The 72089-nt window shown below is 46.3% G+C and overlaps 1 long non-coding RNA gene across 4 annotated transcripts; it reads left to right on the forward strand.

Moving 5' to 3' along the window:
• The first annotated feature begins 23654 nt into the window (after positions 1-23654).
• On the forward strand, positions 23655-37131 carry LOC112547052 (uncharacterized). 4 transcript variants are annotated; one of them, XR_016348691.1, is made up of 6 exons: positions 23655-23721; positions 25278-25328; positions 27525-27612; positions 31995-32233; positions 32549-32703; positions 36887-37131. It is a non-coding gene; the product is annotated as an uncharacterized LOC112547052 (long non-coding RNA). The 4 variants fall into 4 exon arrangements; XR_016348688.1 differs by having other exon boundaries at positions 31995-32703; XR_016348689.1 differs by lacking the exons at positions 23655-23721; positions 25278-25328 and adding an exon at positions 25475-25936 and having other exon boundaries at positions 31995-32703.
• Positions 37132-72089: the final 34958 nt, after the last annotated feature.

Below are 72089 nucleotides of genomic sequence, written 5' to 3' on the forward strand. Positions count from 1 at the left end.
ACAAAAACATTAAATCAGACATGGCAAATAAATGCAGTACAATGGTATATCATTTGCTAACATTAAAAATGAAAAATCTATATGCGGGAAAGTAACTGCTAGTTTAAAATTCATGAGCACACATCAAAATTTCATAAATTAAGAAGGCAGCTGGTACAATCTATCATTCCTCCCTACTTTTCCTAGTTGAGTGTGTAAAACTGCTTTAGGCAAAAATTATTTCCCATGCCAAAAAAACATCTTAGCAGTGAGTGCAACTGGACAGTTGATAATCAGAAAAAGCCTTAATTAGAAACACAGTAGTGTAAGGTGTGCTCATGAGTTAGTGACAGTTCAAGCAAACAGCAGAGATTCAGGACCCAATCTTCTAGCAACATGGTCCTTTAAGCTTCCAATAGACCAGGGGTGGGGAACTTAAGGCCCGGGGGCTGGATGTGGTCCCTTGCTTGCCTGTATCCAGCCCCTGAGGTTTGGGGCATCTCTCCTCCCTCCCTCCCAGCAATAGGGAGCCCGCTCTGGTGCTCCAGCTTTCCTGTAGTCTCCCCCACTGGGCTGGAGCACACAAAATCTACTAGCCTGGGCCCTCCTACACTCTGGTGTGGAAGGGGAATGTGGGGAGTGTCTCTCTCCTCAATTAGAGGCCACATCAGTGAGGATTTGATTTGGGGTTCGGTTTGTTTTTGGTTTGTTTGTTTGTATTTTTTTCTTTTTTGCTTCTCACTTGTGAGCAGCCCCCAACTGATTTTTCTGTCAGTCAGAAACCCCTGACCCCAGAAAGGATTCTCACCCCACCTCAGACCTTAGAGCCTAATTATGGTAATTATTTTATATAAAGATCCCCACTTAGAGCACAAGAGGGCTGCTTGACAGTCTCTGAAGTCAGGAACAGTAGATGCCCATAGAACAGCGTGGCACCCATGCAGATTGGTTCTCTACCCATCCACCAGGTCTCTGCTTGCTCTAGTTCCTATCTGTCCCCTCCTCAGAGAACACAGAGGGGATAAGGGTAACTTCCATGCAACTGCCTGCTGTGCCCTTTGTCTCCACTGCTGTCACCCAATCACAAAGCTCTCACCTCATCATACAGGACACTAGGGAAAGCACAGCTCCCTTCCTTTTGATGTCACTCCCATTGACACTGATGTAGGCTGGGATCAAGGACTCTACCTCTGGGTAATAGGATGGAGTTGGGTGCCCGTGGAAGAATGTGGAGTAATGAGAGTTGGAGAAGAAAACAAATGAAACACCAACGCTGGCTTTGTACCCAGCAGCTAACCTCTACCATTTTGATCCACTTACCAATTCACAGGAGTGGGGTTTGGAGAGACTGCACAGCCACAGCAGGGCATCTTCTTACCTGCACCACAGCAGGGTCGGGATTTGAGCCATTTGTATTAGCATGGCCAGGCATTGCTTCCTCATAAGCTGCTGCTGTCAAATTTCCCAGAGGGGGTCAAACCAGCTTCTTTCAGCTCCCCTGGGAATTGGACTAAGCCCAGTCAGGCATGTTATTGTGTTTTATGGGGTCCACTAAAAAAAATTATATTTGAGACATATAGCTTGTCAGGCTGAACGCATGCCATGAGTTAGTGATGTGAATTCAGACACACAGGTTATATCTACACTGCAGAGTTTTTACTCAAAAATGGCTGGTTTTGAGCAAAAACTCGTTCCATCCACACCTCAAGTGCATTTTTGTGCAAGAAAATGTACAGTGAATCGACAGAACAGAGGGGTTTTTGTGGTATAGATATTCCTCTTTCTATGAGGAATAACTCTTTTTTGCGCAAGAGCTTTTGCGCAAAAAGGTGTGTGGGAATGGGAAACAGGTTTTTTTCCCCGCAAAAACAGACAATCGAAAGAAGCACAGGTGCCCTTGTGGCCATTCTGTTAATGGCTATCAGAGCTTTCTTGAGAGAGAGCATCCACGCAGTCTGGACACTCTCTTGCGCAAAAGTGCATTGCTTTTCCAATGTGCTTTTGCAGTGTGAACGCGCTCTTGCGCAAGAAGTTTTTTTGGAAGATCTCTTCTGCAAAAAGCTTCTTGCGCAAGAAGCCTGCAGTGTAGACGTAGTCCCAGAGGTAAAAGACTAGTATAACACTAACTGGATTTTTTAAAGTAACAGGCCCTAAGTAGACAATAGTACTTTTCAACAACTTTTTTTTTCAGCCCGGCAATTTTATATCGATCACTCATTATGTGTTTGCAGAAGTAAATTTAAGTGCATGTTTTTATAAAGGGAGAATGATGTTTATTAACTCAGCAGTATCACTTAACCCAGCCAAAGTTGGATTGTGAGAGTTCCCATAAATTGCCAGAATTGGGGAACTACAACACATAAAAGTTATTGTGCTTCCATCCCATATTGCAAATGAAGCATCACTTGATACCACTCCCAGACTCAATCAGCAATTTCCCCAAGAAATTGTTCTTGTTCATTTATTTTTTTTTAATTATAAAGAGGAGTACATGAATTGTGCTTATGTTTAGCTTTTTCTCAAACAGGCAAATTATGCTGGTTTCTATCACTTCAACTTTTTGGCCTCCACGTTATAGAACTTTTTTTTTAATTTAACATATAATGTTATCAGGCATCAGAACTTCTCTCTACTCTGTTCTGCGGCTAGGTGAGGCAGGGCTGCAAAGCCTCCAGCAGAGGACCTGAGGGTCTACTCCACCCTGGGTTCATCTAAACTATGTGGATTGCATATCTTCTTCCTATCTCACTTTCGAAAGTGGAGCTTTTGAAAGTGAAAGTAGTCAGGACACGGCTTTTTTGGCACCCTCCCTTTTTTGAAAAACCGCATAAACCTCATTTTTTGAGAAAAAGCGGCTTTTCGAAAAAGGGGGGGTTGCCGAAAAAGCCAATTCCTGACTACTTTTAATTTTGAAAGCTCTGCTTTTGCAGAATTTGCATATCTTCTTTCGAATCTTCTGCATAGTCTAGACATAGCCATAATCACAGTCCAAGAAAAATGTTACTTCCACCAATTGATCCCTCTGGTAGACTGAGACAAACACATCTACAACAACACTGCAATCATCATAATGTCTTCATTCCTCTAAGACCTATTAGAATTAATTTCCAAAGATTTATTCTTAGTGGTATATGACTCTGCCTGTGGTACATTACTCAAATCACTATGGGTGGAATTCACCAGGGGCACTAAGTGCTTAAACATCTTTATAGGCACTTAAGTCCAGCATTTAGGTGCCGCTTGCATTCACAAACCCACTGTTCAGATGCCACTTAATGTCCTGAAGTTTACTGGAATAAATTGCCTAGAGAGGTTGCAGAATCTCCATCATAGGAGATATTTAAGAGAAAGGGTGTGTCTAGACTACAGGGTTTTGTCGACAAAAGTGGACTTTTGTCGACAAAACTAAACCTGCATCTACACTACCGCTGAGTTCTGTCAACATAACGTCGACAGAACTCAGCAGTTTTGTCGACGCTGGTAAACCTCATTTTACGAGGAATAACGCCTTCTGTCGACAGATTTCTGTCGACAGAAAGCGTTATTGCATCTAAACTGTCCTTTGCGTCTACACTGCCATGTCGACAAAGCTGCTTGCTTTGTCGACAGAACTGAATGTAGTCTAGACGCTCTTTGTCGACAGAAGTTATGTCGACAGTATCTGTCGACAAAACTTCTGTCGACAAAAGCCTGTAGTCTAGACGTACCCAAAGTTAGATAGACATCTATCAGGGATGATCTAGATGATGCTTGGTCCTGCTATGAGAGCAGGGGATTGGACTTGAGGTCCCTTCTAGTTCTAGTATTCTTTTATTCTATTAAGCTTCCACCATTAGAGTCTGCAAGGTGTATAAATACGCTTTGGAATATGGGAACTGTAACCCCTCATGTAAGTTCCCTAACTTCTAAGCTATGGAGTGATTCTAACACTCTCGCTTGGTCAATAAATGTTTATTCAACATGGAATTGTTCCATTATACAACATGGAACAGCTTCAGCAGGGAGATTGAGACAGCCCCGCTATAGGACACACTGGGTGTGTGTACACTTAGCTCAAAATAAGCTATGAAATTTGAGCTATGCATAGCTTATTTCGAGTTAATTTCAAAATAGAGAGCTATTCTGAAATATGTCTTTCTCCTCGTGGAATGAGGTTTACAGGGATGGCGGAATAACGAGCCCGCTATATTTTGAAATAATGGGCTTGCTTAAAAGACACAGAATAACTATTTTTGGATTGTGACGGGCCGGCCCCGGACCAGGGGCGAGGGGAGCGGAGCCCCCGCCGGCCGTCACTCTCCCGGGGGCGGGGCGAGCGGAGTCCTCACCGGCGGGGCTCTGCCGGCCGGCCGCAGACCCCCCAGCAACCCCACAACTCCAGCCGCCGGGGGCGGCAGGCGGGGGCGCTTCCCCCGCGCTTGCGCCGGCAGCCGATGGGCGGCCTCCCCCCCGCCGGCCCACGCAGGGAAGGCGGGGCCGGGGCGCACGGCAACTGGCGAGGGCCGCCAGCGGGGGCGTGCCCGGAAGGGGCGGGGCCCCGGGCGGCGGCCGGCGCGGCGGGCCAGTTTAAAAGTGCCCGCCGCCGGAGAAGCGGGGCGCAGGCTCCTCGCGGCGGCGGAGGAGCAGCCCCCACCGCAGGACGGAGCGTGAGCGCCACACAGCCCGGCTGCCGGCCCGGCGCTGGTCCCGGGGCCTCCGGGACAGCCACTGCCCCTGGCGAGCACTCAGCCCCTCGCCAGACGGCAGGAGGACCCCACCGCGCCGAGCCAGGAGAGACCGGGACGGCCAGGAGCGTGCCAGGGCCGGAGAGCTCACCCCCGGGACGCCATCGGAACGCGAGACACCACAGACCGCCGAGTCAAGGTAGGCGCCAGGGCGACGGGGATCGGACGGCAGACCCAACGGGAGGGAGGAAGGAGCCCGGGGCAGGGCGCTTCTGGCGGCCGTGGGTGGACGGGCCACAGGGGGGAGAATCCTCACCCCCCCCTCGTCCACCGTGCCGGGGCGCTAGCGGCCCCGGCGCTCAGGGCCCCGGGCTGGGACCCGGAGAGAGGGCGGGACCGGGTCCCCCTCCCTCGACACGGGGAGCGTCCAGCACCCGACAGCCACACTAACCGACTGGGACCAAACTAGAACCCCGGACTGGGGGAGGAGGACCTAAGGCTAGGGGCTCCGGCCCCCCATCCCGCTCGGCGGGTACTCACGGCCTGGGGTTCGCTGACCCCCCCTTCTGGCTGGGAGGGGGTGATCGCACCCCAGGGGCCCGGACTCCACACCGGCGGCCCAGGGACGACACAGGACAAAAGGAGGACCAAAAGGGGTCCGCAGACCCCCCTCTCGGACTGGGAGGGGGTGATCGCACCCCGAGACCCTCACAGGGATACTTCTAGTATCCCGAAATACCTCTGCAGAGTAGACATAGCCTCCAGAGCCTAGAACTCCCCTTGGAGGTAGTGGGAAACCAATTTCAAATCCCAGTTCCATATGAGGCTCAGGAAAGATTTGAACTCAGGTCTCCCACACCCAGATTGAGTGATATAACTAAGGGTATGGCTATACTTGCACCCTAGTTCGAACTAGAGGTGCAAATGTAGGCATTTGAAATAGCCAATGAAGCATTGATTTAAATATCCCGCACTTCGTTAGCATGATCTCGCCAGTGCGTTACAAAAATGAGGAGTAACATTAGTTTGAACCAAGGGGTTTGGTTTGAACTAATGCATCCCAGCAAGCACTTTCACTTTTGAAACAGCTGTTGATTGGAGTAACGCGCCGGTGAGATCATGCTAATGAAGTGCGGGATATTTAAATTCCTGCTTCATTGACTATTTTGAATGCCTACATTCCCTAGTTCGAACTAGGGTGCAAGTGTAGACATACCCAAAGGGACTAAAATTTATAGCAGGATCATCACCTCCTCAAGTTTTTCTCAAAAAGGTGCTTACACTAGGTATTGCAAAACTCCAAGAGAGAGTGTATCAGCCATATATGTACTGGGTGTAGTTCACAGTCCCATTTAGTGGTACTTAAACCATTTAGGGTATGTCTACACTGCTACCCTAGTTCGAACTAGGGTGGCTAATGTAGACATTTGAACTTGCAAATGAAGCTCGAAATTTAAATATCCCGGGCTTCATTTGCATGTTCCTGGGCAGGCGCCATTTTTAAATGCCTGTAGTTTGAACTACCTGCCCGCGGCTACACGTGGCATGGATTAGGTAGTTCGAATTAAAGCTCCTAATTCGAACTACCGTTATTCCTCCTACAAGGAGGTTTAATGGTAGTTCGAATTAGGAGCTTTAATTTGAACTACCTAGTCTGTGCCGCATGTAGGCGTGGGCAGGTAGTTCGAACTACGGGCATTTAAAAATGACGCCCCGCCCGGGAACATGCAAATGAAGCCCAGGATATTTAAATCCCGGGCTTCATTTGCAAGTTCAAATGCCTACATTAGCCACCCTAGTTCGAACTAGGGTGACAGTGTAGACATACCCTTACAGTGAGAGATAAGGATGAATGAGCTCTACAGCCTTACCTGTGAGCCAGTTGGCTTTATAGCTCCAGCTGTAGAGGCTTATGCACTAAGCTCCAAAGGTCCCAGGTTTGGTTTTGACTATTTTACAAGTGCATATCTGTAAATCCCGAATGGAGAGAGATGCTTAACTGGCAAGAAAGGACATCTCCTCGACATTTCCTGTTGGCTAGTTCAGGGGACTCCCTGCTCAGTGTGCCAGCTTTGGTGAATCCCATTCTTAGGTGCCTAATTCTTCCTATGCATCATATAGGAAGCCTAAGCCAGGGATTTGAACTCCGCTAGGTGACAGGGTGCCTAGAAGTCTCCCCTTGTGAATGCCACCCAAAATGTCCACAAATCTCCCATGCAGATGATGAATTCAGAATCCCAAAAGGCAGATGAATCCACTTTCATCTATAGTTGCACAGATGGCAGGCTGAACTGGCTAAGGAGGCAAAAAAAATTCTTTTTAAAGCAAAAGATTCTAAATTGCTCCAGAGAAAGCCTGAAATGCAATAGCTGAAGGCATTACAATTATGCCTTCTAGAGATTCTAGAAGAGAGTATGCTGTTTCTGAAATACAATAACATGTTATAGTTGGACTGAGGACAGAAACAGAAGTGAAGCAAATACACCAATTTGTATAACAGATCCCCCATCTAATTAAGATAGTTCAGTGAGATAAATATGGCAGGATGCTAAATATCCAGCTGTACACCACATAGGAGTTCCAAGCACAACTTTCTTCCTCTCCAGCTCTCACTGCCTAAGCTTTGCCTGCTCCTCCAGTCTCAATGTTCTCCTAGAAGAAATATGTAGCGGTCAGAGGTCCTGGGGGTAGACTGACTACCCACAGTAGTGACCTGGCACTTCAATTCTAATACCAACCCAAGAAGCAGAGAGACACTGAGAGGGCAAATATTGGACTGCGAGTTCCCCACAGTCATGCCACAGTGGCAGCTCCTCTCCTTCAGGGCTAGGCAAGGTTCCCTAATACAGACATTGCAACCAGGCACATAGATTTGCCACAGCTACACTTTCACCATGTTTTTTTTTTTGTTGAAAAATTGAAATATTTCAATTTTGAAATGACACCAGGGTGCCTCATGTTCTCGTTCTTGTCCAAGGATCAGGCTCCTGAGCTGGACTTCAGCTCCCATGATGTACTGCACCAAGAAAGGAGGCTGGTTCATCATGGGAGATGTATGTATATTGCCCCCTGCTCTTATTCTCTTTTATAGTCCATATTCCCAAATTTGAGAACAACCCCCAACAGGCACTGAGGCAGCAGTTCAAAACTGAAATTTTTCTATTTTCAATTGAAATATTTCAGTTATTGTTTTTCACCAAAAACGCATGGAAAAAATTTCCAACAGTTTCTACAGAAAAATAATATTTTCTGACCACCTCTAATAAATATCCCTTTGAACTTCCACATGTTTATCACATTCTTCTGCATATCTAGGCCTACTAGGTCTATTATCTAAGAACCCTCAATCAACTAGTTTGGAGCATGTGGTAGCAGAACAGCTGGGAATTCATATACCATTAAACATTGAAAATCATTGTGCTCAGAGTACATCTATATTAAGTACAATTTACAGATTTAGATACATGTAACTAGTACAGATATGCCTACGTGACTCACCTGCTCTGATATTTTCCAATTTAGCACAGAATTTTAGTTTTCAGTCTAAAAGAAATGGGGAAAGGCCCCAAGCTAAGATTTCTATAAGGATAGTTTCACCCGGGAACACAAATCATAGAAGACAGGAGAGATTCCAGAAGACTGGAAAAGAGCAAATATAGTGCCCATCTATAAAAAAGGAAATAAGAACAACCCAGGAAACTCTAGACCAGTAAGTTTGACTTCTGTGCCAGGAAAAAAAATGGAGCAAGTCATTAAGGAAATCATCTGCAAACACTTGGAAGACAGTAAGGTGATAGGTAAGAACCAGCATGAATTTGTAAAGAACAAATCATGTCAAACCAATCTGATAGGTTTCTTTGATAGGATAACGAGTCTTGTGGATAAGGGAGAAGCGGTAGATGTGGTATACCTAGACTTTAGTAAGGCATTTGATATGGTCTCACATGATATTCTTATCAATAAAGGACAAATGCAAAGTGCTCCACTTAGGAAGGAACAATCAGTTTCACACATACATAATAGGAAGCGACTGTCTAGGAAGGAGTATGGCAGAAAGTTATCTAGGGGTTATAGTGGCCCACAAGCTAAATATGAGTCAACACTGTGATGCTATTGCAAAAAAAGCAAACATGATTCTGGGATGCTGTGACGGGGCAGGTGCCTTGACCGCGCTCCCCCGCACTGAAACGGGCACCGGGGCAGAGAGCGGACCCCCGGGAATGCGGGCGGATGAGAGAGGGCCGGCCGCGGGGAACCCGGAAGCCGGAGTAAAGGCAGAGACGGCCGGCAGTCGAGAGGACTGCCCGGCGCGGCCGGATGATGTCACGGGAGGTGGCAAGCGGGACGCCCAAGAGGGCGGGGCCTCCAACGCCGGGGGGACGCCAGTCCATGGGGTGGCGGGGCGGGCGATTCAAAAGGGTGAGAGCCCCAGCCAAGGGGGGAGCTCGAAGAGGTGGGAGAAGGCCAGACCCCTGCCAGGAGAGTGGAGCACGGGAGAACCCCTGCACACGGACCCCCGCCAGAGGAAGGGACTCAAGGCGAGTCTATCCCCTTACTGGGGAACCCACTGGGATTGAGACGGGAAGAAGAGACCCAGGGCGGGGCCGTGGACCCCGCGAGTGGAGGGTTTGGGGAACTCGACCCCCTTCCCTGACAAAGGACAGGCGTCCCCGTCTTAGGGCCCTGGGTCGGGGCTCGGAGTGTGGGAGGGCCCAAGCCCCCTTCCCGGCCCCTCGGATCCGTGTGGGTCCGGAGGGCGCCGGAGCTATAAGCCTCAGACCGCGGTCAGGCGGTCGGTCACAAGGCAAGTACTCCCCTTGTGGGACGATGGCTCACCTGAACTCGGGGTGACCCCAGGGAACAGGGTAACAGATGCATTAACAGGTGTGTTGTGAGCAAGACACGAGAAGTCATTCTTCTGCTCTACTCTGCGCTGATTAGGCCTCAATTGGAGTATTGTGTCCAGTTCTGGACATCACATTTCAAGAGAGATGTGGAGAAATTGGAGAAGGTCCAGAGAAGAGCAGCAAGAATGATTAAAGGTCTAGAGAACATGACCTACGAAGGAAGACTGAAAGAATTGGGCTTGTTTAGTTTGGAAAAAAGAAGATTGAGAGGGGACATGATAGCGGTTTTCAGGTATCTAAAAGGGTGTCACAAGGAGGAGGGAGAAAAATTGTTCTTCCTGGCCTCTGAGGATAGAACAAGAAGCAATGGGCTTAAACTGCAGCAAGGGAGGTTTAGGTTGGACATTAGGAAAAATTACTAACTATGAGGGTGGTTAAACACTGGAATAAATTGCCTAGGGAGGTTGTGGAATCTCCATCTCTGGAGATATTTAAGAGTAGGTTAGATACATATCTATCAGGGATGATCTAGACAGTACTGGGTCCTGCCATGAGGGCAGGGGACTGGACTTGATGACCTCTCGAGGTCCCTTCCAGTCCAAGTATTCTATGATTCTATGATATAGCTGAACTCTCAAGCCATGGGAAAACAGGATCCATCATGGAAACAGTTTCCACAATCTTAACTTCAACTTGGGGAGCTATCAGAGGTGAAACTAAATGGTTGTGCTCTGGTGTGTAGCTCCAGCAAAAGCTGACTGAGATGCAGCAAAAGCCAGCAGAGAGCTATTTAAAGTGCTAGCAGTGACATTTTAAGTTACTTTCATGGCTGGAAGCTATATAAACAAGAAAATTAGAAACAAACTGTTAACTATACTTTTATTCATTTTTAATGACTGGAAAACACTACTATGCAGCAACAATCCTGTAAATAATCCAGTATCTGCAACAATTCTATGCATTTTGTAGAAGAAACTGCTTGAGGAAATAGTGAAAACATTTGAAATAATTCAGAAGCTTCAGGGGGTAGCCGAGTTAGTCTGTACAAGATAAACTTAAAAAACAACAAATATTCTGGTAGCATGTTATAGACTAACAAAACATGTAGATGGTATCATGAGTTGTAAAAATTAACGTTTTTCTTCTTTATCATTCAGATGTAATAAATTATAGATTAGATTATCAGAAATGCTCCTATTCCCATCCAGTTATGATCATCCTTAAAGAGTAATTGGCCAGGCTGCACATTGGCCTTAAAACCATAAAGTTTTCGAGTTCAAAGTCAAATTAAGATCTCTTTTTAGCACATGTTCCATACTTTTGCATTCCAGAATCCAGCACAAGGCCCTAGAAAGTGTGGATTCCAGAATTTGTGTTCTCTTGTGCAATCATCCATGGCAAATATTCTGTTTGCTAAATCATACCCTTAACTGTGAATTGAAGCTTAATGGTTAAACCACAGTGAAACAGCATAGGTTGCTGCATTTTAATAGCCTTTTGTGTAGAAAAAGGCACTGCACAATAAAGCACTTGGAATCTGGCCATGTCTCCAAAGTTGTGTGTAGTTCTAGCTTCAAAATTAAATGTCAGACCCCAACAAATGAATAAACCCAAACCTTGGTGGATTTGTGTAACAATTACAACACTTGAACGCAACAATTCTTTAAGGCAAAATACTGCCCTTTTGTGGTCTCTGCTGCACATCCTCAAGCCACATAACTTGAAGCTAGAAAAACTGCAAGTGCACCACAAAACAAAGAATGAGTTTTGCACACGTATTTACTTTAAGTTGCAAGTAAGGCCTGGTCTGCTCATGGTTGAAAATCTGTCACTTTGCTTTTCCTCCTGTTTTAGTAACACCTTGTACTTCACTCTCTGAAGCATCCAGAGAACCCTGGGGAAATGTTACACATTTCTTCAGTGAGCATACTTACAGCATCTCACAACTAAACTTCACAAAGTACATAATAAACACTCAACTAGTTTCAATTTCCCTCTAGCAGGCAAAACACCTGCCACCAGGGTGAACCCCTCACCCTGATGGAAATCCGGCAGTGTTGCCTAATCTCTGGTTTTTGGCATTATTCAGTTGCAAGCAGAGCTCCCTGGCAGAAGCTGCTTAAATCACTGGGCATGCTGAATCACTGCATTCCCTGGCCACACTCTCTTCTGGTCAGGCAACACCCATGTTTGATGGTCTCTAAGGACTTGCTGCCAGAGAGAAGCACGCAGTTATTAATCTCATTGGAAACAGATAAAATAAGGTGCAGAGTGTTTAAGTAATCATCCAAGGTCATGCACTGGAAGAAATTTATAAATAATCCTGCCACTTATTCCTGTGTTCTAATTCCCAGATCATTTGTGCCTCTTAAGATATGGAACACAGGATCATCAGAATTAATGTCTGAAGTTCTATTAATCAGCACAAGGCAAAAAGCTACAGCCCATCCAAGAAGAAAATATTGGGAGGGAAAAGCTAATGTTTCTTTTTAAATGTGTTTCCCCTATAAAGCAGTGCTTGATATTAATTAAAAGAGACCCTTGAGCCTTGACACTTGCTCTACCGTGGCCCCAAATACATTAAAACTGTTCATGTTAAACATTCAGGAATTGTTCTTGTATTTTGTTTTGCTTGATAACTAAATTCAGAAAAGCAGCTAAGTTGCCTGAGACCAAAAGGGAGAAAAAGCAGCAGACTGGCTTTTCAAAGCCTCACCTTCTTTTTGAATTCCCTACTAAACAATTTATATAGAGGTTCACCTCTACTTTACTTTATTGATGCAAGTAATTTTAGTGCTTTTTAGCAAAATAAATCTCCAGTGAGAAAAACACTTAATAAATACAGTAACACAAACAAGACAGAAGTATTTTACCATGGTTATAAATTTTGAGTTAATTTTAAAGCTCTGCTGAAGTGAAGATATGATTAGAGCACTCTGGTCTCTGGCTTGTCAATAAAAATGTCTACCATTATTAGGAGGGCAGGTTGTCTTCTGTGAAAATGGGTGGTTCTTGATGAGGCTGATCAGCAGACCCTCCTTTGACTTAATAATTTTTGGACTCTCAAATGACTGGAGTTGAAGTTATCCCTGAGGGTCTTTTTCTTATGTAGTCATGCAAGTCTTCTAACTGACCATCATATCAAAGCCAATTTTACTTCCCTGTTCTCCTATCATGTCTAGAGCAATGGAACTAAGAAGTCCTAGAAATCACACAAGAAAACTCCCTCTTCTATCTCTCTACGATTTCTAGTCCAGTTTTGCAGATTTGGGATGTTCACATAATAATCTACTTTGGAGTGATTGTTAGAGGGTTACTGTTATTTGAGCTACATGAATCAGACGGTCTTTTCTCAGTGGGATGGCACTGACTCAAATCTTGAAGCTTTAGATGTGTTCCCTTTCCTCACCATGTAATTCCTATTATGCCAGGAATCTTCAAGTAGCTATGAACTATGATTATACAGCTTTTAAAGTATATGGCTACTAGGGAGCTGCCTTGCTCAGAAAAGATGCACCATTCTATCACCAGCTGTCCATACCTGCCTCCCCATGCAGATCCTTTATAACAGCCAGGGCATTGCAATATCACCAAAGACCCAGCTAGTGGGCTCCAAAGGGCAGGCAGCTGCAATCCCTGTTCACTCCAGCAGTAAACAAAGAGCTGAGGCCAGGGGGCTGGTGAAAGGATGCTTTAGGGATACTCAGATAATGAGTATGAAAACTGCACCAATGAGGTGTAACAAACATCCACGGGTGCAAAGGTAAAGGTCAAAGTCATAGTCGAACTTCAAACCTGTTTGCAAGTGAAGTCTCTGCAGATGTTTCATACTAATCTAATACTCAGATAAACCAATTTGATAAGGTTCACTCGTTGTTAGTACCAAGGATACATGAGTTGCTGCAGCTGTCTTTACACACCGGACACTGCTTTTTACTGCCATATCATAGCCTTTGAGAAAGTATATGAAAATATACTGAGAACCAAACACATATCAATTCCTATGAGCATGTTGAAATGATCTCTCTTATCTGTACAGATGGAGATTCGCTATTTGGACCAAATGTTGATTAAACAGCTAATGGAACTTCATGCTGGTATCCAAGACCTGAAGCAGGAATACAGTGATTTGATGGCAATAGAGTCAGACTGTGACACAATCGGCAGTCATTCTGTCTCTGAAGATGCTTACCCTGGTCTTTTGTTATCAGAGCCTGTCTTTCATGAATTGCCTTCCTGGAAAGTCTCCGACAGAAGGAGTTCAATGCCATGATAACCTACCAAAAGGCTGTGGCTTTTCCCATCTCAAATCAGTAATCTTACTCCGTAATATAATGATGCCATATGTGTATTCCGTGTAATTTTTTTATATAATTGCTATACTTAGGACTGTACATACACAGGATAAGAATCTCTAAGACTGTATACAGTTATAAGTAGTCCACATAACAAATAGAACATTTACAGTAGGCATCAATTTTAATATACATAAGAAGAATATTAATTTCTGAGAATTCTCTCCCTTGAGATACATATTATAAGCAAGAAATTAAAGCACAGAACTCACACATATGATAGTTATTCGAGACTTACAATATTTAACTTCTCTAGAGGTCCCTAACCTGTTAGATAAGACATCAGGGTGATCCATGTCTGGCAGAAAGTGCTTATCACCTTGCTAGTTTGGACCCAGCATGTGAATTATATTTTCAAAGTACTTTATATACATTAAATAATTCAATGTAATTGAATAGACCAGTATTACCCAGGAACCAATCCCGGCAACAAACCCTCTTGCCAACTCTAACCATATATCTGTACAAGTGACACCGCCACAGGATCTAACCACAGAAGTCACACCATCAGGGGCTCATCCACCTGCACATCCACTAATGCGATCTATGCCATCAAGTGCCACCAATGTCCTCTGCCATATATATTGGCCAGACCAGTCTCTGCGACAAAGGATAAATAGATACAAATCAGACATAAGGAATGGTAACTCACATAAACCTGTAGAGGAACACTTTAACCTTCCTGGATGTTCAGTAATGGATTTGAAAGTAACCATCTTTCTACAAAAGAATTTAAAAAACAGGTTACAAAAGGAGACAGCTGCACTGGAATTCATTTGCAAATTCAACACTATTAATTTAAGATTGAATAAGGACCTCAATTGATTAACATATTACAAAGGCAATTTCTCCTCTCTGGATATTCACATCTCTACACCAAATGCTGTGAATGACCCACTTCCACTCTGACTTGATTAGCTTCATTGACATAAGCAACTTCTTGCTCATATATACCCCTGAACTTTGAGAGCTTCAGGTGCAAGGGCAATATAGAAGTGCAAATGATGGCCCCAATCTTGCCAAGAAATCCTATTCCCATGGCAAAGTTCATCAAAGCCATATGAGCTGGAATCTGCCTACATAGATCTTATTGCAGGATTGGGTCCTGTGCTAGTATTATTCTATTTCGAATCCTGATTTGTATGTAAGTATATGGGTAACTGTAAGCTTGGTGGCAGCTGAGATGAAAGATGAGATCATTTATGTGGGATCCCTGTGTAAGAGATTGCAAACCAATTTTCTCACAGATTTAATACTGCTTTATAATCTCTAATGTTTAGCACCCATACTGCTTGTGTTGCAAATGCTGTAATTTGTCACCCTTATGTCTGCCACCACCAGTAGGGTGAGAGCAGCAATTTTAATTTAAAAAAGTGTATATGCACAAATATTTCACAATTTGTGTGCTCCTCACCCTGTGGGTTGCCATACTGCTGTGCTGAACAAAATCGTTTCCTTTGCAAGTATGTGCATGCTGGGAAACACACACAGTGAATGAGCAAGTGGTGCTACAAATCTGTTCCTCATCTGCCAAATGGTGGTGGGGGAGTAACACTCCTTTCCTCCTACTTGTTGTCTTGTCTGTTTAGGGTTAGAGCCTACAAATGGATCTGACAGGTCACACCGGAGGATTTGTCTGCAGGATTTAGCTGTTGATTGTAAGCTCTTTATGGGGCAAGGACTGTCTTTTACTATGTGTTTATTTCTATAGTGCCTACCACAATGGGCTTCTCTTATGTTGTAACTAATGATATAACACTTCTGCAGAAATAACTGGGTTGGACTGCAAGCTCTTTAAAGCGGGGGTCATCTTTTTGTTCTGTGTTTGTACTGCACCTAGCACAATGGGATCCTGGTCCAGGACTGGGGCTGGTAGATGTTATGGTAATACAAATAATAAAATACAAATACAAATAACACAAAAATGCAATAATAATAAAATAATAAACTACAAATATAAATAATAATACAAATGATAAAATAATATGGATTTTATTATCATTCTCAGATGATACACAACAGAAGAAAAAAAATCCAGAGCTAAAATAATTATGTTAATAATGACAAAAGGTGGGAAGTAACATGAATAAATATTATCAGTGACATAAGATCCACACATCTGAGTATATTTTTGTTTTGCCGTTACATTTCTTTATGCTTTTCTTTCAGCGGTGTCCTCTTCCAATATTTGCCTTGCATACACAAACCTCTGACACATTCTGTTGCTTTTTGGCTTGTAAAGTTTTGTAACATTTCTTGCATTGCTAGGGTGATCATATTAAAGGAAGGAGTTCACAGGTAGTCACTTTTGAAAATTCCATATCGAAACTGAAAGGTTTGGAATGATTTTCTGAGCTTTAATTAATGGACTAGTCCAGGTCAACACTATCTAATTTACAATCTCCTGTGTCATGTTGTAGATCACAAATTCACAGTAAATCTTTGTGCATTGTATATGTAGTAAATTCCTCCACATCCTGAGACATGGCCTTATGGTTGGTCCTTTCAAGGCAGCACTCTCCCAAAAGGGATTATCTCTTTTAAAAGCAATTCCTAACCTCAAGAATCTTTTTTTTTTTTTTTTTTTTTTCTGGCAGGGGAGGAGGATATTATATTTCACCTACCTCTCACCCTCACTGGACAGTAAGAGTCAATAAAGGAACTTACATTTTTAAAACTATCCTGTCAGTTTATAAGGCTTGTTTACATTGTGGAAACTGAAAGGATAGATTCAGAGACTGGTATAATATAATTCCAGGCCCCTATAAGTACCACTAAGAATTAAGAGTGGGAGAAGTTCTGGGTAGGCAGCTGTACATAAAGTTTGGTAAAGCTGTCCATAAAACTGTCCATAAAGTTCTGGGTAGGCAGCTGTCCATAAAGTTTGGTAAAGAGTGGGCAAAGTTTTGGGAAGGCAGCTGTCCATAAAGCTGTCCAAAGTAGTTCTGGGTAGGCAGCTGTCCATAAAGCTGTCCATAAAGGCAGACTTAGATCTCTTCCACTCGGTGTGATTTTTGAGCTGCATTGTTTCACTACAGAGAGGCAAGCATACAACATTAGAAATGCCCAATGAATAAACTCTGAGGGCCAGATCTTTGGTTGGTATAAATCAATATTCCTCCATTGACTTATATGAAGCTATACCAGTTATACTAGCTAAGGATCTGGACCTGAATATCTACATCTAGCAATTAGTTAGTAAAAATGGCTTCTTTGTATACCTTTATACAGCCATCCACTCCTTCTTTTTTATGTATTAACTATAATACACTCGTTTTCAAAATGCCTATCGCCTTAGCATCTAGGTTCTCAACAATATTAAAGATACATTATTTATATTAGTCCCTGTAAAAAGGAACGAGACATGTGTCCCTTCTCTCTCTTTTTGGGTAGCCGACTTTGATGTGGCCCAATGAACAGATGCCTGTCTTTGGTAAGAGAAGTTATTTGTGGTTGTGGGTAATTTCAACCCTAACTTAAAGGCATAAATTTAAACCTACAATGAAAGATGAGCTGCACAATAAAATGTTTGCATAGTTTTCTGTCACATTTTTACCATTTTAATTTCTGTGTTAAGAGAACAAGAGGAAGTTGGATAATATCGCTGTCTTATAAACCAAAAAGTGCTTCTTAGTTAAGCAACTAGCAAGTAATCTGAACATATAATTAACTTGTCAATGTATAGTACATGCTGTCCTCGCTATAAGTCCAAGATACTTTCCAAAAAACTTGGCCTTATAGCGAAACAACTTAAAGCGGGGATTTTTTTCCCGTGACTGACTTCCATTTGTGCAAATTATTTGTTTGGGGTTTGGTTGTTTTTTTGGTTTTGGGGTTGTTTTTTTTTTTTTTTTTTTGCTCATCTTAAGAGTGGGGAATGGGAGGGCTTATAACACATCATTTCCTATAAGCGTCAACAACTTTAGTGCAGAACAGATGTCTACTGGGGTAACCCGGTATGCCCTGTATAACCAAGTCAAAACAATGCAGTTGCTATGCAGGAAATAACATCATAAACACAATCCTGCTTCCACTGAAATCTGTCATAAAAACTCTTATTGCCATCAGCAAAAACAGGAGGAAGCCTGAAGCATTTGCTCGTTTAAGTAAATGCTTGTTAGCATCCGTCTTCCAAAATTTCACAAGTAACTTGGGGCTCTGCAGCACTGATGTAGGCAAAATTCACGTTGATTTAAATATGAATTACACATGTGCAATGGCTGTACTGTTGGCAGCAACATCAGCTTCTATATTCCCTTCAGCTACCACAAGTAGGCTACGTCTACACTGGCATGGTTTTCCGGAAATGCTTTTAACGGAAAAGTTTTCTGTTAAAAGCATTTTCGGAAAAAAGCGTCTAGATTGGCAGGACGCTTTTCCCCAAAAGCACTTTTTGCGGAAAAGTGTCTGTGGCCAATCTAGACGCACTTTTGTGCAAAAAAGCCCCTATCGCCATTTTCGCAATCGGGGCTTTTTTGCGGAAAACAAATCTCCGCTGTCTACACTGGCCCTTTTGCGCAAAAGTTTTTCGGAAAAAGACTTTTGCCCGAATGGGAGCAGCATAGTATTTCTGCAAAAGCACTGACAATCTTACATGAGATCGTCAGTTGCTTTTGCGGAAATTCAAGCGGCCAGTGTAAACAGCTGTCAAGTTTTTCCGCAAAAGCCGATGATTTTGCGGAAAAACTTGCCAGTCTAGACACAGCCGTAGAGAGAAGTCAAAGTTGAAAAAAACAGAACTCCTGGTGTGCAGAAGGATGGAGGCAGGAACAATGCAGCATGCTCTGTTCTCCTAATCCCACCAAAAGATTGAATATAACATAGCAGCACCCTACTGCAGAGCAACAAAGATCTTCTCCAGGAAAGTAATTCTGATCACATCACATTATTTAACAAACTCTCCCCTTCCACACATCGAAACCTGCCCATTTCAGGACAAAGGATGCCAAGAACTGCATTAAAAGACAGGACTATGCAGCACTTTAAAGACTAACAAGATGGTTTATTAAGTGATGAACTTTTGTGTGCCAGACCCACTTCCTCTGGCCCACGAAACCTCATCACCTAATAAACCATCTTGTTAGTCTTTAAAGTGCTGCATATTCCCGTCTTTTGTTTCAGCAAGACCAGACTAACATGGCTACATCTCTATTACTTTTCTAAGATAGGGCTGGCTGAGCCATTCCTGCGCCCCGGGCAGCAGGCATGCGACGCATGCACAGCTCCGCCCCCAGGCGCACGGCACATGTGTGGACCCACCCCCCAGTGCGCTGTGCCCCTTAGAGCTGCCATCAGGTGCTGTGCGCCCAGGGCCAGGGGCCGGGGTCACCCCTTAGAGCTGCCATCAGGTGCTGCGCGCCTGGGGCCAGGGGTTGGGGTCGCCCCTTAGAGCTGCCATCAGGTGCCATGCGGCCCCAGGCACTTGGCACCTGACGGCAGCTCTAAGGGGTGTCATGCAGCTGGGCATGCAGCACCCCTTACAGGCATCAGGCATCCCCCCATAGGTTGGCACCCTGGGCAGCTGCCTGGCTAGCCCCTCCCCCTCACCTCCTTAATCCTTCCCTGTTCTAAGAACTGCATTGTTCTTAAGGGAGCCATACTATCAGGAGATGGGGAGTTAAGTATATGCACTGGGCTTCTGTGTGTAGGTTTCTTATCTCTGTAAATGCCCACTGCTCTTAAAACATCTACACAGTCAAAAAGACAAGCTGCCTGCCTGGGTCATACCCTAGTCACCCTCTCTGAGAGGATAATTTGGAGGTACATATGGAGTTTCTAGTAGATTTTTCTCCCTAAAGAAGATAATATGGACTTTTATTGGTGCCATTCCCAATAGAAATGTAAAGTATGTCCATTCTACCTACTTCCCTAGAGGCTATGGGTGTGATTAAAGGGTTCAAAAGCCAACTTCTCATCATTTAAACATTAATTTTTATTGCTAAAAGTTCAATTTTACAGTTACATACACTTTAAATGTACTGGAGTTTTAAGATATGTCTGCATTTTGAAACCCCATTGTGGGTACATCTACACAGCGACATTATTTTGAAATACTAGCGTTATTTTAAAACAACTTAATCCATGTCTACACTGCAGGCAGTTATTTCGAAATGATGTCAAAATACTGTCAAGCTGGAGGACTTCTTACTTCAACTCCTATATCCATCAATGTATGAAGAGTAAGAGAAGTCGGAGGAAAAGTGCTCTGTTTCAAAGTAAGTGCTGTGTGGATGCCCCCAATTTTGAAATAAGCTATTTAAAAATAAGCTATGCAATTGACGTAACTCAATTTGAATAGCTTATTTCTAGTTAAGCCCTGCTGTGTAGACACACCTGTCAGATCTTTCAGTTATTTGAGTATAATAAAGATAATTAAAAGGTTATTTGGTACTAAAATATTTTGTTTTAAAAAAAACAATGTAAAAATGATTAATTCCAGAGCACAGTTAAAAGTTTTCACTCTGCAAGAAGAAATGTTTCAACTAATGAAAACTTGAAGTGACAGGTCATCAAATAAAATGGGCCTGGGTTCTTGATGCTAAGGTAACCCTAGGCAATAAAACTGGCAGAAGAGTAAACATGTAGAGGAATGGGAAATGAAGCAGAGAGATCTCACACTTTTTAGATGTTGCTTCCTCCTCCACTCCCCATTTCCCACAAGACACACAGGAAGATTTCAAAACCTAATACATACAGCATTTCCCCCCCACACAGCCACGCTTGAACTTTGCTGTAATTTTTTAACAATGCCCTGTATTTTGCCTCCAAATTGGATCTAGGAGCTTGTGCGGCTTATCCATAATGTTGTTGTCAGAAGCATTTATGGAATGTATATTTCATCTTCAGGTTTTATGTCTTGAAACACAATTTATTATTCTGGGCTTATAGCAATGTTCAATGCCTTGGATTCTGAAGCTGCTGACAGTTCATTTTCATTTATCAGTCTCTGCATTTCCGCATTTAAATCCAGCAAAGTTTTGGCAAGCTGAAGGTTCTGAAAGTGACTCTCCAGCTAGAAACACAAAAGAGGAGAAGAATTTTATGAGTAGAAGATAACCATCATCTTAAATTACTGCATGACTCTTGATAGGACAGATAAATTTGTGTGGGAAGATAAAGGTAACTGCTATAAAATGTTAGGAAAATATTCTCATCCAGTTTTTAGGTGATATGCTCTTATTGGCTATAAGATAGTCCAAAACTCCTTTATCAGATAAATAACTACAGGATACATATAAACAGGCTTCCTAAATAAATATGAAAAGAAAGGGAAAATAGCTGATGCTCGAGAAAACAGTATGATATTGTGAAATACATAAGCTGAAATACACAACAGGTTGCACATTTATCAGTTAATATAGGGCTCACTGAGGAAATGTGTCAGAAGGGTAGCTGTGTTAGTCTGTAACTCTAAAAACAATGAGTAGTCCTGTAACACTTTAGAGACTAATAAATATATATAGCATCATGAACTTTCGTGGGTAAAACCCACTTCATCAGATGAGCTGCTGAAATGTGCTGAGCACTATGGCCCCCATCCAGTAAAACACCAAAGCACATGCTTCACTTTAAGCATGTGTGTTGTCCTTTTGGGATTTAACTTTACTCATGTGGTTTGTTCGATCAGAGTCAGGCTATGTCTAGACTATGGGATTTTTCCGGAAAAACTCTGCTGCATCCAGGGAACATGTGTGCTCTTCCACTTTTTTTTGTGGAAGAGGAGATGTGCTCTTTTGGAAGCCCTCTCTTCCTCCTTCCACGAGGAAGAAGGGCTCTTCCAAAAGACGTTTTTTTTCCAAAATTTGGCCCAGTGTAGATGGGCCAAATTTCAGAAATGCCTCTTCCGAAAAAACTATCAGCAATTTGCGTACCTTTTTCTGATAAAGCCCCATAGGGTAGATGTAGCTTCAGAGTGCTCAGAACCTGGCAGGACTGAGTCCTTCATACACACCTTAGATGTGCTGAGGTACTATATAATTCAGCATGCTGGGTCACCAGGGGTGGCAAGTATAGGAGGCAGCAGAAGGCATTGCCTTCCCAAACCTCCAGCCTGGCCCTACCCAAACTCTGCCCCCAGAAGACCTCCTGTAGGCATATTGGAGGGGGAGTGTTGCTGGGTCCCTGAGTCCCACCCTCTCCGTGGTCCAGGGAAGGGGAGGTTGGGACCACGCATCACCCTCCCTCCCTGTGCTCCAGTGCCAGGGAGTCTGGGGCCATGTGTCACCCACCCTCTCTGTGCTCTGGGCAGGTGTGGGGGAGGAGTTCAGCTCCCGTGGGGGACATGGCCTGGAGTGGAAGGGGCGGAGCCCCAGCCCTACCTTTGGTCACCACCCATGTGGGTCATAGTAAATGAGGCAGATGGTTGCAAGAAGTCCTCCTGTTCTGACCACTTTAATTGAGACCCAGAAAAGACAGGTTATCTCCATGGCTCTGCCAACAGACTTCCTACATGAAGTTGGGAGAAACTGTGGCCATGTCTATACCAGAGGTGCTGTAGTAGCATAGCTATGCTAATGTAACTCCATAGTGTAGAAGCAGCCTAGAGCAACAAAATCGTTTTTTCCATTGCTATAGAAACTCCACTGCCCTGAGCAACATTAGTGTGTAGTATAGACCCCAGGGTTAGGTTGGTATAGAGGTGGCACAGGTTTGGATTTTTCCACACCCCTGAGCATTGTAGCTATGTCAACTTACATTTTTTAAGTGTAGGTCAGACCTAACATAATATATATGCACATGGCAGCTGAACAATGGTTGAAAATGCAGCCATAACATTGGCTTTTCCTAACTTTCAAGTGCTTTACTTTGCAATCTTACCTTTTTAAGGGTTTTTTATTGTAGCATGAATCATAATATCAACAGCCACAGATTATCCAGGCTAAATAATTGAAAGACAATCTTAGTTATTAGCAATATCATTAATTCTGTAACTGAAAATAAAAAGTTGTAAATGTCGGTACTTTCACCATTTAAAAAAAATAATTACATACAAAATGCCAATGCTGTCTTGAGTATCTAAGCTTCGCTGAAGGGAAAATTGGATATTATGTAATTTTGAAATAGAGATCCTGCCTCTCATTTTTTCTTTATTAATGCCACCACAGCATAAAGTGCTACATTAGTATGCTGGATGTTATTAATGTTTAACTAGACTATATTAAATATTTTAATAAAACTATAGTTTGAATAAGTGCTTCAACAGCTATAAATATGAAACTCTCTGAACAAGTTTTATTTTCCAAAATCTTATTAAAATGAAAAATGAGGGTGGAGATATACAGCAAAGATAGAGTGTGGAAATGTACTCAGTCATTCCCTATGTTGTAAAGGTCCCCTAGCAAAATCAGTTTTCAGTGCTAGTAGCCTTGCACCTTCCAAATACACAACTGTCTCTTAAATAGATGGAATGAGAAAAAAAATAGGACCAGGAGCTCAATAGAATGTTTAATGTGGGTTGGGAGAGAATTAAATTTATGACTATTACTGATTTAGGAGGAAATCTTTTATGAGCCATGAGTTTCACTTAATGCTTTTCAACTAGGAGTTGGGAGTGTAGGTGGATGGAAAAGAAAACTGAGTCCACAAAAAAGTGTAGGACATACAGTATATGCATATAGATGTGTAGACATCAAGTATAAACTTTAATGGCATATGTCATGATTATGAGGGTTAGCCAGCAGCCTGGGGATTAAGAGGTTAACTACACCTAGCCAGATGGAGTGACCAGTAGGAATGTAGGTGGGACTTTCAAACTGGGACAAAGGAATTTGGTTTTTTTTTCCTTTCTCTCCTTTTGTCTCTCTGTGTGTGCTCTCTGCAGCTACAGAGAGGGACAAGCATGTCTCTCTCTCTCCAAGACACCATTCTTCATTTTCTGTAAGTAGGGTAAAGTTTAGGTAGTTTCGTTAGGCTTCATTGTTTTAAGGGTTGGGCATGGGATCTGATATCTGGCACTGTTTAAAATATGTTTTGGTTTTTCTTTGTAACTAAGTTCTAGGCCCATGGAGTTTCTCCATGAGTATATTTTGTTCCTTCCCATCTAGTCATTATGCCTGCAATATTGTTGTAATAATAAAAGTTCTTTCTTTTCTTTTTATTAACCTGGCATTGGTTAATGGTGTGCCCTGATTTTTATTTTAGGGGTGAGATTTCCCAAATGATCTTTCCCCTGGTTTCTTTATCAACATTTGGGTGGTGGCAGCGGAAGTTTTATTCCCAAGATCTAGGTTTTTAAGATTTTGGTGGAAGTTTTATACCAAAGCCTGGTAGATAAGGCTTTGGGGTACACTTGCTGACCCCCACTTCTGCATTTATCATGCCAGAGTGGGGAAGGAGCCATGACAGCATATTCTTAAAAACTTTATGTTAATAGGATTTAATAAGTTCCTTTGAAGCAGCTGGATTTTGAGCCATTATAGCTGGAATAAACCCAGTATTGCAGATGTGATGATGATGACACAAATTCTTACTTTAATGAAAGATTGCCTGTCTGAAGTGTAAGTATGAGATATGTGAATGGGTGAAGAACTACTTCTGCAGTTTTGTATTTTTGTGACTCAAAAAACAATGGGTCATAAGTATGTTCAGGAAGACAGCAGAACCTAAAAATCAAGAGGCCTCTGAAGAATCTCAGTTGTTCACCTAAAGACAAGGTGATCACACTAAGTCACTGACATCTCCTGCTCAGGATTGAACAATCAGTTGAGGTGAGACACCTGTGATTCCCCATCTGGATCAGAAAGTCATAAAGGGAAGCCCAGCAGGATGATACTATGCAGAGTTTCATGCTAAAAAGACTAGGTAAATCCTCTTGGGATCACCACAATGACAACTCAGCAGCTGATATTCTTACTTCCCTTTCCAAAGAAAGTACAGACAAGGATGTCATAGACCAGCCTGCTGACCCAAGAATGATGCCTGATAACAAGGCAAAGCCAGAAGACATTGCCGGTGTAACGCCGACAGATGGAACACTTTGTGCATGAGCATCTACGGCTTGAGCTAAAAGCCAGTTGGCTCTGAGCTAAGGCTGTAGTTTAGGAGCAGGGAACCTTTTTTAGGGTCAGGGGCTACTGACCCACAGAAAAATCAGTCGGGCAGGGGACAGAAGGGGCTGGAGTGCCAGCACAGGCTCCCCATGCTGGGGGGGAGGAGGAGCCCAGAGCCCCAGAGGAGGGATCCAGGCAAGCCAGGGACCACATCTGGCCCCTGGGCCTTAGGTTCCCCATCCCTTCTGTAGATCAGCCATTCTTTCTCTCTGTAAGTGGTCTTAGTGCCACTACATGGGACAATACACCACCCACAGTAGGTGTGTGTGTTACACCTTGTTCTCCAAAATGCAGTTCCTAATGGACTCGAACATTCTACACACAAGCGAGCTAAAGAACAGATACTTTTTCTAACTAACTATTATTTTTGTCTTTTTCAAAAAGAATACCAGTGGATTGACGACAACCAGGAAAGATGTGTCCTAGCTATTGTAGGTGAGGATGTGTGTGTGCAATGCCTATAATAACAATAGTACATGCATATATAAACCTATGTAATAAGTTACCATTCGGTACTGATTAACCTTGGTTCAAAGCAAACCTTATTACGGAGTCACCTAACATATATAAAGATTTAAAGATTAACCTGTTCTTTCCACTTGGGAAAATATAAGCTGCTAAGTGAACTGCATAGGGATAGAAAATATTAAATAAGTAATTTAATAAGTCATTGGTATTATGTTAATTTTGTAATTTGAATACAGATTATGCTCAGCAATAACTTGGCCATTTGTTGGTCTGCCAGGCCCTTCCACACAAAGGGGACACTGGCTTGGGGCTGAGCAGTATGGAACGGCATCTACTTCTCCAGCCAGCAGCAGCCCCACCCACCACCCGTGGAAGGAAACATTCGCTCTGGGGGAGGAAAGGGGAGGTTGCTAAGGCTCCTGGTACAACTCAAAGAGGTGGAGATAATATGTGTTTCCCTTCAGTGCACCAGCTACCCCCTCCTCTGCAAGAGGGTGCTGCATTCACCCCATACACTCCCTCACCCGCTCTGGCTGGAGGACTGCCCTTTTCCGTCCCCCCACCTACCAGGCCAGGTAAGACCTGGCAGGGCAAGCAAATGAACTGGGATTGTGCCTTGAAAACTCAGCAACCATGGGTGTGAAAAGTCTTAAGATCTGAAGCTTAAGGGTTCTGCTCTGAGTTCCCCCTTGGGGGAAATAACAAAGAAGGGCAATCATTTTATGCTAAAATCCTTCCCTTGCCCTTTTCACAGTGCAGGTTCATTAGGCCTGACATTGCAGTTGTGCAGATTGTAGTGAACTGAATTTCATGCTAAACTCTTTGTTTGCCATAACTAAGAATACTATAATCTAGCTCCACTCTATTCACGGGTATGGTTATAAAATTATCATTGTTTTAAGCATTATAATTAAATTAAGCAGCCCTTTTCTCACTGAAGCTAAGTGTTTTTTTGCTGTTCAATAAAGACAAGCACTATATTTTTCTTTCATAAAGCAAATCATGTATGGAATGAAAGAGAACTGATTATCTGAAGAAATGGAATAGGTCTGGTTTGATTTAATAATGGGCTGGGGAAAACAGGGGGGAAAAAGCAGGAAGTTTCCTTCATAACATAGGCTATGTCTAGAATACAGGCTTCTTTCGAAAGAAGCTTTTCTGGGAGAGATCTTCCGAAAAAACTTGTTCTGAAATAGAGCATCCATGCTGCCAAAGCGCATGAAAAAAAGCGATCTGCTTTTTCGAAAGATAGCGTCCAGACTGAATATATGCTATCTCTCATGTAAGCTGTGATTACTATGGACAGAGTGGCCATGAGGGCACCTGTGCTTTTTCGTCTTTCCTCTTCTTGCAAAAGAACTCCCTCTTGCCTGTCCATAAATGCCTTTTTCCGAAAGAGCTCTTTCGCAAAAAGGCTTCTTCCTCGTAGAAAGAGGTTTACCAGTGTTGGGAAAACTCCTCTGTTCTTTCAATTTTCTTTTGAAAGAACATGATTGCAGTGTGGAAGTAATTGAAGTTTTTTTCAAAAAAACAGCCGTTTTTCCAAAAAAAATCTGTAGTGTACACATACCAATAAAGACAAAATTCATTCCCAATTGTTTTGTCTTGTTTAGAGCAGCCTTACTGCTGGGTTTAAATGAAGAAACTTTCATTTGTGTAGATTTTTTAAAAGTTTGAAAAATCACATAGAAAAGCTAGATTTACAACATGTCCTAACAGTCAGAACAAGCAGTGTTTAAACTAAATATCAGCAATGCCCTGTCAGGAATGTGAATACTCAAGTGCAGTCAAAATAAGATAATTTTCACTAGTTTTTTGTAATGTAGTTCATGCCAGATGGGAAGGTCAGCAGTATTGGGTTGTAATGATTAAATTGCAATATATTTCTTTTTGTATAGGAAAAGACAATAAATGTTGCAAATGCAGCAACAACAGTTTCATGTCAAGAATGTGAATATTCATGGTCTGAAGATAGGAAAAATGCATTGGTTTTTGTTACACGGTTTATATTTTCTTCTTGAATGTCCAATAGATTCAGAGCTCAGGTGCATCATAGTTCAAGAATGGAATTGCTACTTTGCCATAAAGTTTTTTTGTTTTTATTTTGTGATTCTTATATCTATAAAGCATGACTGATAATAACTGTGAAAACTATACCCGCAGCAGAAATGTTCCATAAAAATATTATTCTGCACTTCAACTGGCAATGTTGGACTACTGCAAACTATTTACCTCTGCATCCCAAGAGCAGGTAGGGTTTGATCCTGTCCTCAGATGCATACAGATATGTACAGTATCACAGTGCTGTGTGTAAGATAGGCACACTTGAGTGTTGAAAATCCCTTTGGACAATTTTAAAATACATTGGACTTTGCAGAATAAATAACTTCTTGGAGAAAAGAGATGCCAAATTCGTACCATCAGATTTCAGGGTTGTGCCTGTAATACCACAGCTAAATTTAGTCAGAAGTTTTTGCAGGGAAAGTACTATTGTATTTATTGCATTAAAATACTCACCAATTCAGCAATTTTTGAGATTACTTAATGGAGGAGGCAATTGGGCACCAGTCATTCCTGGGCTCTGTGCCCAGCTTTTGCAGGGACTTGTTAAGCAATTACTTAACTGGTTTGTGGCTCTGTTTTATTTATATATTTTTTTTAGAAAACAGGGTAAGAATATTAAGTACCCTTTAGTGGCAGTGGATGGTTTATTTCACTGCAGCATTGTCTAAGGCAGTGTTTCCCAATTGGTGCTCCGGGGAACCCTGGGGTTCTGTGGAGCAAAACTAGGGGTTCCGCGAGGAGACGGCACTCCCCCGCCCCCTCTGAAAAAGAGAGAGAGCCGGCTAGCCAGCAGAGGCATGGGCAGCAAGTTGTGTGGGCTCGTGGTGCTCATGCTCCAGCAATATTTAGAGCTGGAACAGGTTCGGACCACACACACCGCCCCCTCCCCCCCGCGCGCATCCTCCCACCCTAACCCCAGAGCGTCTCTCCCCAGACCCGGACCTGTCCCTGCCATACACAACCTTCACTGAGCTCCCCCTAGCTGGCTGCTGCTGTCCTGCGCAGCGCGCTCAAACTAGTGGGTGGGGAGACACCCGGATGTGACGTAACATCATGGCCCAGGATTTTAAACCTGCTGGGCACTATGTTGCACCACATGGCTGAGTTGCGGGTTCAGAGTCCGGGGACAGAGCACAGACTCCAGCCCCGCACAGTGGAAGGCAGAGGGTACAGGAGAGGGAGGGAAGGGGCTTGTGCAGAGGGAAAAGGGAAGGGCTGGGAGAGGAAGGTGCTTGTGCGGAGGCGGAGGGGAAGGGGAAGGGGAAGGCACCAAAGGGACGGGGGGAGGAGAGACAAATGCCAGGGGGCCAAGTGCAGAGAAGAGGAAAAAGGCAGGAGGGGAGGTATCAGTGGGAGGGGGACAGGGTGATGCTAGGAGAGGAGCGGGTAAGGGCATTGGGGGCTAGAGGAGTGAGGAGAGGTGCTGGGAGAAGGCTTGAAAGAAGGGGTGGGCATGAGGAAGGCCGGGATGGAGCAAGTCATGTGTGAGGGCACAGGTGCATGAGGGGAATGAGGGCAGAGGGTGGTGAGGGGTGGGCATCAGGAAAAAGGGGGTAGGGGAAGTGAGGGAAGGGGGAGGCACCAGGAGAGTGCAGGGGTAAGGGAAGGGGCAGGTGCCAAGGGATTCTGGGGGTGAAGCAGAAGGGCAGACACCTGCAGGGGAGGGACCAGCACCAGAGGAGAGACACGGGGCAGGTTTGTAGAAGGAGGTGTTAGAAGAGGGGATGAGGAGGAGTAGCTCACAAGATCAGAGTGGGGCTAATGGAGGAGTGGGCACGGGGAGGAGAGAAGGGCTGGTGGAGGGGGGCAGGTTGCAGGAGGGCTGAGGACAGTGAGAAGAGCAGGAGTCAGGACAGCAGAGGAGGGTGAGGAGTGGGGGGACAGCAGGCACCAGGGGAGCTGATGGAGCAAGGGGAGGAGACATGGCAGCAGAGGGAAAAGGTAGAGGTTTAAAAATATTTATTAATAACTTGGGTGGCACAACACAAAATTCATTTTGCTCATGTGAGGAAACTCTTAGGCTATGTCTACACTGGTTGTTTCTTGCGCAAGAACATCTTGTGCAAGAGTTCTTGTGCAAGAACACATCCACACTGCCATGTGCGAGCTGTGCTTTGCCATAGATTCTCTTGTGCAAGTGTGAACACTCTCTTGCCCAAGAAAGTGCCAATGGCCATTTTAGCCATAGGGCTTTCTTGCACAAGAAATTCATGTTGCCTGTCTACACTGGCCTCTTCTGCAAGAATAGTTGCACAAAAGGGCTTATTCCTGAGCAGGAGCATCGTAGTTCTTGCGCAAGAAGCCCTGATTTCATACATGAGACCGACAGTGTACTTGTGCAAGAACACACGGCCAGTGTAGAGAGGCAGCAAATTTTTGCGCAAGACCGGCCGCTTTGGCGCAAGATCGTGCCAGTGTAGACACAGCCAAAGGGAGGGAGGGAGGAAGGCAGAGGCAGGGAATCAGCACTGGCTCAGCATGTCTGCATGGTTTGGGGGAAGGTGCAGGGAAATTGAGTTCAACTGGGTTGCAGAGTGGGGAGATCTGGGGAGCTGGGTTGGACTGGGCTGGGCTGTGGGGTGGAGGATGTGTGTGTGTGGAACTCAGAGCTCAGTTTGGCTGCAGGAGGAGGGAGGTGCCGGAAACCGGGGCTAGACTCAAGGGGAGTAAGAGGCAGGGAATCGGCACTTAGCTCAGCAGTTTTGCGGGGCTTGGAGGAAGTGCAGGGAAATGGGGTTCAGCAGTCCTGTGGGGGAGGCATGCAGGGAATCAGTGCAGGGCTCAGCTGGGCTGAGGTGGATGGGGGAGGGCATACAGAACAGACGGGGAGCTCAGCTAGGCTGTGAGGGGCTGCAGGGAACTGGTGCTGCGCTCCCTTGGATTGTGGGGGATGGTTTTGGGGGAGGTGCAGGGAACCAGCAGGAGTGGGCAGCTCAGTTGGGTTGCAGGGGATAGAGGTGCAAAGAAGCCTAGTGGGGACTGGGGACGGGGGCGGAAACCAGGAGCCCTGCAATGACCTCCCCTGGACCAAAAATTCCTCATCCGGCACCAGTCAGGTCCAGAGGGTGCCAGATCAGGGAGGTCCAACTCCTACCCAAGTCCACTCCTTGCGCTCTTCCTCATAGCCAGACACCCTATCCCCAATCTGCTCCTGCTCCCTCCCCCTGGCTAGACACCCAACATCCAGCCTGCTTCTGCACCCTATCTACCACCCAGACCTTGCCCCCTTCCGCCCCCCCACCTCCTTCCCAGATCCTGCACCCCATCCCTATCCCGCTCCTTGGCAGCCCTGCCATCTACCCTAGCACCTAGCACCGCCCTGGTCCCAGCACCTTGCCTCACACCCCAAGACTCAGCACCACCCTGGCCCTGGCCCCAGCACCCTGCCATCCACGCTTGCACCCAGAAGCACCCTGTTCCTTGTCCCAGCACCCTGGCAGTCACCCTAGTGCCCAGTAGCACCCTCTCCCCAGCCCCAGCACCCACCAGCAGTCTGTCCCCTACCCCCACCAGCACATCTGGGACCACATTAGTGAGGCTTGGGTTTTTTTTGGAGGGTTTTTGTTTTGTTTTTTGCATCTCACTTGTGTGGCCCCAACTGACTTTTCTGTGGGTCAGTGACCTTTGACTCAAAACAGGTTCCTCACCCCTCTCCTATATAAAGACAATGCTAAAACTTTTTGAGTTTGACATATTTTATTTTAAAAATGAAGCCTGGCCAACAAGACCCCAATTGGGACCAAACCCCCATTTCACTGCAGCATCATAACACTCCTGCACCACCTGACCCCAAATCTGAGCCTATCATACACTGGAACCCCCTGTCCTGAGACTCTTACATCCCCAAACTCCTGCATCCCCACATCCTCAGTCTTCTGCCACAACACTCCTGCACCATCCATACATGGCAAATCTGTGTCCTGAGCCCATCATACTCACAACCTTCTTGCCCTGAGTCCCTCACATATCCAACCCAAACTCCTGCACCCTCACATCCACAAGCCCTGGCTTGTTCAGCACCCCAACCTTCCACCTGAACCCAACACTCCCCAGCCTGGAGCCCCCTCCCCGAGCCAACAGCCCCTTCTCCTGCAGCCAAATTGCCTCCCAGACCTTGTACTTCTCTCCCCTTCCCACACCTAAACCCCTCATTTCCACCCCACAGCTCACTCTCACTAGGTTGAAACAGGTATAAGGGCTGGGTATAGCAAGTGATGGAGAGGAGGGGAACAGAGCAGATGAGGCCTCACGGAAGGGAGGTGGGGGGGTCTCGGGGAAGGAATGTGATTTTCATGAATTGGTGGGTCCCTCTCTCTTCCCGCCCCTCCTCCCCCCCCCCTTTTTTTTTTTTTTTTTTTTTTTTTTTTGCTTGACAAATCTAGGGGTTCTTTGAAATTCTGAAAAGCTGAAAAGGGTTCCTCGGCCAAATAAAATTCGGATACACTGGTCTAAGGGACAGGTCACTGGTCTGGACCATGACATTTTAGTTCTATTCTCAGTTCTGCTTCTGACTTATTGTATGACCGTGGGCAAGTTGTACTTTCTGTTTCTTCTCTCTTCTTTTCATAGATTTCCAGACCAGAAGATGCCATTGTGATCATCTAGCCAGACCTTCTTCCAAACACAGACAACAGAGCTTCCCATACTTAACTCTTTTTTATGTAGAGCATGTTACTATCAAAAAAATCCAATCCTGATTTATTAATAGCCAGGGATGGAGTATCCAACATGATCCTCGTTGCAGTACTCCCTTCAGTTGTTCCTGTTGGTCACAGTTTAAGTCCTCTCCCACGGGGCTGGCTGCCCAGGTGACCTCCTCCTCCCCCCAACGCCCGAACTCGATCTCCGTGTGGACAGCCTCCACCAAGGGGGGGGTCCCGGGGCACCCACCGTTTCAGCATATTAACGTGGTACACTTGGCTCCTCCGTTGTCTGCCCCCTACTAGCACCTCATAATCCACCTCCCCAATCTTCCGCACCACCCGGTATGGACCTTGCCACCTGGCGAGGAGTTTGGATTCCCCGGCTGGCAACAGCACTAACACCGGGTCACCAGGGTTAAAGGTCCTCGTACGTGCCCCCGCATTGTAATGATGGGCTTGCATTTCTTGCGCCCTTTGCAGATTGTCCTGGGCCCACCGCCCCACCGTCTGCATCCGCTCCCGCAGTTTAACGATGTACTGAACGGCCCCCAACGCCGTCGGGGCCTGGTCTTCCCACCCTTCTCTTACCAGATCCAATATCCCCCGCGGTCGTCGTCCGTATAACAGCTCGAATGGTGAGTACCCCACTGAAGACTGGGGAACTTCCCGGACCGCGAAGAGCAGTGGGGGCAACAACTTGTCCCAATCGTGTGGTTCGTCCTGTGCTAACTTCCTCAGCATCGCCTTCAGGGTCTGGTTAAAGCGTTCGACGAGCCCGTCCGTCTGCGGGTGGTACGCCGCTGTGCGAATCTTCTTAATCTGTAGCCACTTACATAATTCCGTCATTAATCGTGACACCAAATTCGGGGCCTGGTCGGTCAGGATCTCTTTTGGGAGTCCGACCCGAGCGAACAGTTTTACCAGCTCATCTGCTATCGCGGCGGTGTTGGTTTTGCGCAGTGGTACGGCCTCTGGGTACCGAGTCGCATAGTCGACTATCACCAGGATATATTGGTGCCCCCTCCGTGTGCGTTAGAGGGGGCCCACCAGGTCCATGTTCGAATGGTTCTGTCACTAGGGGCATGGGTACTAGTGCCGCTCGGGGCACCCTCGCCCCCGCGGTTCGTTGACATTGTGGGCATGATATACAAAATTTCTTAACTTCCTGGTAGAGGCCGGGCCAGGAAAACCATTGTAGTACTCGCTGCTGTGTCTTTTCTACTCCTAGGTGCCCGGCCCAGGGGTTGTTATGGGCCAGCTCCATTACTCGCCACCTATAGGCCCGGGGTACGACCAACTGAGTTTCTCCCCCTTCGGGCCCTTCCCTGCCCGTAATGCAGTACAGTTTGTCCCCCTGCACCTCAAAGTAGGGGCCTTGTCTGTACCCTCTGCCCTCTCTCTCTCCGCCCTCTGCGCCTGCCTGCGCATTCTCCCACACGTGCCGTAGTGTTGGGTCCTCTCTTTGTAAAACCATAAAGTCACCCACATCTACCTCCAGAGCCTGTATCCCTTCGGCACCCCCTGCCTGTCGGGGCTGTCCTGCTTCGTCCTCACCCTGGGTACGTCTACACTACATGCCTCTGTCGGCAGAGGCATGTAGATTTGTTTGTTCAGCAAAGGTAAATGAAGCCGCGATTTAAATGATCGCGGCTTCATTTACATTTACATGGCAGCCGCGCTGAGCCGACAAACAGCTGATCAGCTGTTTGTTGGCTCGCCGCTAGTCTGGACGTTCCCCCTGTCGACATCAAAGCCCTTTGTCGGCAGCCCCGGTAAACCTCATTCCACGAGGAATAACGGGGCTGCCGACAAAGGGCTTTGATGTCGACAGGAGGAACGTCCAGACTAGCGGCGAGCCGACAAACAGCTGATCAGCTGTTTGTCGGTTCAGCGCGGCAGCCATGTAAATGTAAATGAAGCTGCGATCATTTAAATCGCGGCTTCATTTGCCTTTGCTGATCTGTCTAATCTACATGCCTCTGCCGACAGAGGCATGTAGTCTAGACACAGCCCCTGTGTTGCCCAGGCTTCCAAATTTAACATCCCTTCTATGAATTATCCCACTGGTATAAGTACAAAATCATATAGAAGTGGAAAGTAGTTGGCTTTGTACATAAATTAATTTCTAAATGTAGTTTAAACTACTAGAAGCAAAACACCCCACAGTCCATATATTTTTCTTTCACTAACAGATTTAATGCGATTGTGGAATGGACAATAAAATGTTTGGCTCTGTATTCTCTAACCTTGCTGCTAAGAGATATATACTAGTAACAAAATGTTCACATAAACTTTAACATTTTTTTCTTGGCTAAAACCACAACAAGAGGAGAAAAAAATCTGCTGACATAGATAAAGAATTTGAAAAAGCTCCTCTGGTGTGTGCCATTTCAGTCTGCCAGTTTATAGCCTGGGAACATTATCACAGCTTCATTTCCACAACAAAAGGGCACTATTCTTTTCTTAAAGGTTTGACAGTTCATCTTGTCCTTGGTGTTTTGCATCATAAATGCACTTGTATTGTCAGCTTTTCTATTAACACTCATCTATCTAGAGATGCCAAAGAAAAAGCTAAAGAAAAGGACGTGTTTGACAGGTTACTGTGGTTTCTTTTGTGTACTGTAATCTGCAGACTTCAGTGGTTAAAAATTACAGTAGCAATTGTGCAAATGGTACATTTTAAAAATTGGATGAACTTTTCACATTTCAGTGTCAGAAATTCACATGGTTTATGCTCCATATAAGTACTGATTATGGTTTATATTCTGAATAGTGCTTAGAGGTCCCAGTCAGGTTTGGGACTTAATAATTCATGCTCAGCACTGTACAAAGGCAGAATAAAAGTTATTCCCTACTTCACAGAGTTTACAGCCTAAATAAAGAAGACAGAGGGTGTCTTTTGTCCACAGGTGGAGAGGAAAAGGATGTAACATACAAACAGAATGATTAGGATGTTGGGCTGGCAACATGTACAATACAACTTTATTTAGCTTTTTTTCACCTTTCCTTTTGTTATAATTATATAGAGAGGTGAGCCTATTTTCATTTTTTTTTTAGAAATGTACTGTATACAGTACATATCTTTACAATAGCTAAATAGAACATGGAGTATTAGAAAGATGTTGAACGTGAGATTGTTGCAATAAAACTGGTTTAATGAGGATTTGGAGATCTTACAGTATGGAGATTTTCAATTCTAGTTTTCCAAATAAAACCCAGAGCAGGTTCACAATGTACATCAGTTGTTACCATGTGTTGACAGTTTGTTGCCTTATGAGAAATGAGTTTGTCAGTTTAACTAAACTGGGCTAAAGTCAAGGAGTACCTATTTTAGTTTGTATATGCAAAAACAACAAGGAGTCCTGAGGCACCTTAGAAACTAAGGGTAGGTCTACACTGCATTCCCCTTTCATTGCAAATGAAGCCGGCACTTAAATATCTCATGCTTCATTTGCATAATCATGTTATGGCACTATTTAGAAATAGCGCTATTTTGAAATAAAACACACTGTGTAGACATGTTATTTCGAGAGAAAACCCTTCTTTCAAAATAACTGTTATTCCTGAGGAATAACTGTTATTCCTGACGAAATAATGTGTCTACACAGCGAGTTTTATTTCAAAATAGCTCTATTTTGAAATAGCGCCATAACACGATTATGCAAATGAAGTGCAAGATATTTAAATCCTGGCTTCATTTGCAATTTCAAATATCTTCATTTGCATTCCTCTATCGAAAGAGGAATGCTGTGTAGACATACCCTAACAGATTTATTAGGGCTTAAGCTTTCATGGGTAGAACCCACTTCATTAGATGAATTGGAGTGGAGTTTACAGAGGCATGGGTATATATATATTTATATATAAGGACAACAAAAGAAAGGGGGTACTTATGTAAATGGGGCTAATCAAGTGGACGTGGCTCATTCATAGCAGTAGATATGGATATCAAGCAAGGGAAAATTGCCTTTATAATGTGTTAGCCAATTAAGATCCTTATTCTAAATTAGTAGTATTGATTCATTAAGGGTATGTCTACACTGCAGTGTTTTTCCAGAAAAACAGTACTTGCGTCCACACTGCTATTGCGTTCCTTCAACAAAAAGTCGAAAGAACGGGTGTTTTTTCCAACGGCAGTAAACCCCTTTCTACAAGAAATAAGCCTTTTTCTGTGGACACAGAAGAGGGAGTTTTTTTCGAAAAAAGAGGCCTCCAGGAAAGAACACAGGCCATTCCATCCAAACTAATCAGAACTCTATAGTTCCTGTCTCCTGCACTACATGGCCTCAGGAGGCAGTCCCTGAGCACCCCCCAGGCTCCTGCTCACAGGCTCTGGGGAGGCCACACACATGTCTGAGCCCTGGTGGGGACACTTCTACCACCAGCCACCGCTGGGACAAGGGTGCATGCATGACCCCACACAGAGTGAGGAGTGCTGCACATGGCACACGGGCATGCCTGCATGCATGAGGCCCCACCTGCTCCCGCGAACAGTGCTGCCAGGAGCAGGTGTGTGCAGGCCCCATGGAAGGCCAGGCTGCTCCAAGCCCCTCTCCCACCCTTGGGATCCCCGTGTGGATGGATACTTCCCTTGCCTGCTTGTTCGTGGGATGGGGAAGAGGTGGAAGCATGGTCCCTAGGCATCTCGGGGCCCCTGTGTGTCAGGGCCCGCTGTGCAGGCCACACATGGCCATGTTCCTGGGACATCCCCATCCTCTGGCTTGAGGACCGTTGCTCACTGCTCACATAGAAGGGCGCAGACTCAGGGACAGTGTCTGCATGGATGAGTGACCGCCTCTCCCTCTTTATTCTCCACAGCCGGATAAGCCATGACTGAGGGGTGATCACCGCTATCCAAGGCAGCCCCACCTACCACCGAGGTTACAGAGGTCTCCAGACCCGAGGTGGCACTTCCAGCCGTAACATGCACCACTCCCAGCCCTGAGCCCCGCTCCTCCCTACTCCTATCCAGGTTCTGAGCCCCCCTTCTCCCCTGTTTCTTTTGTTATGGAAAAAATACAACATTTTTGTTTTTCAACTTAAAACTGGTGTCTTTATTGACAGTACAGGGAAGGGGGAAAAGCAGGGGTTGTTGTTGGAAAGGCATAGGGAGGCAAGGCACAGGCCCCTAGTCAGGAGGCCCTGTGTTGAGATACTGGATCCTTGAGAGAAACTCTCCCTCAGGGCCTCCCAGATGCACACCCCATCCTGATGGGCCTGTGGGATGGCAGCTGTGCATGGCTGCTCGAAGGCCCTCCCTTCCTGGCTGGCCTCTGCCCCCCATCTTGGTAGAAAGGCCTCCCCCTCCCTCTACATGATATTGTGGAGAACACAACAGACAGAGACCATCTCAGGGATGTTGTGCTCCCCCACATCCAGGTGGATTAGGGGGCACCTGAACTGCGCCTGCAGGGACATTCCACCTGCATTAGGGCCCGGCTGAGGTGGGCATTGAATTGGTCCCTGCTGGGGTCCAGGTGGCCGGTGTACAGCTTCATGAGCCATGGCATGATGGGGTAGGCCCCGTCCCCCACAATGCACAGTGGCATCTGCACGTCCCCAACCTGAAAGCCACACCGGAGGAAGAATATGCCAGATTCCAGCTTGTGGTAGAGAATGGAGTTTCAGAAAAGATGGGCGTCGTGCACCCTGCCTGACCACCCAATGAAAATGTCAGTGAACTGTCCTTGGTGATCAACCAGGGCCTGCAGCACCATCAAGAAATAGCCCACAGACCAGTAGCTGTCTAGGGTGGCGAGCTTCCAGACGGCGATGGTGACCCACTTTTCCAGGGGGGTGGCAGGCCACAGGTGGGTGTTGCGTCATCCAAGGGCAGGGGCAAGTCAGGCACACAGCTCCATAAAGATGGCCTTCTGCATGCGGAAGTTGTGGAGTCACTGCTGATCATCAGCCCCGCTCCATCACCAGCCAGTCCCACCAGTCAGAACTGGTGTCCAGCCTCCAGAAGTGTCTCTTTACCATGGGGTGCGGTTGGACGGGAATTGCTCCAGCATCCAGGCAGAGGGTCTCACTCATCAGCTGGGACTCGAGTTCGTGCAGGACCAAGAAAACAGTCTGCACAAAGTGCTGCAGAAGCTGCAGCATGGCATTTGAGTCCATTGTATGCCCAGAGGCAGCTTCGGCTCCATGCCAAGGAGTATGCTGTAGTGTCCTGAAGCAGGGCAACCAGAGCACACACAGCAAAATCTTTGTTGTACCTCCAAGAGGTAAGCAAGCACAAGCAGAAGCAGAGAAATGGCTGTCTGGAGGCGTCCCTTTAAGCATATGTCTCAGCTAGCCTCAGAAGCAACTGCTGACCTAATGCCCTGCCTGAGCTGGTTCCGGGTGGCCTTAAATGCAAGATAGCATCTAATCAGTGTGGACTCTATCTTTTGAAAAAGAGGATCGCTTTTTCAATGTGCTTTGTCAATGTGGACGCTCTCTTTCCGAAGTTTTTCTAGAAGATCTTTTATAGAAAAGCTTCTTCTGATAGAAGCCTGCAGTCTAGACATAGACTAACATGGTTGTTTAAACTGGATTAGAAAGAAATATAATTAAAACAATTCAAGCCACTAGTGGAGACATTCTTATTTCAAGTCTGATTTCCATGACAAAGAAATTACAAGCAGTGAGCAACATCTATACTGGTCAGACAAGAGGACAAGCACCAGATCAGACCAAGAATAACTGCAACAATACGACTTTTCCAAGGAGAATAGAGGGAAATCAGTGTTGAGCCATAGGGACACAGATTCAGTGCAACTATGCCCTCTGTAGGCAGGCTTCATGTTTCCATCAAACTCTTGTGTCTGGTATGAGGTATCATTGTCAAGATAGCAGCAACTGCCTTCACCAGCACAACAGTTTCCTGATGCTGGAGCTACAATGTAGGAAGGAACAATGTCCCTGAATACTCCTTCCTCCCCACCTACTAACAAGCCTGCAAGACAATGAAGAATACAGTAAAAGGGAGAAAAGTTTGGAGACGTGAGAGACAGGATTTCTAGAAAGCAAAAGATTAAGGTAACCAAGGCAAGAGATGACCAAGATGTGAACAGAAGAACAGAAGAGCAGCCATACTGGGACAGACCAAAGGTCCATCTAGCCCAGTATCCTGTCTGCCAATAGTGACCAATATCAGATGCCCCAGATGCAGTGAACAGAACAGGTAATCATTACATGATCCCTCTCCTGTCATCCATTTCCAGCCTCTGACAAAGAGAGGCTAGGGACACCATTCCTACCTATCCTGGCTAATAGCCATTGATGGACCTAACCTCAATGAATTTATCTAGTTCTTTTTTGAGCCCTGTTAAAATCCTGGTGTTCACAACATCCTCTGGCAAGGAGTTTCTGAGTTCCACAGACTGTGCGCTGTGTGAAGAAAAACTTCCTTTTGTTTGTTCTAAACCTGCTACCTATTGATTTCATTTGGTGGCCCCTAGTTCTTATATTATGGGAACAAGTAAATAATTTTTCCTTATTCACTTCTTCCACCTCTATCATATCCCCCTTTAGTCTCCTCTTTTCTAAGCTGAAAAGTTCCACTCTTTTTAATCTCTCTTCATGTGGGACCTGTTCCAAACCCCAAATCATGTTTGTTGCCCTCATTTCTTAGCAATGGAGATAGACAGGAAAGGACACATTTTGTTGGTGTCATATAGGAAGAAAGGACTTGAATTTGGGTGTAGATGGATACCAGAGGTATCCCGAAATAGCTACCCCATGTCCAAGGAACACAAATAATTTTTGAAATAATGGACTCATTATTTCGGCATCCCTGTAAACCTTGTTCCATGAGGAATAAGGGATGTCTCAAAATGGTGCTTTATTTCCAAATTTGGCACCGTGTAGATCTGCCAAATTTCAAAATAGCCTATTTTGAAATAATTGTGTATCTTATTTGGATTTCAGAGTGCAGGCTAGACATACCCAAAGATGCAAGATAAGAAGGGAGGGGAGAGAGCTGAAATTGTATGGGAGGATGAGATAGCCTAAAAAGAGATTATAAAGAGTTGAAAGAAGGAGGACTCTGACAAAAACCTGGGGGATACCAACAAATAGTGGGAGGGTCCAACAAAGGAGATGCTGAAAGACACAGTCTCCAAGGTAGAAGCAGGAGCACACAGAATCACTGAAATCTATCATGAGGAGGATACAGATTTGGAGATAGATTCCAATAGGATGGAAACAGCATACAGATCAATGAGAAAATGATTAGGGAAGTACATATTTAGGTGAGAGGCAAGCATTAGAGACTTTAATGAGGGCTGTTTCAGCAGAGACTAAAGGGGTAGAAGACAGATTGTAAAGGAAATCTAGGCAATGTGAGCAGAAAGTGATTCTTTAAAAATTCAGTTGGGTCATATTTGCAAGCAATCTGAAAGGTGAAAGGAGCCAGAGGACGGAGATGTAATGGTAGGGACAAGAATGAACAGCAAGTGAGATGCAATAGGATTGTGAACACAGATTGAGGAGCTGGAAATACATAGAAATGGGGAGACCACAGACCAAAAGATTAGGGAGAAAAAGAGGAGTAGAAGTACCTGAGGGGATACATCAGAGGAGTCAGGAAAGAGTTAAAGAACCAGCTGAATAGTATTAGCTGGTGTAAATCTGTGTAACTCCCACTGACTTTGAAGGAATTCCATCATTTCATTAGCTGTGGATCTTCTCCCCCCACCACCCCCACCACCAAAAAATCTGTCACCTACAAGTGCAAGATATAGAAGGCTCAGGAGAAGCAGTGTCATATATTAAACTGATATGACACTTGACCTTGCTTCCAGAAGGAGAGATAACAAATTAACTTGCATGGAAAATTGCCAGATATTGAAGTGTGCAATAGAATGATGTGAAATATCATAAAATCAGTCTATTCTACGAGACATTCTGGCCATTAACATTGATGTGAAAATATTTTAGGGGATCATTTGGATTAATTAAATGGGTTCACACTCCACCTAACCTGCAGAGCATAAGCCTGCAGCAGATCTCACTTCTGTTTTTCCTTCCTACCACAGAAGAAAGTGCAGGGACCACTGAGGCTACTCCAGCCTTCAGACCACTGAGCCTACTCCAGCAGGTATTCTTGTCCTGCTTCATAATAATGGAGAGATTCTTGTACTTTCAGAAAGATCCCTTTGCCCAATAAATTACTTGAGCTGAGTTGGGGAGATAACTTGGAGAGAAATGATTAACTGGAGAAATCAGTAATTTGAGGCGGGGGAAACAAGATTTTTTTTAACATCATAGCAGTAGAGTGGTAATCATGTAGGGAATATTAGGCTACATCTACACTGCACAGTTATTTTGGAATAAGCTATTCTGGAATAGTTATTCTGAAATAGCTTATTTTGAAATAGCACGTCTACACTGCAAGGAAGCCTCAAATTAGTCAGAAGCAGGCTTCCCTAATGTAGACATGCTACCTCGATTTAGAGCCTCAGGAGGAGTAATTTAGAATGACCTTGGTGAAGGGCTATTTTGAAACAGCAGAAGAGGAGCGTCTACACACATCATATTTCAAAATAGCTATTTTGGAATAGGCATTATTCTTCATAGAATGAGGTTTATAGAAGTCATAATAAGCCAGCCGTTATTTCAGAATTATTTCAAAATAACGGAATTGCTGTGTAGATGCTTGCATAGTTATTTCGGAATAATGGCCATTATTCTGAAATAACTTTGCTGTGTAGACATACCCATAGGGACTTGTGTACCATTCCCATTGATGACAACAAGAAGTAAAGTTATGGACTGAACACCATATTTGCCTTCCTGGCAGTTGGACAGTATAGAGACAAGGACATTCAGTCTGGTTATATGCTCACACATTTTCAGAAGACAATTCTAAAGATAGATTTTACTAAACAAAATATAATCCCTGAAAGACTGACCAAAAAGAAAGATAGTAATTATGTTATGCTTAAACAAAGCACACGAGATCTTTTATGGGGGAAAAGGTAGTATGCCACATTTATTGAGAATACAACATTTGCATATGCTTTTCAATCACAAACACACCAAACATCAAGCATACATCATCCTGCCAAATGATATCATAGTTACCAGTCCAGAGTCTGTGTCAATCTAGTGGCCAGCTAGATCAAACACAGGGGGGAGAGGGGCCTTTGTCGGTCACGATCCAATGCTCCTCTCGGGATGGTGTCTTGGCAGTACAGAACCCAAAGTTCCATAGCAAAGCACCCTGCTTTATATAATCCTTCTTCTCTGTAAAAATCCATGGATCCCGCTCTGTCAGCTTGTAACCGGAATGTTATCTTGTTGATATCAATCATTCCCAAACATCTTTTGAAGGCTCATCCTGTCCTGGATAAAATCAGTTGTTTTCAGGGGTGCCCACCCTTCGCCTGTAGATCTATCAATTCTGCCAATCTGATCCATTCTTGACCGTGGATACGCACTGACCGTTTCTCTGCTCTTTGCAGTCTGTCTTTTACAGTTGGTGTTCACCCCACATTCTCCCCCTTCTCTGGCCATCTGGCTCTAACGATGACCTTCACACCGTATCTCATTCATACAAACAGTCTCTCACACAGAATCCTTCAAAGGTAAACAATACTGTTTTATATTAGGCAAAAGCAAAAGCAAAACAATTCACATCAAAGGCACGGGCCTTCTATATTTCTCATCTCATTAACATAGACACAATATGAGATCCTGTCTCTTTACTTACTAAAACTTTAGAACAAGGAACTATAGAAGATATATACTTAACTAAAAATGTGACTTACTACAATATTAAATATGATTATATATATTACCTTACATTACTAAACCTAAGATAAGAAATATAAAAAGAGTAAAACTTTCAATCCTAACAATTAAAAAGAACAGTTTGTGGAAACAACAGACCAATTATCTATATATGGGTATGTCTACACTGTAGCACTAATTCGAACTAACTTAATTCGAATTAGTTAATTCGAACTAAGATAATTCGAACTAGTGCATCTAGACCTAAAAACTAGTTCGAATTATCATTTTGCTAATTCAAACTAGCATGTCCACATTGAGTGGACCCTGAACCGAGGTTAAGGATGGCCGGAAGCAGTGCCGGCAGGGCATCAGATTAGGACTTAGAGCGTGGAGCTGCTGTCTCAGGCTAGCTGAGGGCTGTGCTTAAAGGGACCCGACCTCCATCCCAGACAGACAGTTCTCAGGGGTTCCCCGCTCGCTTGTCTAACTCGATGAGGGACAGCAAAGCAGTCCTGGCTTGGAGTGCCCTGAATGCCCACATTCGGCACATCACAACACTCGGCCATCAGCCCAGCTGCACTTGCCACAGGCTGCCATCCGCAGCGGGGGGGTCAATCGGGGGCTGCAGGAGAGCTTCCACCCCGAGGAGCCACCCCAATCCTCCCCATCAGGGGCTCGTACCCCATTCCTTCCTCGCCTCCTTCCACTTACCCGTCCCTAGCCCCCCTTCCTGATGTACAAAATAAAGGACACGTGTGTTCAAAAATAGAAACGCTCTTTATTTAACAAAACTCGGAGTGTGGGGGGGGGGATTAACCTCTGGAGAGACTGGGAAAAGGAGGTGGGAGGGGGAAGACAGAGGGTGGGAGAGGGGAGGGCAACTAAAATGATCAGGGGTTTGGAACAGGTCCCATATGAAGAGAGGCTAAAGAAACTGGGACTTTTCAGCTAACGAAAGAGGAGACTGAGGGGGGATATGATAGAGGTCTATAAAAGCATGAGTGGCGTGGAGAGGGTGCATAAAGAAAAGTTCTTCATTAGTTCCCATAATAGAAGGACTAGAGGACACCAAATGAAATGAATGGGTAGCAGGCTTCAAATTAATAAGCAAAAGTTCTTCTTCACAAAGCAAATAGTCAACCTGTAGAACTCCTTGCTGCAGGAGGCTGTGAAGGCTAGAACTATAACAGAGTTTAAAGAGAAGTTAGATAAATTCATGGAGGTTGGGTCCATGGAGTGCTATTAGCCAGGGGGTAGAAATGGTGTCCCTGTCCTCTGTTTGTGGAAGGCTGGAGATGGATGGCACGAGACAAATGGCTTGGTCATTGTCTTCGGTCCATCCCCTCCAGGGTACCTAGTGTTGGCCGCTGTCGGCAGACAGGCTACTGAGCTAGATGGACCTTTGGTCTGACCCAGTACGGCAATTCTTATGTTCTTATGTTCTAAGCTCAGGGCTCAGGGTCGGGGGTCTCACTGGACCACCCTGATTTTCATGAAAACCTGCTCCTGGGTGGCCAGGCTGGCAGCTATCCTGCCCTAGATGGCCACTTTCCTGTGCCTAGTGCAGACGTCGTGGATGAGGTCCACGATCTCCGCACTAGACCAGGCGGGTACCCGCCTCTTGCGGCCCTGGACAGGCTCTTGGGACCCGCCAGCCTAGTCCCGGGAAGAGGCGGAGGGCTGGGTGGCAGCGGGTGGCTGGCTCGTGCCGTGCCAGGTGCAGGGTCTGCTGGCTGGGTGCTGGAAGGCTTGCACCTGGCACGGGCACCGTAGCCAGACCGTGCCCCTTTAAGGGCTCCGGGGCCGGGAGGGGGGCAGAAGAGTTTCCCTGGTGGTGCCCAGAGTGGCCACCAAGGAAAGCTGGGGAGGGCTAGCCTCCCAGTAGTTCGAATTAAGTGGCCACACAGCCCTTAATTCGAACTACTTAATTCGAACTAGGCATTAGTCCTCGTGGAATGAGGTTTACCTAGTTCGAATTAAGCACTCCGCTAGTTCGAATTAAGTTCGAATTAGCGGTTTGTATGTGTAGCGCCTATTAAAGTTAATTCGAACTAACGTCTGTTAGTTCGAATTAACTTTGTAGTGGAGACATACCCTATGAGTTAACATGATTAGGAGAGTACATTTAATACGCCAAAAAGACTTTTATTGGCCAATGTCCATAAACTGGACTGTTATGAGATTTTCACAGGCTATCTACCTATAAAACCAAGATACAGAAGATATGAACTTTGAGCAAAAAGTCAATCAAAAAGATTTCCAGATGAAAATGTTCTCTTACACTGTTCTGTCACAAAGACAAATATAGTAAGAAATCTCATTTCCTCACTGTAGTATCCCACCTTGACACTGACAGCAATTCTGTCTTAGTTCTGAAATCTTCACTATGGCTGTGTCCAGACTCCATGCCTCCGTCGACGGAGGCATGTAGATTAGCCAGATCGGAAGAGGGAAATGAAGCCGCGATTAAAATAATCGCGGCTTCATTTAAATTTAAATGGCTGCCCCGATCTGCCGATCAGCTGTTTGTCGGCAGATCGGGAGAGTCTGGACGCGATGCCCCGACAAAGAAGCCTTTCTTCATCGACACAGGTAAGCCTCGTGAAACCAGGTTTACCTGTGTCGATGAAGAAAGGCTTCTTTGTCGGGGCATCGCGTCCAGACTCTCCCGATCTGCCGACAAACAGCTGATCGGCAGATCGGGGCAGCCATTTAAATTTAAATGAAGCCGCGATTATTTTAATCGCGGCTTCATTTCCCTCTTCCGATCTGGCTAATCTACATGCCTCCGTCGACGGAGGCATGGAGTCTGGACACAGCCTATGAGAATAGCTGAAGGAAACAGAACAAAGATGAGAAAATCTGACAGGTGAGATTAGGGGAGAAATGCTTGAGAATTTAAAGCATATAGACTGAGAAAGTTAGAGATCAAAGACATTCAGAAAATAATCTGAGGGAATGTCTACACTGCAGAGGTTTTTTTGGAAAATGGCCGTTTTTCTGAAAAAACTTCACTTACATCCACATTTAAATCACGTTCTTTCAACAAGAAGTCGACAAAACCGAGGGGGTTTTCTGACAGCAGTAAACCTCTTTCTACGACGAAGAAGCCTTTTTCTGAAAGAGTTCTTTCAGAAAAAGACGTGTGTGGACAGGTATGACCAGGCCGGGTCAGACCTCCCATATAGTCTTTACCCCAGCCCATCTGACTGTCCCGAACATCCCGCCACCTTACCCATAGTCTTATTGTGCAATGGCTTCCCCAGCCAGTCTGTCTAGGTTCTTAGCCACGCAGTGCTCCCCCCCGCAGCTGGGGGGGGGGGAGGGAGAGCACTGTTTCTTTCCCCAAATTGCTGGGTATTCCCTCCTCCAAGGGTGAAGGAGGAGAGGGGGGCTTGGGCCTGCCCTCACTCATGGGCCCCAGCCCAGGGCTCTAAGGACGTGGACCTTCTACGGTCCTATCCGGCTGACTGGGATCTCCACCAAAGCCTGTCAGCCTGCGGGCTTTGTATTGCCCTGCCCTGAGCTACTTCCTCTCCCCTACAAGTCCTACCGCCCCTACCTGGAGCCTACCTGGCCACCAGCGGCTCTGCCGCCTGGCTCCTCCTGCAGGCTTGGGTCCCCATTGCTCCACAGAGGGTCCTGCTGGCGTATGCCCACTCCCGCGCCTGCACACGCCAGTGCCCCACCTCCTCTCCTGGTGCCAAGCGGCATTTAAATCTCCCACTGCTCCCGGCACCTGGCGTGACGTTGACCTGACGTCACGTGCATGGCCCCACCCACCCCATTGTGACCGGGCTGCATCTCGGCCACTGTGCCTGGGGCTGCAAGGCGTTCCACAGCCCGCGAGCACTCGGCACAATGCCGGTATGTCGCCCCCTGCGCTACCAACAGAGTGCTCCTGGCTGGGGCTATAGTGAGGGGGTGCAGAGCCCCATCACAACAGGGAAAAGGGTTTTCTTTCGAAAGAAGAGGCCTCGAGGAAATAACACAGGTGCCTTGGTGTACACTCCATCGAAAGTAATAAGAACTCTATAGTTCCTGTCTCCTGGCACCTCTTAAAGCTGCAGGCACCCTGGATAAGCCTTGTGGCAGGAAGCCGGCCCTGGAGCAGCACCTGACCTCATGACTTTCCCTGCCACAGGCATTGTCAACTATGGCCGAGCCACAAGCTCGTTGACACCCTCCTGGCCCTCGCAGGGAGCAGCCCCAGGGCTCCCAGGACCCACGACTGTTGCTCGCTGCTTATAGAGGAGGGCACAGCCTCAGGGAGAGTGTTTACGTGAATGACTGACCACCTCTCCCTCTTTATTCTCCACAGCTAGACCAGAAGTGATTGAGGGGTGAGCCACACCACCTGAGCCAGCCCCCTGACTCTGGGGGACCCAAAACCACTTCAGAGTCTAGGAAGACCTGATGGGATAGTATGTGGGCATCTGTATGCAGCAGACCCTGGCGTAGAAGGTCTGGGAGGATGCAGCGTGGCGGATCCACATATGGAACCAGCACGTGCAACAGGGTGACAACGTGTGTCATCATGCGCAAAATGGCACATCCGGCTGCTGTCCCTGCTCCTGCCTCCCACCCTCCTGTCCCCCTGCTATGCTCATTCCCCTTTCTTCTGCCCCCCAAGCAATGCCCATGTCCCCTCCCCAAGTGATGCCATGATGCCCATGCCCCCAGCTCTTGCCCCTGCCCCTGCCCTGCTGCCCCCCTGCCATCCCTGACCCCGCTCCAGCACCCCCTCCTGTTCACCCCGCTATGGTCGCAGGTCCCACCTAACCCCAAGTTCACCAAGGTCTGCTCTAGCCACTGAAACGCTGATATATATGGGCGCATGGCCAAGGTCCAGAGTAAAGTTAAGGAGTGGTTTGAACTAGAGTAAATGGTGTATTGTCTGTGTTTGGGGGGTATGTGTGAGAGTGAGGGTTGGGGGGTGAGGAGGGACTCAAGGCAGGGGTTCCTATCTGGGATTTCTTTCCCCCCAGCTCCCTTGGCCAGCAAGGGCCTTCCATCCCCCTCAAACATCTGCACCCTGGCCAGCACAGGCCTTCTGTCTCCCCCCAGGAAACAGTAAATTGTCTGTAAAGATTTGAAGAGAGGACTCCCCTAAGTCAGAGGTCCTGGGTCTATTTCAGGAGTGGGTGGGTGAGGTTCTGTGGCCTACATTATACAGGAGGTCAGCCTAAATGATCATTATGTGCTCTTATGGAATTAAAGTCTATGAACTTATGAGATTGCTATGGGAGAAGGCAGTTGTTCTCTAGATATTGGTTTGCTCCCCCCCCCCCCACACACACACGTTTCATGTTCCATTATGTCTTTCACTCCCCTCCCTCCCTCCCCTCCCATCCTAGCTTTTCAGGATGTAATTTAATCACATATCATATTCAATAAGCTGAACAACATTGCACTCTGCTTTCAGGATTTTTCTGAAATGATGTTTCTACTCAGAGTCATCACAGAGAATGGCTGCACTGGTTTCTGAGTGCCTCCATGTCTACTGATTCAGAGAACAGCACTAATAAATGTCCTGGGAAGATGGGCGATGGTTCAGCAGCAGAGAGTCTGCTGTGCAGAAGTCTGGCTTCTTACAGTGATGAAGCCATTGCTCTGTGATTCCAGAGTCCCCCTACTGACAATTAACCAATATTTAACATCCCTATTCTATCTCCTCCCCAGCCTCCTGCCCTCCCCGCATCCGCGCCCCGCCTCAGCAGCAGGGGCCTCCCCTAGTGCTGCAGCCAAGGGCTGGGGGAGGGGAGAGTTTGGGTTAGGAGAGCTACTTACCCAGTTTCGTGGCAGGCAAGATGGTGAGTCCCAGCCCCAGCTGGCCACTCTCTTGGTGGTGCAGCTGCCCCCACTGGCCACTCTTCAGTATAGGTGTCCCCTGTGCTTGCTACCTTCAGTGGTCACTTGCAGTATTGTGTCCCTCCTCTCTGTGCCTCCTTCCTTTCCATGTTATGGAAAAGCAGTCCCATTCCTAACACTTCCCATTTTTCTGGCACAACCAAACTCTGACCTTGCTTTCAGTTAGGAGAAGAGAAAGCTGCCTACCGAATGTGGTGGTCCTAGCTCTTACCAGTTAGGAGGAGTTCTTGAACAAACAGACTTGAGGACAGAAAGTCAGATGCACTTTTCTAAATCTATAGATGGCTGTGTCTAGACTGGCCACTTTTTCCGGAAAAACTTGCCAGCTGTCTACACTGGCCACTTGAATTTCCGCAAAAGCACTGACGATCTCATGTAAGATTGTCAGTGCTTTTGTGGAAATACTATGCTGCTCCCGTTCAGGCAAAAGTCTTTTTCCGAAAAAAGTCTTTTCCCCAAAAGGGCCAGTGTAGACAGCAGAGATTTGTTTTCTGCAAAAAAGCCCCGATCGCGAAAATGGCGATCGGGGCTTTTTTTGCAGAAAAGAGAGTCTAGATTGGCCACAGACGCTTTTCCGCAAAAAGTGCTTTTGCGGAAAAGCGTCCTGCCAATCTAGACACTCTTTTCCAAAAATGCTTTTAACGGAAAACTTTTCCGTTAAAAGCATTTCCGGAAAATCATGCTAGTCTAGACGTAGCCGATATGTAAGAGGGTCAGGATAAGCTCTACCCTGACATCTAGTGGTGAACTGTGGCAAGTGGTGCAAAGAGACTTCAGGGGCTGATCTCATTTGCATAGATACACCCAATTTGCATAGACACACCCACCCCATCTAGTATGTGCTCACAGCAGCCCAAATGGTCACTTTGGCCACTGTGGGATCCCAGTCTCTCTGTTATTGAGGCAGGAGGGATAAAAGTGTTACCCTGATTATGTGAATCAAGGACAATGGAATGGTGGAACTGTTTATGACAGAGGGATTTGCCGTAAACTAAGTAGCACTCACTGGAGAAGGGGCATGGGTTCCAAACCCAATCAAATTGAGAGAGGCTGGGGATAGGTCTTTGTACCTGGTGGTGGGGTAGCCCTGTGTGAGGGCCTAAACAACACGGAGGCTAAGTCTACACTTGTGGCTTCTTGTGTGAGTAATATGCAAATGAGGCTAAGTGTGGAATATTGCTGATCCTCATTTGCATACCTAATGAGCCACCATTTTTTTCAGAAGAGGCTCTTGCGCAAGAAGGAGTGTCTACACTGCCCCTTCTTGTGCAAGAAAAACCCTCTTGCGCAATGCCGTTACACCTATTACTTGAGAGGAAGAACAGCCGGCAGGAGTGGCAGCAGACAGCCAGTGGAGCAGCTGCAGGAGCAGCCAGCTGGCGGCCAGGGGCGTGAACCGAGATGGCTGGCGGAGCCGGACAGTTTGTGGTACAGCTGAGGCAGCTCACTGGATGACAGGTGGAGTGTGGCGGAGTGACTCGCGTTGGCAGCGGCGGCAGAACCCTATGGAGAGGCGGAGCCATCGGCGGACCATGTAAGGTGTAGCAATCCCCGCCCCTCCAGGTTGGGATGGTAAAACCCTGCTGGGTGAACTTTTGAACCCTGGGGCAGCACTGACCCGGTGCAGAGACTTTTGGGGTGTTGGACTTTTGGACTTTGGGTGATTTTTTGGGTTGCTGGACTTAAGAGACTCTTAGGGTCTTGGACTTTTGGGACTTTGGGTGATTCGTGGCTGGGGGGAGAGTCTTTGCTCATGTTTGGTCTATGAATCCGAGTTGTGGTGTTTTCCCAAGTTAATGCTGATGTTGGTTACCTCATGTTATTAAAGGTTTGCTGCTATACTGAGGCTCTGTGCTTGCGAGAGGGGAAGAATTGCCTCTTTGAGGCACCCAGAGGTGTATGTAAGTTTTCCCAGGTCACTGGGTGGGGGATCGAGTCGGTGTTGTATTACCTTGTTGGGAGGAGACCCCTAGATACTGAACCCGGCCCTTGCTGCTATTAACTTGGCCTGGCAAAAGGGTTACAGATAGATAAAGAAGCACAAGCAGGACACAAGCCCAGTTCTACAAATCCATTACCAGTCACTTTTAAAAGCCCATCATTTTCTGTAAGATGACTCTGTTGTCTTTCATTTATCTGACCCTCCGTCTCACTTACTCACAATGTTCTGCCTCTATTGCCCCCTGGAAGGCCCCATAGTTACCTAATAGTTCAAGTGGATGACAAAACTTATCCACAGAGTGACACATCTCCTCATTACAAACACTCATGACCAGACTAAAAAAAAGTGCAAAAGAGAGGAATCTGGGTATCAATTTGTTTTCTCCAACGGGTTTTTGTGTTGATCGCTTATCAGAAAAGAGGTATGAGCACAGGTGAGCTTTTTTTCGTTGTTGTTGATGATGTTTTTATATGGCTCATTTAGAATATTTATAGTGTCTTCTGTTTGAAACAGTTCATTTTCATGGATTTTTTTCACTGTCTGATGTTTTTCATTTATCTTAATTTCCTCTCTTTGCAAAAGAGTTTTAAGACTCAATAAAAACAAAAAATCCAGGATCTTAGTCAAAACAAAATTAACATTTCAATCCAGTTGCGTCTATACTCAGTAGAATCCTACAAGTGTTTGTGCTGGGGAGATATGTCATTTTGGGGGAAGTTTTGTCATCCACCAGTACTGTTATATAACTGTGGTACTGTGGATTCATAGAACCATAGGGTTAGAAGGGACTACATGGCTCATGTAGTCTAATCCCTGCCAAGATGCAGGATTTGTTGTGTCTGACAATCTTTGTCTGTTTGGGTGACTGTTTTTTTAATATTTCTAGCTGTCATGGTTCCAGTGGAGAAAAACTTGAAAACATGAACCCCTAATGTTTTGTCGGTCATTACATCTATCAATCGAAATTTCTCAGCATGCCTGAATAAACCTTTATCTGAACATGGGGGCTGTGTCTACACTGCACCCCTTTTCCGGAAAAGGGATGAGGGATCTTTCAGAAAAGGCTTTATTTTCCGAAAGATCTCGTCTAGACTGGCGCTTTTCTCCGGCAAAGCCCCGAGCCGGAAAAAAGCAGCAGCCATGTTTATACAAATGAAGCAGGGGATATTTAAATCCCCTGCTTCATTTGCAATTCCGACTTGTCTCATCTGCATCCCTTTTCCGGAAAAGGGGTGCAGTGTAGACACAGCCGGGATGTGTTGTTATTTGTAACTTTCTGTGTATGGTACAGCACTTTGTTCAGTGTTAGTGATTATATAGATATATATTTATGTGTGTCAAGGTTTTTTTCATCAGAACAAACCAGATGTTTAACGTTTTAAGCACAGTCTAAACCCTTTGAAAAATAAAATATACTAAAAGTCCATTTCTGATCTTACGTATGAATACTCTAATTCTACAAAAAAGAATAGCAGTTGGCTGCATGCTTCCAAAGAGAGAATTTGTCTTGATATTGGAAACAATTGAAGATTTTTAAAATATTAATTGGATATAATTAATTTATTTTCTAGTGTCTTGGTGTTGTTAAACTGTTAACATGATTAAACTTCCTATGCCATGGATGGGGAAATTTGGCATTTTTGCAAGAGCAGCTCTTTAGTCAGCAACCAATTGCCAGGTCCACTGATGGGAGGGGCAAAGAGAAATGGGAGGGGCAAAGAGGGCAGTTGCCCCGGGGTGCAGCAATTCAAAACACCTAGGGCTCCTGACCACTGCTACTGTGGCAATGGCAGCAGCCAGAGCCTCTGTCCCTTTAAATTACCATCAAGCACCAGGTGGTGTGCTCTGGGAGGTGCTGACGGGCTGGTGGGAGGAAGCTAGCCTCAGGCCTTGTCCCTTCCTCCCAACGCCCCTCACCTTCCATTAGTGCAGAGCTGGGTCCCCTCACACTTTGCCCAAGGGCCTGGCAATTCTGTCAGTTTCCCTGCCAACCGTAGAAACAAAGGCTGGGTTAAGGCTGTTTAGTTGCCCTTTTTCTAAAATAACAAAACTATGGCTCCTCGGAGCCATAGTCCTATGCCTGTCTCTGAAATATTATAATAAAACCTCCTGGTCACCTGGATTGTTTTTCCCTTCACTCAAGCACTCAGAGTCCTTTGAGAACTTGGAACCATACACATCTTTTTATTTAAGAAAAAGGGAAACTCAGTATAGGTATTTACATATGTAGTCCCCTTACTAAAGGGGCCTCTGTTTTATTCTGAAAAGACCCTGGCTGCGTCTAGACTGGCAAGCTTTTCCGCAAAAGCAGCTGTTTTTGCGGAAAAACTTGCCAGCTGTCTACACTGGCCGCTTGAATTTCCACAAGAACACTGATGATCTCATGTAAGACTGTCAATGTTCTTGTGGAAATGCTATGCTGCTCCCGTTTGGGCAAAAGCCCTCTTACGCAAATGCTTTTGCGCAAGAGGGCCAGTGTAGACAACCGAGAGCCATTTGGCGAAAATGGCGATCGGGGCTTTCTTGCGCAAAACCGTGTCTAGATTGGCACGGACGCTTTTCCGGAAAAAGTGCTTTTGCTCAAAAGCGTCTGTGCCAATCTAGATGTTCTTTTCCGCAAATGCTTTGAACGGAAAAACTTTTCCGTTAAAAGCATTTGCGGAAAATCATGCTAGTCTAGACGTAGCCCCTGTGTGCTACAATCTAGATTACTATTCCCAGGAGCCCTTGGGAAAAGCAGGAAGGAAGGACTCTTGTGTGGGAGAGGTCTGTCTCTCTCCATGTGCTTGAAAAAAAGAGGCCATCAGTCTGGGACTCTGCCTTGGAGTTTGGAACCGAAGAGGAGCCAGGCTGCTGCTAAGGAGATTGATCCAGTCCAGGGGCTGTTGGATGCAGCTACAGACCGGGACTAGATGCCTGTTGAAACTGGGAGTTAGCAGGCTGCTTCTGATAGGCACAGCATGAGGCAGTAAGTTTCTGGGCCTTGTTGAAAAAGTGCTGCCTGGGACAGAGCTCCTGTCTACCCTGGACCGAATCTCCACTACAGCTGCAACATCAGTGCGCCAACGCAAGCAAGAGTCTGGGACTGTGAGTCCAGGGGTGTGCACACTCTGGGGTGGGGTCACTGGTAGTACAAATGTTAGCTGTATAAGCTTCAATTATTATGGTTGTGTGTTTTGTTAATGCTATTCATTGCTAATTCTGTTAATCCCTGTTTATTTAAGTTAAGTAAAGATTGTTTATTTTAAAGTGTTCCATTAGATGTATATGATTTGTAGTTGTTCCGGAATTAGATCCAGATTGATGTTGGAATGAGTATGTTCCTGGAGGCTCTCAAGGCACACCAGTGAGTGTGTACAAGGCCAGCCAGGTGGAGGCACCGCCATTTTACATTCATTACGAGCAAGGGACTGCAGCAAAGGGGTGGATAGGGCTTTCCCCAACTAAACACCATCACCACTGCAGTGCTCAGGATCTTTTTTGGATTAAAACATCAAGCGCCCAGGCACACCTGTGAGTGTGACCTGCTCCCCAGTAACCGAGCAGCCCTAATCATTGCATCAGGAATTTGTCAGGCCCACAGTTCTAAAATAGCAATTATCTACCTTCTTTAAGTACAAAAATCTTAATCTCATCAGAAAGCCTATCACTTAAAGATTCCACTTAGGCCTAGTGGTAGTCAAGGGACAGCTCTCTTCTGCCAGCTTGCTCTAGTGCTGAGAGAGCTGCTGTTAGGGTTGCCGCAAATGGAGTCCAGTACTCTGGTCCAGCAGAGTTGGCAACCTTAACAGCTTTGTCAGCTCACAACTCAGTACACAGCCACCTGGTGTAGTTCTGTGACACCAGCTCTACTTCCATTAACCTGGTGGTTCTCTCAGCCCTGATGCCATCTGCTGAGTTGCTAAATAGTCAGATTTGTATCACTGATGATCTGGTCTGAACTCACTGCAAATTTAGCTCTGTTCTATTGCTGTGCTGGTCTGGTCCAGTCCTACAGGTTCAATCCACAGAAACTACAGGCGGGAAACCCAAAGCAAAACACAAAGCAGATGAAACCCTTCTGCCAGGTGGAGTAAGCTGCAGCCAGGACCAGGTTCAATATTTAGGGTTTCCTCTCCTTCCAACACTGAACTGGCTTGAGCCCCCACCTAGTAACCTGGGTAATTCTCACATCACCCTTGGGCACTTCTGAGAGGCAATGCATCCTCGCTCTCAAGCATGGCATCTGAGTGTAGAAAAGATTTGTTCTTTCTTTGTTCCTCAAATACAGCAGCTTTCTCCGCAGCTTTCTCCGCAGACACTTCCCAGAGCTTTGAAAAAGGAGGGGAACATGCCTGAAGTGCAGCAGAGACCAAAACACTGAGCAGAACCATCAGGGCAGGCATTGTGGGATACTGGTGGAAGCCAGTTCTGTCAACAAAACAAACAGCAGAGTCTACACTGGCTCTTTGTAGACAATAAAAGAAAGGAGAAAAGAAAAAGAGTCTCATGGAGTGAAAGTTATTGTCAACAAAACTGGGTGTTTTTCCTGACAAAAGTTGCATTGCATTCACTGTTTTGTTGCCAAAAGGCAGTTTTTGGCAACAAAACTTGGTAGCATAGACAGGGTAGAAAAAACAGAGCTCCCCTCTATCATATCCCCCCCTTAGTTTCCTCCTGTCATCCCCGGGGCCTGATGACTCTAAAGGGCCTGAGGCTCCCAGCCACTACTGCAACAGCGGTTTGGGCCCAAGGCTTCAGACCTTTTAAATCACTGCCTGAGTGCTACACCATGCACTCTGGGTGGCTCGAAAGGCCATGGGAGTGCGTCTGCACAGCACCCAAAACTTGAAATAAAATACACAATTTGCACTATGCAAATTGCGTAGCTTATTTGGAGTCTATTTCAAAATACCTTATTTCATCATTTGGCTCTGTCTACACAGCACCAAATTTCAACATACAGCACGATTTCGAGCCATTCCTTGCTCCTCGTACAATGAGGTTCACAGGGATGGCGAAATAGTGTGTTTGCTTTATTTTGAAATAGCGGATGCATTCAAAAGATGCGGGGTAGCTATTTCAGGATACCTCTGGTAACCCAAAATAACTTTGCTGTGTAGACGTACTCTATGGGGGCTGCCATAGTACATTCTGGGTGGCGCTGAGGACAGGCTGCTCAAGCCCCATCCCTTCCACCCAAGGCCCTGCCCCTTCCAAGAGTGCAGAGTCAGACCCTCCCCGCTCCCCCCCACAGCCACTCCCACACACATCCCTAAACCAGCGCAGCCTGTTGGGGCTGTCGGCTTCCCTGCCATCTTCAATTTCCACATCTGTATGATTTCTACACTGTTCCTATTTCTCTGTGACTTTCAGTGTTAGAGAGATAATTGCATTGGTGTACTTAGCAGCTGGGAAATCTGGCAGTTGTTTCAAGAGCAAATTTAAAGCAGGGTGTGGTGATCAGCAGCTGGTAGCTGGGGTGGAGGGTTGTACTGCATGACACAGGGCCCATTGGCAAGTTCAGCACCAGATGGATTTCTTCTCCCACCCTCACCCCACAGCAATGTTCTTAGTTCCTAGTTGCATTAAAAGACTCTGATTTCTATTGCTTGTAGCTTTGCCAAATTTACCATTTGACCTGAAATTTTTCCAGGCTGGGAGTATGCTTCAGGCTGACTCTTATAATTCCAGCCAAAATATTTCATCTGAAATTAAGCTAGGGAGAAATATGCTATTTGGTACACATTTAAAAACTGCTGTCCTTTTCTTTTTAGGAGTTCTAGAACTCCTAAAAGAATTTGACAGTTGCAAGCCTTTCCAAAAAAAATCACAGTTTGCATATTGAGTGGACATTTATTAGTGCTGCATAGCTAAATTTCTTGGAATTCCATCTGAATTGGTCAGGCTCCAGACTAGGCCAAGATGAGCCAGGGGTAAGCATCAGAAATGAGAGCAGGAGGCAGTTTCTCTTGGGCTCTCAGTACCCTCTCTTCCCCAACTAGGCCCTGGCAGTATGCAAGAGAAAGCTGCCTGAACTGTACACAGAGAGAACATGAGCATTAGATATATAGGGCCAAATTCATCAGTGATATAATGGAGCTGAACAAGTACCCCAGCAGAAAAGTTGGTCTTACTCTTAGATGCCTAATACTGATACCTAGAAACTGATAAAATAAGTTATTTAAATACAGGAAGGCTGGGGTTTTGGTTTTTTACATCTTGCATCATGTGGCATGAGATTTTTAAGCTTCACGCATGCTTCCATTCACAATAACTTCTCCTGTTTCAACTTATCAAAATATCATGGAGAATCTATACTCCTTACAGGTAAGCAAATTCTATCTTACCTCATATACAGTAGGCCAATAACTGTGCTTGCTGACCCAGAATTAAAGCCTAGTTTGGCTGGCAGAGATGGGCACAGATGGTGGGGATCTAGTTTATAACATGGCACTTTCCAAACTGAGTTTAAATAGGATTTGACACTGGTTCATAAAAAACTAAATAGAATCAATCTGAACTTGTTTCAAATTCTGTATTGCAGTGTTTGGCAGACACTGAGGCTATGTCTAGACAGTAGGCTTCTTGTGCAAGAAGCTTTTCTCGGAAGAGATCTTCCGCAAAACTTCTTGTACAAGAGCGTGTCCACACTGAAAAAGCACATCGAAAAAGCGATGCACTTTTGCGAAAGAAAGCGTCCAGACTGCATGGACACTGTCTCGAAAGTAAGCACTGATTGCTATGCACAGAATGGCCAACAGGGCACCTGTCTTTTTCCTCTTTCCTCTTTTTGTGCAAAAAAACCCCTGTTCCCTGTCTACACACACCATTTTGCGAAAGAGCTCGTACACATAAAGGCGTTCTTCCTCATAAAATGAGGAATACCTCTGCTGGAAAAAACCCTCTGTTCTTTCGATTTTTTTGCGCAAAAACATGCTTGAGGTGTGGACTCTCCCACGATTTTTTTTTTTGGAAAAACAGCCGTTTTTCTGAAAAAACTCTGTAGGGTAGACATAGCCTGAGTGTAGTTGGGGCATCTACACACTCCTAAATTTGGAGACACTCCTAAATCAGCAGAAAGGAGGAGAAAGGAATGGTCTCACATTCTCAGCCCTAATATTTAAAGCAGGGTGAAGAATCTGTTTTGGGTCGGGGGCCAATGTCCCACCGAAAAATCAGTCAGGGGCTGCACACAAAATGAGAAGCAGAAAAAAATCCACACCGTGGTCCCTGACTGAAGAGAAAGACACTTCCCACATTCCTCTCCCACACCAGAGCCTCGGGGAGGGGGGGGGGGGCAGCCTAATAGATTTTGTGTGCTATAGCCCCTAGGGGAGATAGCAGGGGTGCTGGAGCACTAGCACAGGCTCCCCAATGCTGGGGGGCCCGATCCAGGCAAGCCACGGGCCGAATCCAGCCCCCAGGCCTGAGGTTCCCCACTCTCATTTAAAGGAACATACTCTACAAATCCCTAGTGGAAATTTGATTAGAATACTCCAGTTGATTTCCTTTGATTTCTTCTAGAGGACCAGTAGCTGCAAGAATCAGTAACCTAATGAAATTGTTATTCTGTCCCAAAAAGAGTAAAAAAAGGAGCTAGGGGTGTTAATGGTTCTCAAGTTAATTTGAGCCACCAGGGCAACACTGTTGAAAAAAAAGCAAACATCGCTCTGGACTATGGCTATGTCTAGACTGCAGAGTTTTTCTGGGATCTGGTATCCCGGAAAAGCTCTGCCGCATCCAAGGAATGTGTTCACTTTTTCAGAACAGTTTCAGCTGGGCTGAAAGCCACTGTGGACCCCCAGGCCAGGTGTGGGGGAGGGCTGGTTCCACGCCCCCAGAAGGGGAGGGATCTTGGATAGGGGGGGCAGGGCTGAGGGCAGTCAGCCCTCAGAATTTGATGTGCCCCCGCAACCTCTTAGAGCCATTAAACCCGTGGTCCCCAACCCGGTGCCCGTGGGTGCCATGGTGCCCGCCGGGCCCTTTACGTGCGCCCGCGGAGTAATCTGGGCTGGCCCCGCCCCCGGGCGTGCGGCAGGTGCCAGCCCCGGGCGCATGACCAGCCCCAGCCCCGGGTGCGCCGCGCGTGCCGGTGCCGACCCTGACCCCCGCCCCCGGGGGCGCCGCACGTGCCCTTGCCGGCCCTGGCCCTGGCTTTGGCCCCGTCCCTGGAGGCGCCGCATGGAACCTGGACAGCCCCTGCCCGGGATCGCAGCACATGCCGGTGCCGACCTCGGGCGTGCGGCGCATGCTTGGCCCCGCCCCCAGTCACGTGGCCTGTGAGTGGCCCCGCCCCCGTACGCGCAGCACGTGAGCGGCCCCGCCCCCAGGCGCCCGGCAGCCCCAAGACCACTGCATTAAACTATCATGCCAAGGTGATTTTGGTACGAGATTTGCACTATGGAGACTTAAAATCAGTCCTCATCAATTTTCCAATCATGCTTTATATTAATTAGAAGTTATCAACAACAGTTCAACTAATGTAATTCTAAAGTTAGAAATGTCAAATACTGAATTTCTGACATGCCACTTTCATTCTAAATTGTAATTAATAAACAAGATGTTCCTCTCCCACAAACATAGCAGATATTAACACAAGTAGGTGGTGGAGGCTACTGTGAGCCTTAGGGCTTGATGAAAAGGCAGCATGACTCTAAGCCACTCAAGGAAGAGCTCTTGGAATTGGAAAGTACTCTGATTGTCAGTCACAACAGCTGTGCTGATATTCCCTTGCTCTTCCAGGAAAGCAAATTGCAACACCCCCTTGTAGGGTACAACTTTATTTCACATCCTTGACTGGCCCCTATGGGCAGAGTACAGGCCCTGCTACAAAAATGTGTTGTTTCCTCTTTACTTTGTGATTCCTAATGATGTAAATGCCTTTAATTTTGTGGATATCTGTAATACTTTCAGAGAAATGTATGATGAAATACAGTTTGAATCAAGCACTGTAAATGATGCATCATAGCTTGGAAATAAATTAACACTAAAATGTATTATTAAAGACAGAAGCTTTTTATAAACAACTTTCTGATCCTGTGTATGGAAAATATCACTCTCATAAAATATTTTAGCATGGATCTATTCCCAAGACAAGTATAACAGCAGTATTTTATAGATCAGCAGACTGGCAGGGCTCTGATATACATGTAGGCTGTATCTAGACTGGCAAGTTTTTCCGCAAAAGCACTTGCTTTTGCAGAAAAACTTGCCAGCTGTCTACACTGGCCGCTTGAATTCCGCAAGAACACTGACTTCCTACTGTCTGAAATCAGTGCTTCTTGCGGAAATACTATGCTGCTCCCATTCGGGCAAAAGTTCTTTTGCGCAAAGCTTTTGCGCAAAAGGGCCAGTGTAGGCAGCTCAGATTTGTTTTGCGCAAAAAAGCCCCAATCATGAAAATGGCGATCGGGGCTTTTTTGAGGAAAAGACCGTCTAGATTGGCACGGACGCTTTTCCGCAAAAAGTGCTTTTGCGGAAAAGTGCCCGTGCCAGTCTAGACGCTCTTTTCCATTAAAAGCATTTGTGGAAAATCATGCCAGTCTAGACGTAGCCATAAAGTATTGTACCATCACTTTCATGATATATACTTTAGTAGAAGATTGTTCCCACTAAAATGAAGGCAATAGTACCTTACGTATACTAGAACAAAAAACAGGACTATGTAGCACTTTAAAGACTAACAAGATGGTTTATTAGGTGATGAACTTTCGTGGGTCAGACCCACTTCCTCAGATCAAATAGTGGAAGAAAATTGTCACAACCATATATACCAAAGGATACAATTTAAAAAAAATGAACACATGTTTAAAGGACACATCAAATTTCAGGACAGAAGAGGGATGGAGGGGGGGAGGTAAATGTCTGTGAGCTAATGATATTAGGGGTGATAATTGGGGAAGCTATCTTTGTAATGGGTAAGATAATTAATGTCTTTGTTTAACCCTAAGTGTAAAGTGTTGAATTTAAGCACGAATGACAGTTCAGAGGATTCTCTTTGAAGTGTGGTCTGAAAAGGTCTTTGAAGCAGGATGCAGGTAATCAAGTCGTTGAGACAATGTCCTTTCTGGTTGAAATGGCAAGAAACTGTTTTTTCTTTGTGATCCTGTCTGTGACGGGGCTAACCTGCCCCGCACTGAGCAGGAGGGAGAGGAGCCCGTTTATTGGGTAGAACACGCCCCTTCCCCACAGCCCTACTGGGCATGCTCGAAGTGCAGCCTCACTATAAAAGACTGCCGGGCTGCTCAGTTGGGGCAGACCGCCGGGGAGGAAGGAGCTCCGGCCCAAGCTGCAGGCCCGCCGCCGGACCTGCCGCCAGATTCAGAGCTGGAGGGACCGCCGCTATTGCTACTACCAGCCCCGGGGCGAGCACGCCCCCAACGCCGACGCCGGGGGGCCGCCCGCCCCGCTGCAGGAGACACCCCCTACGCTGCTGCCCCAGAGACGGGACCAGCTGACGTGGCTGCCGCCGCCAACCCCGCATCGCCAGGTGGGACCACTGTCGGCCACAAGGCTGGGGTAGGAAGCAACCCAGGGCAAGGGGCAGGGAAAGCCCCGGTGGGCTCAGCACGTTCGGGGAGGACCCCCGTCCCCGCTGAGCCAGTGGTGGGAACCACCCACCACCATTAGGGCCCTGGGTTGGGGTCCAGTGGAGAGGGAGGGCCCGGACCCCCCTACCCCAACCCCTCAGGGTGTGGACTAGGCCTCAGGGCCTGCTGGGACTGTGGACTAGGCCTCAGGGCCTGCTGCGAGTGCTGGACTAGGCCTCAGGGCCTGCTGTGACTGTGGACTAGGCCTCCGGGCCCGTTGCAGCTACTAGACTAGGCTTCCAGGCTGGTGGCTAATGCTTTAATCACGGGAAGAAGAGAAAGGGGCGGGGAGGACCCCGCCACAGCTGGTGGAGAATGTGGGCATACTGATCCCCCCCCCCTGAGTAAAAGGGGGTGCAGGGAGGGGGGGTTTTTTTGGTGCCTAGAACGGGGGGAAAAAAAGCGGGATTTAGTCGGGCGGGTGCTTGAGGGGGCCTAGGGAAAGATGGCTTCCCGGAAAGGTAATAGAGAGGCCATGGGGCAGCTCCTGAGGAGTTTGCCCAAGGAGGACCGGGAGTGGATCCGGCGACAGGGGCCCAAGACGTTGGGACAGATGGTAGCTCTATTGAAAGGGCACTGGGTTGGTGGAGGAGCCCTGAGGGGTACAGGCCACCCAGGGAGCCGACAGGGAGACCCCGGGAAAGATAGGGGCACCCCCAGGGCCTGTAGCTATGGGCAAGTACTAGTGGCTGGAGTGCAACCGCAGAAAGAAGATGGGACAAAAATAGTGATCCCAGTTAAGGTGCAAGGGGAGGAGGTCACAGCCTTGGTGGATACGGGCTGTGGGCAGACTCTGATAGAGGAAGGCCTAGTTGGCGACCTAGAGCAATGGGGACCCCCGGTGAGAATGCAGTGTATCCATGGGGACTTGAAGACGTACCCCACAGCTAAGGTGAAGTTAGCTGTCGGGTCACACAAAGAGCTGTGCAGAGTAGGGGTAGTCCCCCGACTGGCTTACCCCGTGGTGTTAGGGTGAGATTGGCCCTACTTTTGGGCCCTATTGTGGGGCCACAGGCGAGGGGACCCCGGCGAGGGGGGCCCAGAACAGCCACAAGCGGCGTTAACCGGACAGCGGATGGAAGAAGACCCCGGGGAAGGGACCTCAAGGGGGGCCAGGAGGGGAGCCATACAATCCCCTGGAATTGGCGCTCCCCCTATAGACACCCAAGCAGCCGACATCACCCTGGACGGAGACTTCCTAGAAGAACAAAGGAATGACCCGACCATCAGCCGAGCTTGGGAGCAGGCGGGAGGACTGGAGCCGACGGACCTGCCACCCCCAGAGAGGCCCCAAGGCCCGCGGTTCGAGGTACGGGGTGATCTGTTGTACCGCCTGACCCAAGATCCGCAAACCCAAGCCAAGATCTGTCAGCTGCTGGTACCCCAACGGTTTCGGATGGCAGTGATGCGGTTGGCCCATGAAGTACCCTGGGCGGGCCACCAAGGCCGGGAAAAGACATTATGCAGACTAGCCCAGCGGTTTTTCTGGCCGGGAGTACACCACGCTGTGAGGGACTATTGTGCTTCGTGCCCCGAATGCCAATGTGCTAACCCCGGTGGGGTTCCCCGCGCCCCATTGGTCCCTCTGCCCGTGGTAGGGACGCCTTTTGAATGGGTAGGACTGGACCTGGTCAGGCCGCTGGAGCGAAGCACCAACAAGAACAAATACATTTTGGTCATTGTGGACTACGCTACTCGGTACCCGGAGGCAATTCCCCTAAGGATCACGACCGCCCGTGCCATTGCCGATGAACTTTTAAAAGTATTTGCCAGGGTGGGCCTCCCTAAGATGATCCTAACAGACCAGGGAACTAACGTAACGTCCAAACTGATAACAGAATTATGTCGCCTACTGAACATCCAATCCTTGAGAACCTCCGTGTACCACCCCCAGACGGATGGACTGGTGGAACGGTTCAACAGGACGCTGAAGTCGATGCTGCGCAAATTCGTCGAAGACGACCCGCGGCATTGGGACAGGTGGCTGCCAGCTCTTCTCTTTGCCGTAAGGGAGGTTCCCCGAGCATCCACGGGATTTTCCCCTTTTGAATTATTATATGGGTGGCGACCGCGGGGGATTCTGGACCTAGTGAGAGAGACTTGGGAGGGACAAGAAAGACGCGCCCAGGGGTCCATCCACTATATTTTACAATTGCGAGAGTGGCTAGAAGAATTAGGCCGGCTAGCACAGGAGAACCTGCGGACGGCACAGGAAACACAGGCGCGTCACTACAACCAGAAGGCGAAGGTGCGGACTTTTCAACCCGGGGACTGGGTGTTGCTCTTGTTGCCTTCTTCCGAGTCCAAGTTGCTGGCGAAGTGGCAAGGACCGTTTGAAGTCGTGCGGAAGGTGGGGCCGGTCGACTATGAGGTGAGGTTACCAGGGCGGCGGAAAGACTTACGAGTGTACCATGTGAACCTCCTGAAGGCCTGGAAAGAGAGGGAGGCAATGCTGATCACCCCATTTCCCCCGGAGGACGAGTTGAGACCGCAAGTGGGAGCCTCGACGGAGCGCCCCCAGGTGGACATTGGGCAAGACCTGGAGAAGGGACAACAGCAACAGCTGCAAGAGCTCATAGCGCGGTTCCCGAATGTGTTGTCAGATAAACCAGGAAGGACCCTGTTAATTAGTCATTACATCGCCACAATGCCAGGGCAGAAAGTACGGGACAATCATCAACCCCTACCCAGGAAAATGTGGGACACCGTGCGCCAAGAACTAAAGGAAATGTTGGCTCTAGGGGTGGTGGAAGAATCCCGAAGCGAGTGGAGGAGCCTCATCGTGCTGGTCCCCAAGCCCAATGGCTCAGTGAGGTTTTGCATCGACTTCCGCAAGGTGAACGCCATCTCCCAGTTCGATGCCTACCCCATGCCCCGGGTAGACGTGCTACTAGAACGTCTGGGGAGGGCCAGATATATCTCGACCCTGGATCTCACTAAAGGCTATTGGCAGATCCCGTTGACACCGATGACGAAAGCCAAAACAGCATTCCCAACGCCTTTTGGGCTCTACCAATTCACGATGATGCCTTTCGAACTACATGGAGCCGCTGCCACATTTCAGCGGCTGATGAATCAAGTCTTGGCACTCCACGATGAGTATGCAGTGGCATACATTGATGATATTATTGTGTACAGTGAAGGATGGGAGGAACATCTAACCCACTTAGAAAAGGTATTGAGGGCCCTAGGGGAGGCCAGGTTGACAGCGAACCCGGCCAAGTGTCACCTAGGGAAAGAAGAGGTAACCTACTTGGGGTATACAGTGGGGAAGGGACGGGTGAAGCCCGTAATAGACAAAATTCAGGCCCTCCGAGAATACCCCACTCCCACCACGAAATGACAGGTGAGGCAGTTCCTGGGGTTGGTGGGATATTACCGGCGCTTTGTCCCTAACTTTTCCACCATAGGGGCCCCCTGACGGACCTGACCAAAAACCAACACCCACGGCGGGTAGAGTGGTCAGCAGTGTGCGAGAGGGCATTTCAAACCTTGAGGGACCACCTTATCCGGGGACTGGTATTAGCCCAGCCGGATTTTTCCAGGCCCTTCATCCTACAGACAGATGCTTCCGAGATAGGCCGCGGGGCCGTGCTATCCCAGGAGGTGGAGGGAGTAGAACACCGTCTATTATACCTAAGCCGCAAGTTGTACCCTAGGGAAACCCGGTACTCCACCATAGAGAGGGAGGCGCTGGCCGTGAAATGGGCTGTGGACGCATTGAGGTATTATTTGCTGGGGAGTACCTTTTTGGTAGTGACAGATCATGCCCCTCTAAGGTGGTTGCAAACAATGAAAGACACCAATGCGCGTATCATGTGCTGGTACCTAGCATTGCAGCCGTATTCGTTTCGAGTGGCACATAGACCAGGGAAAGCACATGGTAACGCAGATTTTTTTTCGCACATAGCTCCTAAGGAGGGGGAGGAGAGATTACCGGAAAGAAACCTTTTAAGGGGGGAGGTGTGTGACAGGACTAACCTGCCCCGCACTGAGCAGGAGGGAGAGGAGCCCGTTTATTGGGTAGAGCACGCCCCTCCCCCACAGCCCTACTGGGCATGCTCGAAGTGCAGGCTCACTATAAAAGACTGCCGGGCTGCTCAGTTGGGGCAGACCGCTGGAGAGGAAGGAGCACCAGCCCAAGCTGCAGGCCCGCCGCCGGACCTGCCGCCAGATTCAGAGCCGGAGGGACCGCCGCTATTGCTACTACCAGCCCCGGGGCGAGCACGGCCCCAACACCCCCTGCGCTGCTGCCCCAGAGACGGAACCAGCTGACGTGGCCGCCGCCGCCAACCCCGCATCGCCAGGTGGGACCTCCGTCGGCCACAAGGCTGGGGTAGGAAGCAACCCAGGGCAGGGAAAGCCCCGGTGGGCTCAGCACGTTCGGGGAGGACCCCCACCCCCGCTCCCGCTGAGCCAGTGGTGGGAACCACCCACCACCATTAGCGCCCTGGGTTAGGGTCCGGTGGAGAGGGAGGGCCCGGACCCCCCTACCCCAACCCCTCAGAGTGTGGACTAGGCCTCAGGGCCTGCTGCGAGTGCTGGACTAGGCCTCCGGGCCTGCTGTGACTGTGGACTAGGCCTCCGGGCCCGTTGCGGCTACTAGACTAGGCCTCCGGGCTGGTGGCTAACGCTTTAATCACGGGAAGAAGGGAAAGGGGTGGGGAGGACCCCGCCACACTGTCTAATATCTGTTTTGTGGGCACTGATCCTTTGGTGAAGTGTCTGAGACGTCTGTCCAATGTGCATAGCAGACGGACACTTTCGGCACATGATAGCATAAATTATATTTCTGGATGCGCAGGAATATGTGTTCTTGATCTTATAACTCAATTGGTTAGATCTATCTCTATTAAGTATACTATACATCAGAAAGACCTGATGAGACAAAAATATAACACAAAAAATGGGCCTTTTCCACAGAATTAAAGTCAAGCCACGATTAATAAAATATATATTTAAACACTATGAAAATAGAATGTTTTGGAGAGAAAAGGAGCAAGTTTTCAAAGTTCTGATCTTAGAGAACCATAGCTTCCTAATCCTTGAGAATTGTAATATGGGGAGAGAAGTGAAGTTCTGAAGTGAGGTCTTCTTCTTCATCGGCTCATGTGTTCAGTTTAGCTGGTATCTTACATTATCCATAGTTTACAGCCATAGAGTCTTTACATGTTTCTGTGCTAATCAAAGCAGCTTAGACGGAAATGCCACTGAATGGTCCTATTCCCAATATATTGATGGAAGAGAAAGTAATCAACAACACAGCATGTGATTAAGCACGGGGCTTCAGGCAATACAAAAAGGGCATCTTAATTAACTGCGATGGGAGAAAAACAGTCTGATGAAATGATGATCAATTAGCAATTTCTTAGCCAAACTATAACATATAATTAGACTGAAATCTAGCGATGGGAAAGACCAGGTTGAAGAACAAGTTTACAGAGTGAATTGACCTTAACAGTTATGTTAAGGTGGACAACAAAGTAAAGCCAAAGAAATTATCATTCAGATACTTTAGATTTAAATTAGGATACATTAAGACTGGAAGTGCATTGGGGCTCAAGTTGCATATCGGTACTTGCTTTTGTGAAATGCTTAAACACACTTTGGTAGATTAATAATAATCTCTCTCTCTCTCTCTCTCTGTATATATATGTCTGTCTGTGTTACTGTCTGCGAGTCCATTTATTCAAGAACTCTACCTAAATGGTAAGAGCTAGGGCCACCAAATTTGGTATGCAGCTTCCTCTTCTCCTAACTTAAAGCAAGTTCAGGTTTTGGTTGTGCCAGGAGAACCAGAAGCCCTTGGGGCTGGGGGAGAGAAAAGACTAGTGCTAGATGGGATCCCTGCCCTAAGCCCCTACTCACCCTCCAACCCTCACTCTCACCCCCCCCCCATGCACCCAGTCTCCTGCATCCCCCCACCACATACCAAAAGCCTTGCCTTGAGTCCTACCCCCTCCTCTCCCCCCCACACACACCACTAGCCTTCTGCTCTGAAGGGCCCAGGCAATGCTGGGTTAGTTTGCTAGTAATAAATATAGGAACAGCAGACACTAAAATACTGAAAGAATTGCAAAAATCTGGTTCTGCATCAACAAAGGATCAGAACTGCTCCTTAATGACCTCACGATTCAAATTAGTCAATAGGTCTTATGGACACGCTAATTTCAATCTGATTTGCAAAAAAGGATTCAAAATCTGACTTATAGAAAGGATTCTTTCTATAATGAATGCTTAATTACCAATATCAGAATTCAGCCTGTGTACCAGAGTATCAAGAGTACTAAAATTAAGTGAGATGAGAAGTACAATGATTTTTAGATTTATGTGTGAGAAAAAGAACAAAAAGATATTCAGGAGTTATGGGCATGCATCATACTCTTCTCTAAAATTAACCTCTGCCACTAATCAAGAATAATGGGGACTATGAAAGATAGGTAAACTGGCATACCACCCAATAGTGGGGAGGAAAGAAATGTTGCCAGTGACCTTGGAGCAAACCCTTCCTTTTGTTAAAAGTGGCATGCTATATTTATTATCCTATTGAGAACAGAAAGATTTTTGATTAAAATGCATGGAACTTAATATATGTACCTCTGAAATAATTAGTCAGTCTTGCTGAGTCTAAAAATCTGTGGTTCCAGGGAACATAAGTTTTTCCAACTTGTGCTTCAACGACTAAATCACTCTACTGAGAAAAGAAGGAAGAAGTTAGTAGTGTTACAGCAGGCATTTTCTCACCGAAAGCATCCTGGCAGCATTACTTTACACAGCAAAGTTCCATATGGAGCATAAGGAGAATCAGTGTTTGTTTTGGACAAAGATTCTAATGAGATTCTACTATGGAAAATGAATGCTGAAAACTGCAAAACTAAATCAGAGAAACAGGGATCAGGAGATTAGACTGCATATATTTACACTATTTGATATGCTATCATCTTCTAAGATATATTATTATCTGACATGATAAATTTACTCAGTTACAGTAATACTGTTTAAACCTTTGGAGGGAAAGCAGAGTTTCTTGTTATTTTAATGTTCCAGCTTTTTATATGCTGATAATCTACTTTTTTAATAATATATGGAGATATACCTATCTCATAGAACTGGAAGGGGCCTTGAGAGGACATCAAGTCCAGTCCCCTGCCCTCACAGCAGGACCAACTACCATCCCTAACAGATTTGCCCCAGATCCCTAAATGGCCCCCTTGAGGATTGAATTCACAACCCTGGATTTAGCAGGCCAATATTGCTTTGTAAGTAAGTTTTCATGCTTATATATTTAAGGTCTCTTTGGGCCAAAGATAATTTATGGCACTTTCTTTTATAGTTGATCAAATATGTTGTTTGACTTTGTGTAGCCATGGTTTCACAGACTTTCTGATGCTTCATAGAGGCGACTGGAAAAACTTGCTATTCTGAAAAAAAATATTCACTGTTTTTTTGTATTTCATTTCATCTCTTCTAAAAAGGGGTAGAGTCATTAGTATAAAATTGTTTACTAATCATCTACTCCTGCTGCTTATTTTCTACCTGCAGTCATAATCCTCTCAATGAGGTAATACAGTTGGTTGCTGGGGAAATGTTTGTTGTTTTCGAACTTCTAGGACACATGGTACTGAACAAAGTTACTTCAAGCAAGGAGAAGGTATGTGGTGTGCAGATTGTTTGTCCAGTCATGGGAGGAAGTGGTTAATAAACATTGTCGAGGAATGGGAGAAGCATTGTTAGTGCTCCAGAAGGCAGGAGAGAGCTTTGAAGCTTGGAGGAAGGACTTGATAGCTGGGCTTCCAATGAGAAGCAGGTTTTAGAAGGGGATGTTTGATTTATGGTTTAAAGCTCTTTTTTTCCCAGATTACTAAAACCTGTTTGTAGAGTCCCATAGCAAAACAGCCTGAAGGCAAGAGAAGTGATTTTTGCTTGCTTGGTAGTAACAGGACTATTTGATTCGCTTCCTAGAAAGCCAAGATTTGTGTCTGAAGGATTTGTATCTCAGACCAAGCAACTTCTCAGGCCTCCAGCAGGAGTGCACAGCACCTCATATCAATTTGGAGAGGAATAGCTTGCATCTGAATCCAAATGGCAAACATCATGGCTGTGCATTCATTGGCCCAGACAGATGTTCTCTTTGCTTTACTTGTTCTGGGGGAATCTATAAAAAAGACAGTTTATCTCATGCCATAGACAATGTCCTCACCTAATGTACCTATAGTAGAAAATAGATTAGATCCAGCTGGCACTCATGGCCACTAGTCCTTTTTCATACCCAAGTTCAAATTGGTTGTGGAGAAAATCAATGGTACTCTCCTGAGTTCTGCCAACAAATGTTGCCTGTTTGAGATAAATGTCAAAATGAGACAGCTATTTCTGTGCATTTCTCTAGGCTCTGCTTTTCCTTGGTGGGGCTAAGATGCTAGCCTAGGACTCAGTTGCCCCTTAATAGGGTTCTGAGGTGGCAACAGCAATAGGAACATTGAAGTCTGATCTACACAAAGATTTTGCACCATTGTAGCTATGTCTGTTGGTACTGATATATCAGTAAAACCTCGAATGTGGACAGTATTATATTGATTCCTCTAGAGGAATAAGCTTTACCTGTATAAGAGCTTTTATAGCATTATAATTGTGTATTAGAGATGTAAAATCCCAGTTAATCAGTTAAATGTTAGGTTAACTTAACGTTTAACTAGTGAACCGATTAATTGGGATCTGGGCAGGAGTAAGGATGTTAAGGACTAGTCGATTAGTCAAATATCCAATAAGCAAGTGCTTATCGGATATTTGACTAATCGACTAGTCCTTAACATCTTAACGGATAGTCGAGTCAACTAGTAGATTCCCCTCCTCCCCCTTGCTGCCTCTATCAAATAGAGGCAGCAAAGCGGGGGAAGAGGAGGTACTTCAAAGTGGCAGTGCCACACAGAGCCAGTACCCAGGCTCCGTGCAGTGCTGCCGCTTTGAAATGCTGTGGCAGTGTTTCAAAGGGGCAACGCTACACAGCTGATCCCAGGATCGGCTGTGTGGCGCTGCCACTTTGAAATGCCAGTTGGAGTCCCCAGAGGATCCCAGATTCCGTGGAAATTCCGCACAGAGCCCGGGCTCCCTGTGGCATTTCAAAGAGGCAATGCAACATGGAGCCCAGGGTCAGCAGGGGACTCTGAGTCCTCTGCTGACCCCAGACTCCATGAGGGTGCTTCCACTCTGAAATCCACAAGAGCCCTCGCTGGGGACTCTTGTACATTTCAAAGCTGGTACACCCGCGTGCAGCCCACAGTCCTGCTGGTCCCAGGCTTCACGTGGAGTTCCACATTCCTCCTTTGAAATGTATAAGAGCCCCACTGGGAAATTCCATCAACTACACGACTAGTAAATTAATTGTTAGTTAACATGCTTAAGTGGGGGACCACTCCAGCCTGAGTGGAGCAGCCCCCAGCCTGCAGGGCACCTACTCCCAGCCCTATGCAGAGTGCCCAGGCTCCTTGTGGTCAGAGGTTTCTCTAGATGCTGGAGTAGCCCTGCCTGCAAGGCACCCGGGCCCGCCTCAGACAGGGGCTCTTCTGGTCAAGAGAAGCCCCTGTCTGTGGCAGGCCCCGGGTGGGGCAGCAGGTGGGGAGCTGCTCCAGTCCCCACCAGTTACCATTTAACCTTTCACCCTCTATTGTATACCCATACTATTTTAACTATACCAGTACAATGAAAGCGGTACAACTTTATGTTTGGCAAGCTTAGTTAACAAGGTAATTAAACACATCTTGAATGTATTGAATCAGAACTGTTTAACATTAAACAAGAGATGTTAATTATCCCAAGGGGCTAACTGCTCAGTCAGCAACAATATGTGGCATCACCCCACATGCAGTATATCAGCAGACATGCCTGCCGTTCTGCCACCCCATCATTCATCACCCAACCTGTTCAGAAACTGTCCTACCACTCGTGTGATTCATTTGGCCAGCAAGCAGGTACACCTGAGTGTTCCCAACTCTGAATTTTATCACAAGTCTGACATTTGGGCTACGTCTAGACTGGCATGATTTTCCGTAAATACTTTTAACTAAAAAGTTTTTCCGTTAAAAGCATTTGCGGAAAAGAGCGCCTAGATTGGCACGGATGCTTTTGCGCAAAAGCACTTTTTGCAGAAAAGCGTCCGTGTCAATCTAGACGCGGTTTTGCACAAGAAAGCCCTGATCGCCATTTTTGCCATCGGGGCTTTTTTGCGTAAAACAGTTTTTACTTGTCTACACTGGCCCTCTTGTGCAAATGCTTTTGCGCAAGAGGGCTTTTTCCCGAGCAGGAGCATCATAGTATTTGCGGAAGAACACTGACAATCTTACATGAGATCGTCAGTGTTCTTGCGGAAATTCAAGTGGCCAGTGTAGACAGCAGGCAAGTTTTTCCGCAAAAGCAGTTGATTTTGCCAGTCTAGATGCAGCCTTGGTGTTTTTCTTAAGGCCCTCTGCTCCTGGATTCATAGGAATCTCAGCTTTCATTTTAATGAAGATAAGTTTCTAGCAATATTCCCTCTAAATTTTCATGCCCAAGTGCAGAATGAATTTTGTTCTGTGCACCAAAATGGAGATGATGAGGATGATCTGTGGTGGGCGTGGAGAGAAGGGTTCGTACTGTGGGAAGGGCTCACAGTTAGGGTGATAAGGGCTCTGGCTGGAGGTGTGGGCTCTGGAGTGGGGTGGGAGGGGGATCTGTGCCAAAACCAAGGGGTTTAGAGTGTGGGAGCAAGTTTGGGGCAGGAGGTTGGTGTGGGGTTTGGGGTCAGGGCAGGAATTAGGATGCAAGAGGAGACTCAGAGTTGGAGTGTGGGGTCTAGAAGAGGGTTAGGATGGTGGAGGGGGCTCAGGCCTGGGGCAGAGTTTGGGGTATGGGGTGATTATCTGGGACGGTTCTCATTTGGCAG

The sequence above is a fragment of the Pelodiscus sinensis genome, chromosome 2 (assembly GCF_052426305.1).
Source record: "Pelodiscus sinensis isolate ZL-2025 chromosome 2, ASM5242630v1, whole genome shotgun sequence".
Taxonomy (NCBI): Eukaryota; Metazoa; Chordata; order Testudines; family Trionychidae; genus Pelodiscus; species Pelodiscus sinensis.